We start from the raw sequence: 67863 nt of genomic DNA on the forward strand, positions 1-67863 counted from the left end.
TGAAACCTTGTAAACATTCAAATTTGCCTATCTTAGAAGTTAACAAACTTAATTATTTATTGCCTGACAAACCTGAAATCGATTTTAAAAATGCTCGCGGTTTACTTCAATCGTGTTGATTCCCGAGAGAAAAAATAAAGTAAAGAGAAATAAATTGAATGTGTCAAAAATTGCCGTACGAGACCGACTGATCACTCTAAGACGAGTTAATCAAGGAAGGAATATACAACATGCATGTAGTTGCATGATTGGGGTTAAAACAATTAATATAGAAGATAAGAGAGTCTACCATTCCAAAAGATAGCAAATATCTTTTTGAGCGAAAACCAGTCGGTAATAAGATACGAAAACCAAAATAAGGCCACCATCTTTTTAAAGTAGCAATTCCAAAATTTTTGCAAAACTTGAAAATTTGTACTACTCTCTACTCTCTCGTAAGCGTGAAATTTTTCATAATACGGCGTGAAAAGGCATGTAGAACACTTATTGATACCCATGATTTCGGAGCTACAACTTTTATTTTAGAGAATTCCAGTTTTGACAATCTTAAATGAACCGTATTTATTTTATTATATATATATATTGTTGTCTATTATATAAATGGATATTTCTTTTCAATAATTAGCAGAAACAGTAAATAGCAAAATTTAATTCATTCAGGCCTTGCTCTACTGGTTGCCGCAACTACGTGAAACCTTGTAAACACTCAAATTTTCCTACCTTAGAAGTTAACCAACTTAATTATTTATTGTCAGATAAACCTGAAAGCGATTTTAAAAATGCTCGCGGTTTACTTCAATCGTGTTGATTCCCGAGAGAAAAAATGAAGTAAAGAGAAATAAATTGAATGCGTCAAAAATTTCAGTACGAAACCGATTGTTCATTTGAAGACGAGTTAATCAAAGAAGGAATATACTACATGCACGGAGTTGCATGATTGGGGTTAAAACAATATAGAAGATAAGAGAGTATACCATTCCAAAAGATAGCAAATAGCTTCTTGAGAAAAAACCAGTCGGTCATCAGATACGAAACCAAAATAAGGCCGCCATCTTTTCAAAGTAGCAATTCCAAATTTTTTGCAAAGCTTAAAATTTTTTCCTACTCTCTACTCTCTCGTAAGCGTGAAATTTTTCATAATACGGCGCGAAAAAGGCATGTAAGATACGTATCGATACCCATGATTTCAGAGCTACTACGTTTATTTGGTAGAAAATTGCAGTTTTCAGTATCTTAAATGAACGGTGTTTAGTTTATTATATAGGGGATTTTTGTCTATTATATAAACGAATATTTCCTTTCAATAATTAGCAGAAAATGTAAATATCACAGTTAAATTCATTCAGGCCTCGCACTACTGGTTGCCTCGACTACGTGAAACCTTGTTAACACTCAAATTTTCCTATCTTAGAAGTTAACCAACTTAATTATTTGTCGTCAGACAAACCTGAAATCGATTTTAAAAATGATCGCGGTTTACATCAATCGTGTTGATTCCCGAGAGAATAAATGAAGTAAAGAGAAATAAATTGAATGCATCAAAAATTGCCGTAAGAAACCGACTGGTCATTTTAAGACGAGTCAATCAAGGAAGAAATATACAACATGCACGGAGTTGCATGATTGGGGTTAAAACAATAAATATAGAAGATAAGAGAGTCTACCATTCCAAAAGATAGTAAATATCTCTTGAGAGAAAACCAGTCGGTCATAAGATACGAAACCAAAATAAGGCTGCCATCTTTTTAAAGTAGCAATTCCAAATTTTTTGCAAAATTTAAATTTTTTTACTACTCTCTACTCTCTCGTAAGCGTGAAATTTTTTGTAATACGGCGCGAAAAAATGCATGTAGGACACTTATTGATACCCATGATTTGGAGTTACAACTTTTATTTTGTAGAAAATTCCAGTTTTAACAATCTTAAATGAACCGTGTTTATTTTATTTTTTATATATATTGTTGTCTATTTTATAACTTGATATTTCTTTTCATTAATTAGCAGAAACAGTAAATAGCACAATTTAATTCATTCAAGCCTCGCACAACTGGTTGCCGCGACTACATGAAACCTTGTAAACACTCAAATTTGCTTATCTTAGAAGTTAACAAACTTAATTATTTGTTGTCAGATAAACCTGAAATCGATTTTAAAAATGCTCGCGGTTTACTTCAATCGTGTTGATTCCCGAGAGAAAAAATGAAGTAAAGAGAAATAAATTGAATGCATCAAAAATTGCCGTACGAAACCGACTGATCATTCTAAGGCGAGTTAATCAAAGAAGGAATATACAACATGCATGAAGTTGCATGATTGAGGTTAAAACAATTAATATAGAAGATAAGAGAGTCTACCATTCCAAAAGATAGCAAATATCTTCTTGAGAAAAAACCAGTCGATAATAAGATACGAAACCAAAATAATGCCGCCATCTTTTTAAAGTAACAATTCCAAAATTTTTGCAAAACTTGAAATTTTTTACTACTCTATACTCTCTCGTAAGCGTGAAAGTTTTCATAATATAGCTCGAAAAAGGCATGTAGGACACTTATTGATACCCATGATTTCGGAGCTACAACTTTTATTTTGTAGAGAATTTCAGTTTCGACAATCTTAAATGAACCATGTTTATTTTATTATATATATATATATTGCTGTCTATTATATAAATGGATGTTTATTTTCAATAATTAGTAGAAACAGTAAATAGCACAATTTAATTCATTCAAGCCTCGCACTACTGGTTGCCGCGACTACATGAAACCTTGTAAACATTCAAATTTGCCTATCTTAGAAGTTAACAAACTTAATTATTTATTGCCTGACAAACCTGAAATCGATTTTAAAAATGCTCGCGGTTTACTTCAATCGTGTTGATTCCCGAGAGAAAAAATAAAGTAAAGAGAAATAAATTGAATGTGTCAAAAATTGCCGTACGAGACCGACTGATCACTCTAAGACGAGTTAATCAAGGAAGGAATATACAACATGCATGTAGTTGCATGATTGGGGTTAAAACAATTAATATAGAAGATAAGAGAGTCTACCATTCCAAAAGATAGCAAATATCTTTTTGAGCGAAAACCAGTCGGTAATAAGATACGAAAACCAAAATAAGGCCACCATCTTTTTAAAGTAGCAATTCCAAAATTTTTGCAAAACTTGAAAATTTGTACTACTCTCTACTCTCTCGTAAGCGTGAAATTTTTCATAATACGGCGTGAAAAGGCATGTAGAACACTTATTGATACCCATGATTTCGGAGCTACAACTTTTATTTTAGAGAATTCCAGTTTTGACAATCTTAAATGAACCGTATTTATTTTATTATATATATATATTGTTGTCTATTATATAAATGGATATTTCTTTTCAATAATTAGCAGAAACAGTAAATAGCAAAATTTAATTCATTCAGGCCTTGCTCTACTGGTTGCCGCAACTACGTGAAACCTTGTAAACACTCAAATTTTCCTACCTTAGAAGTTAACCAACTTAATTATTTATTGTCAGATAAACCTGAAAGCGATTTTAAAAATGCTCGCGGTTTACTTCAATCGTGTTGATTCCCGAGAGAAAAAATGAAGTAAAGAGAAATAAATTGAATGCGTCAAAAATTTCAGTACGAAACCGATTGTTCATTTGAAGACGAGTTAATCAAAGAAGGAATATACTACATGCACGGAGTTGCATGATTGGGGTTAAAACAATATAGAAGATAAGAGAGTATACCATTCCAAAAGATAGCAAATAGCTTCTTGAGAAAAAACCAGTCGGTCATCAGATACGAAACCAAAATAAGGCCGCCATCTTTTCAAAGTAGCAATTCCAAATTTTTTGCAAAGCTTAAAATTTTTTCCTACTCTCTACTCTCTCGTAAGCGTGAAATTTTTCATAATACGACGCGAAAAAGGCATGTAAGATACGTATCGATACCCATGATTTCAGAGCTACAACCTTTATTTTGTAGAGAATTGCAGTTTTCACAATCTTAAATGAACGGTGTTTATTTTATTATATAGGGGATTTTTGTCTATTATATAAACGAATATTTCCTTTCAATAATTAGCATAAACAGTAAATAGCACAGTTTAATTCATTCAGGCTTCGCACTACTGGTTGCCACGACTACGTGAAACCTTGTAAACACTCAAATTTTCTTATCTTAGAAGTTAACCAACTTAATTATTTGTCGTCAGACAAACCTGAAATCGATTTTAAAAATGCTCGTGGTTTACATCAATCGTGTTGATTCCTGAGAGAAAAAATGAACTAAAGAGAAATAAATTGAATGCGTCAAAAATTTCCGTATGAAACCGACTGGTCATTTTAGGACGAGTTAATCTAGGAAGGAATATACAACATGCATGGAGTTGCATGATTGGGGTTAAAACAATTAATATAGAAGATAAGAGAGTCTACCATTCCAAAAGATAGTAAATATCTTCTTGAGAGAAAACCAGTCAGTCATAATATTACGAAACCAAAATAAGGCCGCCATCTTTTTAAAGTAGCAATTCCAAATTTTTTGCAAAACATGAAAATTTTTACTAATCTCTACTCTCTCGTAAGCGTGAAATTTTTCATAATACGGCGCGGAAAAGGCATGTAGGACGTATTGATACCCATGATTTAGGAGCTACAACTTTTATTTTGTAGAGAATTCCAGTTTTGACAATCTTAAACGAACGGTGTTTATTTTATTATAAATATATTGTTGTATATTATATAAATGGATATTTCCTTTCAATAATTAGCCAAAACAGTAAATAGCACAATTTAATTCATTCAGGCCTCGCACTACCTGTTGCCGCGACTACGTGAAACCTTGTAAACACTCAAATTTGCCTATCTTAGAAGTTAACCAACTTAATTATTTGTCGTCAGAAAAACCTGAAATCGATTTTAAAAATGCTCGCGGTTTACTTCAATCGTGTTGATTCCCGAGAGAAAAAATGAAGTAAAGAGAAATAAATGCAATGCGTCAAAAATTGGCGTACGAAACCGACTGGTCATTATAAGACGAGTTAATCAAGGAAAGAATATACAACATGCACAGAGTTGCATGATTGGGGTTAAAACAATTAATATAGAAGATACGAGAGTCTACCATTCCAAAAGATAGCAAATAACTTCTTGAGAGAAAACCAGTCGGTCATAAGATATGAAACCAAAGTAAAGCCGCCATCTTTTTAAAGTAGCAATTCTAAATTTTTTGCAAAATTTGAAAACTTTTACTACTCTCTACTCTCTCGTAAGCGTGAAATTTTTCATAATATGGTACAAAAAAGGCATGTAGAACATGGATTGATACTCATGTTTTCGGAGCTACAACCTTTATTTTGTAGAGAATAACAGTTTTTACTATCTTTAATAAACGGTGTTTATTTTATTATATATATATATATATTTTTGTCTATTATATAAATAGATATTTTCTTTCAATAATTAGCAGAAATAGTAAATAGCATAATTTAATTCATTCAAGCCTCGCATTACTGGTTGTCGCAACTACGTGAAACCTTGTAAACACTCAAATTTGGCTATCTTAGAAGTTAACCAACTTAATTATTTGTCATCATACAAACCTGAAATCGATTTAAAAATGTTTGCAGTTTACTTCAATCGTGTTGATTCTCGAGAGAAAAGATGAAGTAAAGAGAAATAAATTGAATGCGTCAAAAATTGTCGTACGAAACTACGAGTAGAAAGAGAACATTTTTAATTATTATGAATTCAAGTTCAATTAAAAAAAAAAAAAGGAGACAAACGGCAAAGGGGGCAGGTTTATTTAAGCTGATGGAGGGCTGTGTCATGCTGATTCGTTTATTAGTATTGTTTATTTTTCATTGTAACCAACTTTTCTTTCAACATCTTAACATGTCATTGCTTTCATCCTCTTTCTTTCTTTTACTGTTTTTATACGCAGATATATATTACTAAGAGGATGGAACACATGTTTCTATTTTTAGAGAAAAGAAAACGCAATTTTAATTAGTCTTTAAAATATATAAATACATGATAAATGCATCAAATAGAGGTAATATTTTTGTCATCTGTTATAGAATACAAATAGATAATCATTTTAAAACTTTTAATCCTATTTTTATTTTCCCAACCGAAACCCAATATATGAAATTAGAATCATGAAACTCTCTTGTTGGGGAGTCTTACATGGATCTTACAATATACATGGGTAAATTGAAATAGAAAATCATGGAAAGATGTTTGCAAAACAACTTTAAGAACCCATACCAAAAGATAACAAATAAAGCGGCTAAAACAATACCAAAGATAAGGGAGTCTACCAATCTAAAAGATATCAAACAATTTCTATAGAGAATTAAAAACCAGTCGGTCATAAAGAACGAAACCAAAACAAAACCGCCATCTTTTTAAAATAGCAATTATAAAACTGAAAAATTCTTACTACATTCTACTATCTCGGAAGCATGAAATCTTCCATAATCCGGCGCGAAAAAGGCATGTAGGACACATATTGATGCCCATTATTTTGGAGACACAACCGTTATTTTTAGAGAATTCCAGTTTTGACTATTTTTAATGAACGGTGTTTATCTTATTATATATAATTTTTTTTTTCTATTATATAAATAAATATTTTTAAAATTTGTTATAATATAATTAAATGATTTTATCATTTGTGATGAGTAAATACTTTTTTCCTGTAACATTTAGATACATAACCATACTTAATTATGTGATTTTGTTGTAATATTGGTGGGATTCATGCTGCTTCTGTTGGTTGGAATAGTCCAATATATAAACCATATGTAATTATTGTGTGATTTTGTTTAAAGGGAATCTAAAATTCTAAACTATGAAACATATAGACATCATAAATATAAAACTGAGATTTAATTCTCCACGATCTTACAGCTTTCAACGAGAACTTTGAGTATTGCAGCGATTACATAAATTAAAAAGTACTACAAGTAATCTAGTATAATCATATCTTCCTCTTCTAGAAATTGTCTTTTCCCAGTTGATAGCATTTGTTTTATTATTAGTTTAGTATAACATACAAAATAAATGACCTTGAAACTCGGGAATAGATTCAAAAAATGAGAACAGAAGCTGATGTAGTCCCTTACATCATTGAAGATTGAAATGTGTCAATTTGAAGGATCCAAAGATATATATAAATATACACAAGTCAAAATGCAAATAACCTTATCTCTCATTTAGACTTTCGAATTTCTAATCTCAAAGAGGTCAACCTCGTTAAGCCAACCCAAAATGGCTCATAATATGGTTGGAGCAGACGAGATTGAGTCGTTGAGAGTTGAGCTAGCAGAGATTGGAAGAAGCATCAGATCATCGTTCCGGAGACACACTTCTAGTTTCAGAAGCAACTCTTCAATATACGAACCTGATAATGATGGTGATGTTAATGGTGATCATCATGATGCAGATTATGCTCTGCAATGGGCTGAGATTGAGAGATTACCAACTGCCAAACGTATGAGATCGACTCTCCTCGATGATGGCGATAAGTCCATCACCGAGAACGGAAAAAGAGTCGTTGATGTCTCAAAGCTTGGAGCAACCGAACGTCATGTCATGATTGAGAAACTTATCAAACACATTGAGAATGACAATCTCAAGTTGCTGAAGAAAATCAGAAGAAGAGTAGACAGGTAAACCTAAAACAAAATCTCTAGAAAATGCTTTACCCTTTTGTGATTTTTTGGTTTCTTGAGAGTTTGAGCTTGAAATTTTGTTGTGCAGAGTTGGGATGGATTTACCGACCATAGAAGTGAGGTACAAAAGTCTAAAAGTGGAGGCCGAGTGCGAGATTGTTGAAGGGAAAGCACTTCCAACATTATGGAACACTGCTAAGCGCGTAATCTCTGTGAGTACTCAAAAAGTTCTACAAAATCACAAAGTTGTTATTGTCGACTCCTTCATTAATAGATATAAGTTATCCAAAAGATTCTAAAGTGAATTATAATGTACTTATATTTCTCCAGGAACTGGTGAAGCTCACTGGTGCAAAAGCACACGAAGCCAAGATAAGCATTCTAAATGATGTTAATGGCATTATAAAACCCGGAAGGTTGGTAGTTGAAGGAGTTAACATTATCTTATCACTAGTCTTGATCAATGTTTAACTGTGTTTATTCTTCTTCTTGTTGCAGGTTAACACTGTTGCTTGGTCCTCCTGGATGTGGTAAAACAACTTTGTTAAAGGCCTTGTCTGGAAATTTAGAAAACAATCTAAAGGTTCTAATGATGAAAGCAATTATATCATATTCTTTTGGAGATTTCTTTTTGGTGCAGATATGTGAAATGCGTACCTTTTCTTTTGTTTCCACAGTTTTCAGGTGAAATCTCTTACAATGGATACAGACTAGACGAGTTTGTTCCTCAGAAAACCTCGGCGTACATAAGTCAATATGACCTGCACATTGCAGAGATGACGGTTAGGGAGACAGTTGACTTCTCAGCTCGTTGTCAAGGCGTTGGTAGCCGAACAGGTAAAATTTTATCAACCAACCAATGTACTCCCCAGTCCCCAGTTCATTGAAATGTTATGTATTATTGATTCTCTTGTTTTCCTGCGGAAACAGATATTATGATGGAAGTCAGTCAAAGAGAAAAGGAAAAAGGAATCATTCCTGACACAGAAGTGGATGCTTACATGAAAGTACATTCCTCGGACACTCTCAAATCCCTGAAGCTTATTCTGTTTAAATTCAGGTGGTTGATTAGAGACTTTTTGTTTCCTTTAGGCAATTTCTGTTGAAGGACTCAAAAGAAGTCTGCAGACAGATTATATCTTGAAGGTAATATAGTCTCTTTGATAGCCTGGCTGATAATCTGGCCTTGTTTGGTTCTTAGGTCTTCTGTTGCATTTGCAGATTCTTGGACTTGACATTTGTGCAGAAACATTGATTGGAGATGTGATGAGGAGAGGTATATCAGGGGGCCAAAAGAAGCGTCTTACCACAGGTTAGTTCATAGCTCGAATCCTTCAAAAATATAATTATTTGCTGATATGTTCTTTTCTAAAGCAAGTTCTTGAATCTCTGAATGTTTGCAGCTGAGATGATTGTTGGCCCGACAAAGGCTCTGTTTATGGATGAAATAACAAATGGCTTAGACAGCTCCACAGCTTTTCAGATTGTCAAGTCTCTTCAGCAATTTGCCCACATATCAAGCGCTACAGTGCTTGTTTCGCTTCTTCAACCGGCCCCAGAATCATTTGACCTCTTTGATGACGTTATGCTGATGGCCAAAGGAAGAATCGTGTATCATGGTCCACGCGGCGAAGTCCTGAAATTCTTTGAGGATTGTGGATTTGAATGCCCTGAGAGGAAAGGTGTTGCAGACTTTCTCCAGGAGGTAAAAAAATTCATCCCTAAAATGAAACTTTTGTGCTTTTGAAGTCATGAGTTGTTGATCCTCTTCTGTTCTGCCTTGAAGGTTATATCCAAAAAAGACCAAGCCCAATACTGGCGGCACGAGGATTTACCTTACAGTTTTGTCTCAGTAGAAATGTTGTCGAAGAAGTTTAGGGACTTGTGTATTGGAAAAAAGATTGAGGAAACTCTTTCTAAGCCGTATGATAAATCCAAAAGCCATAAGGACGCTTTATCCTTCAGTGTATATTCACTTCCAAACTGGGAGCTGTTCATAGCATGCATATCAAGAGAGTATCTTCTAATGAAGAGAAACTATTTCGTCTATATTTTTAAGACATCTCAGGTACATTATGAGTTTTCCAAGTCCACAGATGTCTCTCCTTGTCTTTTTTAGATGTTAATAGTATTCCTCAGCTTTCTAGCTTTATCTGCGCAGCTTGTTATGGCCGCATTCATCACTATGACTGTGTACATCCGAACACGGATGGGTATTGATATCATTCATGGGAATTCTTACATGAGTGCCCTCTTTTTCTCCCTCATTATACTTCTTGTTGACGGATTCCCAGAGTTGTCTATGACGGCTCAACGCCTAGCCGTGTTTTACAAGCAGAAGCAGTTGCGTTTCTATCCTGCATGGGCGTATGCAATCCCGGCAACAGTGTTAAAGGTCCCTCTCTCGTTCTTCGAATCTTTAGTTTGGACCGGTCTCACATACTATGTCATTGGATACACCCCTGAAGCCTCCAGGTGAGCTTTCTCCCCTGTTACTTGGCATTTAACACCTATACAAGGTTCACATTCAAGTCTGGGAGTGATCAGGTAACTGTAGAATGACAAGGTTCAATGTTATAGGTTCTTCAAGCAGTTCATCCTACTGTTTGCTGTTCACTTCACCTCGATATCCATGTTTCGGTGTCTAGCTGCAATCTTCCAGACAGTAGTTGCTTCAATCACAGCTGGTAGTTTTGGTATATTAATAACATTTGTCTTTGCCGGTTTTGTCATTCCACCAAGTAAGATTTTGCCCCCATCAATGTACTATATCTGGCCTCAAAAGTTGTACCTCAGCATGACTCTAAGGTTTTGTGTTTGCTGCAGCGTCTATGCCAGGATGGCTCAAGTGGGGATTCTGGGTAAATCCTTTGAGTTACGGTGAGATTGGGCTATCGGTAAACGAGTTCCTCTCCCCAAGGTGGAATCAGGTGATACTCTCTTAGCCTCTTACCTTCCTTTTCTCTCTTAATCAGCCAAGGCTTCTTCTTTATTTGTGGTATACTCTTCAACACTAATCAATATTTTTCTGGCTAAACACATGTAGATGCAACCCAATAATGTTACCTTAGGGCGAAGCATACTCCAAACCCGTGGACTGGACTACGAAGGTTACATGTACTGGGTATCATTATGTGCCTTGTTGGGTTTCACTGTGCTCTTTAACATCATTTTCACCCTGGCTCTGACTTTCTTGAAATGTAAGTTCATCTTCTACTAAGTAAATGTAAGTGCTTTCAAAACACAGCCCGTCACATACTAAAACGTTCTTTCCAAAAATGACAGCACCCACATCATCTAAAGCCATGATTTCACAAGAAAAACTCTTTGAGCTGCAAGGAAAAGAAGATTCAACAGGCGACTCTCCAGTCAAGAACAAGACTACAGGTTCCCCTGTAAAGACCAATGAAGATGAGAATACAGGTGAAAACTTTGTTCTCTATCTTCCCACTTCTCTCATATTCACCATTTTCTCCTCCCACTAATACTTTTCTCTTTGACCACAGCCAAGATGGTCTTACCTTTCAAACCCCTCACAGTAACATTCCAAGACTTGAACTATTTCGTTGACATGCCTGTGGTAAAACTATCATAACTCAAAACTGTAAACCATATCACCAGGTATTCTCCATGGCTCTCTAACTTATCGTTTGATGTTTTCAGGAGATGAGAGACCAAGGATATGATCAGAAGAAACTACAACTTCTATCAAACATCACCGGAGCTTTCCGTCCAGGAATCCTAACGGCTTTGATGGGAGTGAGTGGAGCTGGTAAAACCACACTCCTCGACGTTCTAGCCGGAAGGAAAACAAGTGGATACATCGAAGGAGACATCAGAATCAGTGGTTTCCCTAAAGTTCAAGAAACGTTCGCTAGAGTCTCAGGCTACTGTGAACAGACAGATATACACTCACCAAACATCACCGTAGAAGAATCTGTGGTTTACTCAGCTTGGCTTCGTCTTGCTCCTGAGATCGATTCCGCAACCAAAACCGTAAGCCTCCTTCTTCTTCTTCTTCCTCTTCTCCATCAAAATCGATTAAAAATCAAAAAAGTTAAAAGTAACGAAATCGTTTGAAATACAGCAATTCGTGAAGCAAGTGCTGGAGACGATCGAATTAGATGAGATCAAAGATGCATTGGTGGGAGTCGCCGGAGTGAGCGGATTATCGACGGAACAGAGGAAGAGATTGACGATTGCGGTGGAGTTGGTTGCGAATCCGTCGATTATATTCATGGATGAGCCAACGACGGGGCTAGACGCGAGAGCAGCCGCCATTGTTATGAGAGCTGTGAAGAACGTCGCTGATACTGGACGTACCATCGTCTGTACTATTCATCAGCCTAGTATTGACATTTTTGAAGCTTTCGACGAGGTAATTTCAAAAATCGGCTCGGAAAGTAATGTTTTTATATTTTGACCCCAATACTTTTAATCTTATCAAATCAAGTCAGATATTCACACTAAACTAAAGTTTAAACTTGAATTTTTCAGTTGGTGCTTCTTAAAAGAGGTGGTCGCATGATCTACACAGGACCATTAGGTTTACATTCTTATCATATCATCGAGTATTTTGAGGTAAGTTTTGCTTATGTAATGTTTTTTAATCCATGATTGTTTTTTTAACCAAAAAAGAGAGTACAAAACCTTATTTTGTTGTTGTTGGGGTTAAATAAAATAAACAGAGTGTTCCTGAAATACCTAAAATAAGAGACAACCACAATCCAGCAACATGGATGCTTGATGTTAGTTCACAATCTGTAGAAGTTGAACTTGGCGTTGATTTCGCAAACATCTACCATGAGTCTGCTCTTTACAAGTGAGTAACTCTTCAATACTATATATGCTTAAGCGTTGTGTTATTGTTCTGAAAAAAAATTGGTTTTAATGAAACATGTGTGATTGTTATAGGAGAAACTCAGAGCTTGTGAAACAGTTGAGCCAACCAGATTCAGAATCAAGTGATATACATTTTAAGAGAACTTTTGCACAAAGTTGGTGGGGACAATTCAGATCTATTCTATGGAAAATGAATTTGTCTTATTGGAGAAGCCCTTCTTACAACCTAATGCGTATGATTCACACATTAATCTCATCTTTGATCTTTGGTGCACTCTTCTGGAAACAAGGCCAAAAAATGTAAGTTCAAATGACACATATCTTTTATTGTAACACTTAATGTCTCATCTTGATTGTTAATATTTTGATATGTGTGTTTTTTTTTTGTAGAGATACTCAACAGAGTTTGTTCACTGTATTTGGAGCAATCTATGGTTTGGTACTCTTCTTAGGGATAAACAACTGTTCATCAGCTCTTCAGTATTTTGAAACAGAGAGAAATGTCATGTATCGCGAAAGATTCGCAGGGATGTACTCGGCGACTGCTTACGCATTGAGTCAAGTGGTGACTGAGATACCTTATATATTCATACAAGCTGCCGAGTTTGTGATCATAACATATCCAATGATCGGTTTCTATCCTTCTTCCTACAAAGTCTTTTGGTCACTCTACTCTATGTTTTGCTCACTTCTCACTTTCAACTACCTTGCCATGTTCCTCGTCTCCATCACACCAAACTTTATGGTTGCCGCGATTCTTCAGTCGCTTTTCTACGTTAATTTCAATCTATTCTCCGGGTTTTTGATCCCCCAAACGGTAAGAGATACATCGACCAGTCCTTATCTTGACAAGAATCTTTATTACAAAGAAGGAAATGTTATGTACGTACGTATAATGTGTTTCTTTCTTTTGATGTGTTTGAAAAAATTGCAGCAAGTTCCAGGGTGGTGGATTTGGTTATATTATCTAACACCGACGTCATGGACACTAAACGGGTTCATCTCGTCTCAGTACGGTGATATTCATGAAAAGATCAATGTCTTTGGAGAATCCACGACGGTTGCAGCATTCTTGAAAGACTATTTTGGATTTCATCATGACCGTTTGGCGGTTACGGCGGTTGTTCAAATCGCGTTTCCCATTGCGTTTGCTTCTATGTTTGCATTCTTTGTGGGCAAACTCAACTTCCAACGAAGATGATCATGCCAATTAGTAGTCTTCAACATCATTTTTAGAATAAACAAAATAATACTTCTTTTTCTTTTTGTGAAAATGTATAATTTTTTTTGTTTTTGTATGGATGTATATTGTATATGATTTTCAAGAAATTAAAACAAAGCATTGTTTAGGTGGTTGATGCAAAGTCAAAAATATGTTTTGAGTAATTTGTATTCTCTTCTAATTTCTTAGTATTCTTTTTTTCTCTGTATGACATATACATTAATTTGGTTTATTCAGTTGTTTTTAATAGTATATTTTATACATTTGTTAAAACTATTAATCCTTATCTTTGACAAAATCTGAAATCTATATAGGATTTACTTTAATTTTTAATAGAAGTCAGAAAACCAAAGCGGTCAATGCAAGAGGGTCGGTTTGTTCTTTTTCTTCCCGGTACGCTATTTCTCCAACGCCGTAGCCAAGACTCAACGAGATTCTGATTCAACAGTTGCGTGATTCAACGCATCCTTTAATCCTCCTCTTTGGATCAACCCACCCGTCGTTATAAAACATTGATCGGATTCGATCGAGCGATTTCGATATTAAGGAATCGCGAGATGTCAATCCGAATTCCACAACCAGCAGCTTCTTTGGATTTTCGCGGTTTCATCTTCTGTTTCTTCATCTTCTTCTTCTTCAGCTCGTTCCCTGGTATTAATCTCTGATTAAGCTTCCATTTCGAATTCCAAGTACTGAAATCGGGCAAGGGTTTCGTTGTAATTAAAATATTTGTTTGATGATGATCCTTTTAACACACAGGAACAATACTAACACAAGAAGTTACATTAGATTCGATTCAGATTTTCCAAACTCACGATTGGTTCTCGAGTAAGCCTACAGTCTATTTCCAATGCAAAGGAGAGAACAAGACGGTGTTGCCTGATGTCAAAAGCACCAATGTCTCTTATTCGTTTAAAGGCGAAGAGTCTTGGCAGGTTTGTCCAAATGTAGATCAATCGTAGAGATTGAGCTGGTTTCTTGTGGTTTTGATTAATGTTATTGAATTGAGATATTGCTGGGTTTTGTTTGATCTGAAACTAAGACTATAGTGCTGACTTTACCCTAGTAGTTAGTTCTTAGCTATTGACTGGTTCTTTTTTGGGATTGTGGTGTTGACATTGTTTTGGTTGCTGTATCTGCTTCAGAAATTGGATCATTACTGTCTTTTGAGCTCTGTGTTCTCTGTTTTGTTTTCGATATTTTCAGCCCTTAACCGAGCTTAAAGGAACAAAATGCAAGAGATGCGGAATTTATGAAGATGACACCCTTACGCATGATACATTTGACGAATGGGAGCTTTGTCCTTCTGATTTCACAGATGAGGGTAGCTATAAGCGTATCAAGGATAAAGAATTTAATGCTACTTTCCTCTGCCATGGATGCTCACAAGTCGGACCTGGTGAGTTTACCAAGCAACACCATCTTGAGCTTTAGGGTCATTCCTCCAACTATAAATAAGATCTCTCACATGTGTATCTGTTGGCTGTAGCTTCAGTTTGATACTGTTCTGACGTGGAATATCATATGCATGCTTTTTCTTTTTGCAGGTTCGAATAAGGAATCAGGCAATGAGAAGGAAGAAGATAAGGGCGGAATGCATCCTGCAATTGTGGTACTGATTGTAGTTCTCGTGTTAGGTGTAGCTACGGTGGTACTCTTGGTAGGTTATAAGTATTGGAGGAAGAAGAAACGGCAACAAGAGCAGGCCCGGTTTCTCAAGCTGTTCGAAGATGGTGACGAGATTGAAGACGAACTTGGCCTTGAAAATACCCTGTGAAGCTCACTTCAGTGTGGCGTAGTAACTCAAAGTCACCTCTGTGTACATACATACAGAACTTCTTGATCGACCTCACAAGCAGGATTTTGTTTTTGGGCAGAAATAGAGACGAGAAAAAGGATACAATGCTATATACTATCATCATTAGCTTCATCCAAAGACAAATTCAATGTTGTTCTTTCTTGTCATAATGTTTGGCAATCGTTGAATCCTTTTTCACAAAATATTTTGCAAATTAATCGTCACGGTAGACTAAAAAAAAAAAAGATTCAACGAGAACTTTATAAATTTTTGTTCAATACCAAACAAATTTCTGAAAAGTAACATAGCAGAGTTTGAGAGTTGACTAGAAACAAGCTAAAAGAGTCATCAAAGAAAGCAGATCCAAGCATTGCCACGCAACGAAAAGGAAAGTATCAAGCAGAAAGAAAGGGAAATTAAACAACATCCATCAGTACAACATGCTACATTTGGCTTTAACCTGTGAGCCATCAAGGTGACTCACTGCCTTTGGGGGAAGGACGGTTAAGCTCACCCTCATCATCAATAGGACTCCTGTCTTGACCATTAAGTCCAACAGGACTTTCATCACCACCAACAATGGGACTCACAGAGTTCCTGCCATTACCATTCTCTTTTGGGCTACCATCATAGTCTGATCCACGCTTCGGGCTTGCATCAATCACTCTTCTGTCAGGACTCATGCTTTGGTCCCTGCCTTTGGGAGATACAGATCGCTCCATTGCCTTAGGACTGCGTGATCTGTTCTCCACACTTCTCTCTCTTCTCACTGGGGATCGCGATCGACTGATTAAACGAGAAAAAAAGTGTAGAATTAGCATTGTCAACATCAGAACGTCTAGCTTACTAATAGCCAACACAGTAAGAATCATTTCTATAATGCTAGGGAAAATAGTTGTCTAAGTATGAGAACTTTTCAGTATTTGCATTTATAATGCAATTTTCCAGAAGTACAAGTTTACCACTAACCTGTAGCTGCGACCTCGACTGTAACTACGGCTACGACTTGGGCTCCTTCGGCGACGAGGGGAACGGGATTTTACTGGTGACCTGGAGTAGCTTCCACCCTGTCTGGAGTATTATAATCCAAAAGAGATATGAGAAGGAGCTTAATGGATAGAAGTAACTGTGCAAAGAACAAGGATTCAAAGATTTGGGTACCTGGCCTTCTTAGGACTAGGACTGTTTTTGCAGTTTCTCTCAATGTGTCCTCTTTCTCCACAGCGGTAGCATTTATTCTTCCAGTCTCCTGCTGTGCAGTCTCGGGCCCAATGACCATCAACACCACAATTAAAACAGCGACCAGAACCAGGAGGAGGGCCTCTGCTACCATTGTCCCGAGAACCACGAGGCGCCTAACATAAGTTCAAGAGGTTGACAAGATATCAGTAATTAATCATCCAAATCATCAAATCAACGGAGGAATCAGTAGTATAGAGACACAAAACAACTAACCCCTCTTGAAGCCTCCACAGTGATGCGACTTCCATCAAAATCACGTCCATCCAAGGAATATCTTGCGTCATCAGCATCACGAGGATCACTAAATTCCTGTTCTCAAAATGTTAGGGGCAATGATAGATGCATTGCATAGTATATAATTATTTGTCTGCATGTCTAACTTGAGAAATTAAACCCTTAGATAAAAAAAGAAATAGATATTAACAAAACTTACAACAAAGGCATAATCACGCTTCATATCCACATCTCGTACTCTGCGGAAATTGTTGCCAGAAAATCAAGGCCATCATTACTTAAGGTACTCCCAAACACCATTTTTTGAGATTTTCGAGGCCAAATCCATTAAAAACATGCAAAAAAATCAACAAACAAAATCGCCGATGCACCCTCTATACACCAGACGAGAATTTCCACCAATTACACCAAGTCCACCCATTCATCAAACACCATTCATCAAACATCTCCAGGTTTACGCAAACCCCAGAAAACCTTCAACAAGATCATTGAAGTTAAGAAAAAAAAGGAACACTAAACCTAGATCCAGAGTTTTCCCGCATTGGTAAATGCAAAGTAAGATAAACCCCTCTAATTCTAATACCCCTGCAATATCAATGCGGAACCATTCCAGATTCACACCAAAGAACAATTCAACACAAAAAAAAGGAAGTTCACAAACAATAGTCCTCCCAAAGACACAACAATCAAAATAGGCCAATCAAGACAAACAAACACGATTCTATTTACCTTCCGTATCTGCTAAAAAGACGTTCAAGATCCCTGGTACGAGTTCTAGATGATAAGCGGCCAACATAGAGACGAGTGTTCCCATAGCGGTCATCATAGCGAGGCATTGTCAAGCTGCAAAAAATTTCACCATAATTATATCAGATGCATATACATATTAACACAAATCACAACAAGAATCACACTAGCTTTCTTAAAAGCATATAAGCGAGCAGCAATAACACTAACTCAGACCTATTACAAGAAGCCCATGTGAAAAAATCAAGTTTTTATCATCAAAACAATGAATCCCGAAAGATTAACATATTCAGAAGCGAGCAGAAGAACAATTCGTGAGAAAAGAATATTGAATCCCTAATCAGAAGAAGCACGAAACTAATTGAAATCCCAATCTACAGATCGAATCACAAACAATCGAAGCCAAAAATATCCGATTACACAGATTTTTCATACCTGGAGACGGAGACGGAGACGAAGAAGAAGAGTGCGAATCGAAGTAACCCTAATAATTTCGAAACCAAGGAAGTGTACCGCAGGATATATAAGTCTTCTTCTTCAACCCGACAACCCCCCTTATCTTATAACTTGGAAACCGACGAGATTCAACGGTGACGATTTATTGTTAGCTGTCTCAATCAACGGTTTAGATTTAACAGCGAGATAAACGTCGATGTTACCGATATAGAAATTTGCTACGCGTCACTGAGAGAGATGTTTCGTAATATATTTTATTGGGCCTTCATATTTTCCCAAGCCCATTAAAGTTTTGTATTAATTAATCAAACAACATAATTAAGTACAGCATAATCATTGGTTAGTTACTCTAATTTCTTTGTTTAAAGTGTAAGTAAATCAGCGACGCTTGTTCTTGCTTCCGATCAAGAGTGTGAAGTAGAAGAGAACTCTGAAGACGAATCCCAAAGCTACAGTGATCCACAAACAACTCCATTTGCTTATCTCTGTGATCCCTTGCTGTTTCAGTATGTCGATTCCCGTCGTTACGCAAGTCTCCGCCGTCACGTTTTTCCCTAAAACGCCGCTCATGCTCTTGAGTAGGCTGATTTTCACGGCGGCCGGAACTTGTCCCAGCGGCGAATTGTCGAACATCTGGATCCCGCGGACGAAACATTTCGTCGGATCTTCGAATTCGTTCTGCAGAACACCTTCGTAAGGGTACTTCACTAGGGAGAGGTAGTGGAACCAGATCCAGTAAGGAGGGATACGATCTCTGGAGATGAAGAATCCGGAGAAGAGGAGGAAGTAAGCGAGGATCGCTACAACCACCGTGAATCCGATCATCACGTGGGAGACTACACCGGATAAGAACGTGACGAAGGAGCTTCCGGCCCAAAACGCTGTGAGGATTGTGAAGAAGAAGAAGAAGAATCCCTCGGAGCCTCCTGCGAGACCTACAGCCCAGAACGTTGTGGCGGCGAAGGCGGCTGATAAGATTATCAAAGCAGGGATTGAGATGATCGTGTGAGCGAGGACGTATGATGATCTTCTGTAAGCGTTGTAAGCTGTTTCTCTCATGAATATGTAACGTTCTTGTAGGAAGACTGGGATTGCTTCTGCACATGTATAGAATGTTGTAGACATTGCGAATGCGAAGAACCCTAAGCGTTCTTGTATACCTCTTGGTGAATTGTCTAGTTTCCAGAATATTGTGGCTAGGATGATTCCTGTTACTAGAACAGCTCCTAGGCGGATTCCGAATAGCTCTGGTTGTCTACTTGAGTTTAGTATTGATCGTTTGCCAATTACGAGCATTTCTGTCCAGAATGGGTTTGCAAAGGTTTGGAATGAGGATTTTAGGTTTGTTGCTCCGGAGACTAGTTTGCCTCTAGAGATACTTGAGGTGATTGCATCTCTGAGAGATACATTAGTGTTTCTTCTGCTTTGGCTTGAGGTTTGCTTTGCTCGCCATTGTTTGTGGAACTCTACTAAGGTTTTGGTTCCTTCTGGTGAATCTTCAAGCTCACGGATAAGATCGAGTGCGAATTCTGGCTTGTTCTCGTTTTCAGGAATTGGGTGACCGAACTCGGAGAAGAACCGAGGGAGATGTGTTGGGGAGCCGCTGTAAACTGTGTTTCCCCTAGATAGGAAGATTAATTTATCGAGCAAACCCAAGATTCTGTAACTCGGCTGATGGATGGACATAATAACTATGCTGCCGCTTTGTGCAATTCTCTGAAGCACTTTGACAACCATGTAGGCGCTTGTAGAGTCGAGACCAGAGGTTGGCTCATCGAGAAAGAGGATTATGGGATCATGGATTATATCGGTTCCAATTGAGACCCGTCTCCTTTCTCCTCCAGACACACCTCTGTGTCCCTCATCACCGATCACAGTTTTCGCAGCGTTCCTCAGGCCGAGCTGGTCAATCAGAGCTTGAACCCGTGCCTTCTTCTTCTTCTTAGAAAGCGAACTTGGAAGCCTGAACTCCGCAGAAAACATCAAAGTTTCTTCCACAGTGAGCATGGGGAAGAGAAGATCGTCTTGCATCACATAAGCAGATATAACCTTGTGCAGGCTGGATTCAAGAACTTCCCCGTTTAAAGCAATAGCACCGCGTAGGCTCTCTTTTGCGATCCGGTTGGCTAATGCATCGATAAGCGTCGATTTTCCTGACCCGCTTGCTCCAAGAACGGCCATCATCTCTCCTTCCCTGGCTTCACCAGAGATACCATTCAGCAGCACCTTAGTATTCATCTCCATATCATTACCATCAAATGGAGAATTCCCACAACAAGGAAAGGGCGACTTAAACTTCTTCTGGATCTTCACGCTGTAAGTCAAGTCTCTGAAGGAAAGAACAAACGGAGAAGAAGAAGGCACACAAGAAGACGGATTCGAGGCCCAGAAATTGGAGGCAACCGCATCGTCAAAAGCCCGACTGTGGTCATTCCCTTCATCTTCCACACTCATGAGAAGTTCTGCAAGCGTGACAGACACTCGCGCCGTGTCTCTCTGACATCTCTGAAGCTCCACTGACCTGTGGATATTGTAAAACAGAGGGAGGCCATCGCCATTGACCGGTCTAACCGGAGATAGTTTGCCGAGCAAACCAGACATATTGAGGATTATTGTCTGGTTAATGCTTTTTTTTTGGCCTAAGGTAATGTCTCTAAAGCTCTAAACCCACGGAACAATTTTGATCGACTTTATAGGAATCTTTGGATAGGAGAATGAGGGAGAAATTTGTCAATTAGTTTGGTGATCTTTAAGTATCTAACTTTGAGTTGTTTTGGGTTTTGTAGCTTCTACTTTATATACATACGTAGTGTATATAGCTTAAAAAAAATTGAAGGTAAAGAGTAGGTGAGGAGTTGGGCGAATCCATTCGCAGTTTTACATCTATGTATGAATTTTTCTTGTGACGTAAGGTATTCTGTAAAAAAAATCCTGTTTGAGATGGTTTTGTATTCAAAGTGGAAGATTTTTTTTACTCCTATGAATTGCGTATTTATACTTCTGTTTCATCTGCATTTTAGGGAGTTTATGGAATTGCAGTAAGAACAAAGGGGGTAAAAAGAGTATAGCATATGTGACATGTCAGGAATATAATTTCTTCTTGTAATTATCGATATTTGTCGTGAAATTTCTTAATCTTTTTTGTTTATTATAGTCACGAGTTTTCTATATTCACTCACAGGCTCTCTTTTAAGAGTTGTTTTTAACAAGTTGTAAGACTTGTTCTTCGGTGTGTGGACAATATAATTGACTGGCGGTTGGATTTTTTAGCTTTTTGGATCAGTGTCTTCGTAAGGTATACCTAAAGATATTCTCATAATTAGAGAAAGGCATGCCTCTATGAAGCTTAATGACGTATTTTCGAGTATCTGATTTATGTTTAATTATGAACACACTCCTAATAAAAAAAAAGTACAAGGGATTAAGGGAAGTGACTTAAAAAATAAAAAGTACAACTTATAAACAAACGAAAAGGTCATATGGATATAAAAGGATTGGTAAAGAAAGGAACTGAATGTGGAAATTATGGCATCAAAAACATGGAAAAGTTAGGCTGATAGGTTCATGTACACACGAAAATCCAAGAAAAATTGTCATTAGGAATATGTAATACAAAGCTTTAACGTGCCATNTCAGGCCGAGCTGGTCAATCAGAGCTTGAACCCGTGCCTTCTTCTTCTTCTTAGAAAGCGAACTTGGAAGCCTGAACTCCGCAGAAAACATCAAAGTTTCTTCCACAGTGAGCATGGGGAAGAGAAGATCGTCTTGCATCACATAAGCAGATATAACCTTGTGCAGGCTGGATTCAAGAACTTCCCCGTTTAAAGCAATAGCACCGCGTAGGCTCTCTTTTGCGATCCGGTTGGCTAATGCATCGATAAGCGTCGATTTTCCTGACCCGCTTGCTCCAAGAACGGCCATCATCTCTCCTTCCCTGGCTTCACCAGAGATACCATTCAGCAGCACCTTAGTATTCATCTCCATATCATTACCATCAAATGGAGAATTCCCACAACAAGGAAAGGGCGACTTAAACTTCTTCTGGATCTTCACGCTGTAAGTCAAGTCTCTGAAGGAAAGAACAAACGGAGAAGAAGAAGGCACACAAGAAGACGGATTCGAGGCCCAGAAATTGGAGGCAACCGCATCGTCAAAAGCCCGACTGTGGTCATTCCCTTCATCTTCCACACTCATGAGAAGTTCTGCAAGCGTGACAGACACTCGCGCCGTGTCTCTCTGACATCTCTGAAGCTCCACTGACCTGTGGATATTGTAAAACAGAGGGAGGCCATCGCCATTGACCGGTCTAACCGGAGATAGTTTGCCGAGCAAACCAGACATATTGAGGATTATTGTCTGGTTAATGCTTTTTTTTTGGCCTAAGGTAATGTCTCTAAAGCTCTAAACCCACGGAACAATTTTGATCGACTTTATAGGAATCTTTGGATAGGAGAATGAGGGAGAAATTTGTCAATTAGTTTGGTGATCTTTAAGTATCTAACTTTGAGTTGTTTTGGGTTTTGTAGCTTCTACTTTATATACATACGTAGTGTATATAGCTTAAAAAAAATTGAAGGTAAAGAGTAGGTGAGGAGTTGGGCGAATCCATTCGCAGTTTTACATCTATGTATGAATTTTTCTTGTGACGTAAGGTATTCTGTAAAAAAAATCCTGTTTGAGATGGTTTTGTATTCAAAGTGGAAGATTTTTTTTACTCCTATGAATTGCGTATTTATACTTCTGTTTCATCTGCATTTTAGGGAGTTTATGGAATTGCAGTAAGAACAAAGGGGGTAAAAAGAGTATAGCATATGTGACATGTCAGGAATATAATTTCTTCTTGTAATTATCGATATTTGTCGTGAAATTTCTTAATCTTTTTTGTTTATTATAGTCACGAGTTTTCTATATTCACTCACAGGCTCTCTTTTAAGAGTTGTTTTTAACAAGTTGTAAGACTTGTTCTTCGGTGTGTGGACAATATAATTGACTGGCGGTTGGATTTTTTAGCTTTTTGGATCAGTGTCTTCGTAAGGTATACCTAAAGATATTCTCATAATTAGAGAAAGGCATGCCTCTATGAAGCTTAATGACGTATTTTCGAGTATCTGATTTATGTTTAATTATGAACACACTCCTAATAAAAAAAAAGTACAAGGGATTAAGGGAAGTGACTTAAAAAATAAAAAGTACAACTTATAAACAAACGAAAAGGTCATATGGATATAAAAGGATTGGTAAAGAAAGGAACTGAATGTGGAAATTATGGCATCAAAAACATGGAAAAGTTAGGCTGATAGGTTCATGTACACACGAAAATCCAAGAAAAATTGTCATTAGGAATATGTAATACAAAGCTTTAACGTGCCATGTTAGATTTAGGCATACGAGAGTTTGGTGTGGCTGTTATATCTGTTCACTTGATTATTTTACTTTCCTTAGCCAATCTTACAAGAAATCTCAAGAGTTATTAAAAAGTAGATAATAGTAAACTCATGTGTGATTTACATGAGGCCTGTCTGTCTCTGTCAAATTGAAGGAATATAAGACATAAATTATGGAATTTTCACTTAAATAGAGTTTTACATAAAAAAATGAGTTGAGAATGCTTTGGTTTCAAAATAAATCTGTTTAGGTTAGTAAGACTTTCTCCGAAAAGTTTGTTTTGGAATTTTGTGGTTGATAGAAGATATTTTGCAAAAATTCTTAATATTAACATCAAATTTTTGCAATAGTTAATCACTTCCCTTGTACTTAATTTTTTTTTTTGTTTTTTTTTTTGAGTTTTGTCAGGGAGGACTAGAATTAAGGAATCGATTCCCTCCAATTTGAAAATTTGTTCAATTCTAAGATTTGTACATCATAGCTTGTTAAGGGTATCACTATGTGTTGATATGAGACTAGATGACACGGTTTTGTCGTTAACGATGCACTGCAGCTCAACGAGGCTAAATTTTCGACCTCATGTTGACAATATAATTGGAATTGGAAACGTTCTTTAATTTCTTGGTGTTTTGATCCGGAATAGGTTTGTTGACTTATTGTTTCGTATATGCTCTAAGGTAAAACTTGAACATGTTCTCCAAATGGACTTATGAAATCTGTTTTGAGGACATGGGTGTTATCACTTATCAGGTGATAAACAATATCAATCAAGGACGAAATTACCACACCCTATATTGGATGAAAAATGTTACTCACTGATTGATTAACAGTTTAACACACCTTTAGATGGATGTTAGGAGGATGCAATGAGTGTTATAAACTCGAATGTGAAAACTGTAACCTTTCTTGAGTATAGATATCCTTATGTTTTATGGTAATGTCGTACTAGTAGGCTTAGTATCCTAGTAGCAAGAAAGCTTATCTATCATCTCTATGTGAGACCGTGTGATATGTTTTTTCTGTAACTTGAAGCAAATTAACTCTAATGGGCCTTTACAAGGAGTTATATTTACGAATTTACTTTTAAGTTTGGGTCCTTTTGGTATAATGTTTCATCACTAAATCCCCTAATCACGTTAATGATCTCTTCACAAGAATATCTGAATAATGTTTTTTGAATTTAATTAGTTAGATAATCACGTTTGAATATTTGATGATGACAAAAAAAAAAGTTATGTATTGCTCTAACTAAAAAATTAAAAATATATAAGGGAAAACAAAAAAGAAAAATAAAAAAAGAGAGCGAAATATTTCGCCGTGTAACTACTTTCACATCATCATCATCATCACATTCATTCACAATCGATTTTTATACTTCTCAAACGGTTTGAATCTGTCCAGATCCAAAGCTTCTCCACCTGAGATCTCATTTTCACCGGCGAAGCTAGCTCTCTCTCTCTCTCTCTCTAATCGGAGAACATAACACCATGAAGCAGCTTCACAAGCAAATGAGCTCGAAGCGTGACGAAGAAACGATTCCCATGAGCCAATCAAGTCCTTACTCTCCCAAGGCCTTAAAGCATCCCAGATCTCTTCCCAGATCTCTTCACTACCTCTTCCGCGAACAACGACTCCTCTTCATCCTCGTCGGGATCTTAATCGGATCCACTTTCTTCATCCTCCAGCCTTCTCTTTCCCGTTTAGGCGCCGCTGAGTCCACCTCTCTTATCACCAGATCTGTTTCCTACGCCGTCACCGATTCCCCGCCTTCCAGGACAACATTTAATTCCGGCGGCGGTGGGGTTAGAACCGGTCGTGTTCCCGTCGGTATCGGACGTAAGAGACTGAGGATCGTCGTCACCGGTGGAGCTGGATTCGTCGGTAGCCATCTCGTTGATAAGCTTATCGGGAGAGGGGATGAAGTGATCGTCATTGATAACTTCTTCACTGGTAGGAAGGAGAATTTGGTTCATCTATTCTCCAATCCTAGGTTTGAGCTTATTCGACACGATGTGGTTGAGCCTATCCTCCTTGAGGTCGATCAGATTTACCATTTGGCTTGCCCTGCTTCGCCTGTTCATTACAAGTATAATCCAGTGAAGACTATCATATCCTTTTTTCATTACTTTTATGCTCTGCTGCTGCTGATCGTAATTTGCCAGTTCTGATTCCAAATCCACTGTTTCAATTTTAGGCAACATTAGCTTTTCTGATCAATCGTTATAAGAAATTAGATTATCTTACAACTATTGCGATGATTCGTGATGAAATGCTTCTACTGGGAATTTGTGTGGTGATCCTTAATTGACTGTTTTACAAGACAAATGTAATGGGCACTCTCAATATGTTGGGTCTTGCAAANAATCCTTCTTGAGGTGGATCAGATTTACCATCTAGCTTGCCCTGCGTCGCCTGTTCATTACAAGTATAATCCAGTGAAGACTATCATATCCTTTTCATTACTTTTATACTCTGCAACGTTAGCTTCCTGATCATAGTTAGCAATTAGATTTCTCTTAGAATTATTGTGATGATTCGTGATGAAATGCTTCTATTGAGAATTTGTGTTTCTCTGTGGTGATGTGAGGATATTGGCTGATCCTTAATTGGTAGTTTTACAAGACAAATGTAATGGGGACTCTGAATATGTTGGGTCTTGCAAAGAGAGTTGGAGCAAGGTTTTTGCTCACCAGCACAAGTGAAGTCTATGGAGATCCCCTTGAGCATCCACAGAAAGAGACTTATTGGGGAAACGTGAACCCAATCGGTGAGCTGGAAAATTCTGTTATTTGCTCCTCAGTTCATGAGATATATAAATGTGAGGTTGATCACTAATTGCTGATATCTTTTTAAAAGGTGAGAGGAGTTGCTATGATGAAGGAAAGCGTACTGCAGAAACCTTGGCCATGGATTATCACAGAGGGGCTGGTGTTGAGGTAAATTCTTATAATCACCCCATGGATTGTATATTGCAAGCTCTTAGTTTAGTTGATGAAGAACTTATATAATTTGCAACTCATAGTCATCCATGGCATTTTCTACCCATTAGTTTCCAAATCTTCCCTTGCTGTGTATCAAGATGTTTACATTTGATGATGTTGTTTCTCCTTTTTGTTTTGAATGTTGGAATGTTTAGATCTGATGAGTGAATAGTGATGACTATTTGTCCAAATCACGGATATATGAGTGGTTTCTAATTAATTTTGCAATTTTCAGGTTAGAATTGCTCGTATTTTCAACACGTATGGACCCAGAATGTGCCTTGATGATGGGCGTGTTGTTAGTAACTTTGTTGCCCAGGTTTAGCTCTTTCATCAGAACATAAATACTACAACTCTTTTCCTATATGAAGGCTTGTTATAACAGTCTGACAGAACTATGGTTTATAACTATGCAGACCATCCGCAAACTCCCAATGACTGTTTATGGCGATGGAAAACAAACTCGAAGCTTTCAATATGTTTCAGACTTAGTACGTAACGACCTCTGTTTCAATCCATTCTGCTGTGAAAAATATCGATGGCCTTAATATTTAACTAAAATCTCTCTTTGTAGGTGGAGGGACTTGTAGCTTTAATGGAAAACGATCATGTAGGACCCTTCAATCTTGGTAACCCAGGAGAATTCACAATGCTCGAGCTTGCAGAGGTCTGCATTACGTTTGCTATCTTCTGTTTTCTTCCCTGCATTGCTTTTGCTATCTTCTTTATCTTCCTTGCAAAAAGTAACTTAAGTTCGTTTTGGGATCTTACTATCATATATAACAAGAAACACTCATATGAAATGGGAAATTTGTGTGCAGGTGATTAAGGAGGTGATCGACCCAAGCGCGACCATAGAGTTCAAACCGAACACAGCGGATGATCCCCACAAGAGGAAACCAGACATAAGCAAAGCAAAGGAATTGTTAAACTGGGAACCAAAGATCCCACTGCGAGAGGGTCTGCCACGCATGGTCAGTGACTTCCGTAACCGAATCTTAAACGAAGACGAAGGCAAGGGTCTTTAAAGTGACACAGAGATTCTTCTTCTTCTGCAATGATTTGGTATATGTATAGTCTCTTTTACAAAGAGCTCTGATAAGTTTTTTTGTTTACTCTGTTTTTTTTGTTCTTTCTCCACGACACACACTATGACACCTACTTATTAGCTAATATTTTTTGTCTTAAAAAGGATTTTGCTGTTGGGCCAATCACCAGTGGGCGCAATTTTTAGTGGAAGATATTGATATACTATTTCTCTCGGTTCATAGTTCATACACAGATGATTAGCCTTTCTACTTTTCACATTAGTATACTTAACTCTCTCGGTTTATACAAAACTTAGCTTTTTGGGGACATTTTGAAATGACATCTGATGGACCCTTAGTTTTCACAAACGACATCTGATGGACCCTTCTTGTGCTAGATATGTCTCAGCTGTATGTTTGCGTTTGTATCTATCGTAGATTTGTTTCATATGTTTCCAAAATTTTGTAGCATCTTAAACGAAAAGAAAACCTTTATAACTATGTTTTGTCGTTTGCATTTTCAATTTACAAAAACATTCTATTAAAACTTTCAAAAATATAGATTTTGCATTTATTAGGTTTTTGAATGAATCGAGGCATTTATGCAAAATGGCAGCTGAAAAATTAGTTGTGGGCATTTCTGTTTCCGCTTCAGGTTTTGTTGGATGGAGCGATTCAGTCTGTTAGAACTTAGAACTTGAGATATAAAGTAATCATCCATCGCTTTTTCTACCTAGTTAAAATTAAAAAACGTGTAATTAAAGTCTTTCCTGTACTCAGTTCTATTTAATTTCCACTTTCTGAAACAGAAACTGATCGGTCGAATTCAATACGCAACATTTGAATATATCCAAGAGAATAAAAATGTAATGTAGTACATAAATATCCAATAGTGACATCTCAACTTCTCTAATACGTTTTATGTAGACAATACAAGAGCGTTTTCTACTCAACTCTCTGTTACTCTGTGACCTTACCACAACACTAACACACTCATGTGACACACTGACGCATATTATCAATTACACATCATCATGTATTTATATATATGTGTGTGTGTAACGTATATATGTTTGCATATATATTAATGAGCTTTTTGTTTTTTGCCATAATAACAGGAAAGCCAATTATGTTTTACTGTGCATCGCAAGCATCCACCGCTACGGACGAACGGACCATCACGGCTCGAGCCATCGACCGTCATAACCCGATAATTAAAGATGGCAGGAGATCTTTCACGGCTCCGTGTTCCTCCGGGGACGACTACGTTGCTCCGTACCGTCAGCTTTCGAAAATTACGAGGATACCCTCCTCCTCCGGGGACGGGAAGGGTGTTCAGGTGGATAAAGGAAGGAGGAGCAATTCAGGGTCGTTGTTGAACGTTAGCTTAGCGAGGAAGAGTTTTGGCTGTGTTGATGCGACACCAAAAACTCCTCCCGGTTCTACTAGGTATCTTCTAGGATCCGACCCGGTTTCTTTATCCGGGTCTACGGTTCAGGATGCGGTCGTAACGGATGAAGGTGAAGCTTCAGGGGCAGAAAGAGGCTCTTCTGGTACTGTAGAAGAGAAGAAGAAGTCTTCTGGTTCAGGTTCAGATCAGGTAAAGTAAAAGTAGTCGTTTTACCATACATGAAGTGGCATGAAATGTAAATATAGACGAGATTAGAGGGTGATTCATCTACTGTTATTTGGGACTGCAGGTGGTTGTTCTTAGAGTCTCTCTTCACTGTCACTGCAGAGGCTGTCAAGGCAAAGTGAAGAAACATCTATCCAGAATGCAAGGTGCATCTTCTGTTTTCACTGTTTTTCACCCTTTATTGTTACAGTATTCATATTTTACTTAGGGTAGTACAGTATTCATCTTTTACTTAGGGTAGTCTTCGTTATAAGTCTTATACTAAGAGATCAAATATTACCAAACAACATATAAGATAGTACTGTTGCAAAAACATTTTTGGTTCTAAGATATAACGGGTATTAATAGAAGATTAATGCTGGACACGAGTGGGTACGGGACCTTGTAAGTTGTAAGCCAAATGAGTACTAATGCATTGTCACTATCCGAACTCCACCCAACCATTTTGGGGTAGACATGTATCTTATCTGATTTTTTATTCTATTTTGTAAAGTTATTTCTTTATATTCAAAATATCATATGATAATTTATTATATTTTTGAAAGTTTCTATAAATATCTTTGAAAATTTAATATTATATACATTATCTTTCAACATATTATATATGTGATATAGATTTAATGTACTATAGAAAAAGGATATTTTGGGTTTGTTGTGGATAGTTTCTACTTTGTTTTGATTGAGCTCTACCTTGAAATAGCAAATTTGTTTACCACCAAAAATTGATTGAGAAATTGCGAAATTTTTATCCTTTTAGAACCAGTTTGTTATGTTATGTATCATTGTAAATGAATTTAATGAAGCTCATTATAATGGTTTTGGCAACAAATAGGTGTAACATCCTTCAGCATAGATTTTGCTTCAAAGAAGGTAACTGTGACCGGAGACATCACTCCCTTGGAAGTGTTGGGTTGCCTCTCAAAGGTCAAAAATGCCCAATTCTGGACTCCACCTCAATCGTCACTCCCAACGCCAAATCCGGAAATCTAACAGAACACATTTTTCGTGTGTATTTGTTGTACTCTCTTCCTCTCATTTGCTTGAATCAGCTCAATGGTAAAATGTTAAAAGACTTTCCTACTTTTATGATGAAACTGTCATTACAGGGACACATGCTTCTTTATGCTGAAAATTGTCATTACATCGTCTTGTTTTTTTTTTTTTACTTAAACTATGTAATAGAGATATTATTTAACATTCTAGAAGATTGCACCAACCACAAGCTCTGTTATGAGTTCATCTGTCAGCATTTCCTCAATCTCTCTACCTATGATTTCAATGTCATCTTCTAAGCTCAGCCACTGCAACTCCTTCTCCACCACATCATCTTTGCTTGGTTTCTCGTCTTTTCTTGTGACTAAATCGCGCAGAGTCTCTTGTATCCTGTTTGTATCCCATTTCCGGTACATCCTTGTGGGTTTAACCCAAGGGTGTGGATCCGAAAACTGCTTCAACATCTGCATAAGCTCTCTGCTGATCTGGTCAAAAAGGAACTTCCTTTCTAATCTGGTTGAGGTATTCACGCTGGAGTACTTCTTCTCGAGATCCTGAAACAAGGATGGATCGACAGGTGTTGTCATGACAGTGTTCTCGTCTAACTCACTGAACCTGGAGTTAGCTAGGAGATCAACTAAGTATAATGACTTCCAGTCTTCTTCTCCGAGCTCTTGAGTAATCATAGTCTCATCAGTTACTGTGGATGACTCCTCTTGATCCGTGTCTCCATCACTCGAAACGAGCATGCCACCTTCATTGTAAGTAGCTGACTCTAGTTTCAGGAGCTGAAGTTGCATCCTGAGTCCTGGAACATAGAGATAACAACAGTTAACGCGTCAAAACCATTTATAGTTACACCACAGATCTTTGATCTACCCAAAGCAAAAGTTAGACTAGCACCAACTGATGGTTACACAAAATATTCTAATGTACGCAAAAATCAGTGAACTAGCAAGTACTGATTGACTACCTTGGAGATCGGCACTAACACTCTCAAAGCATTCAGACCCTGAGGAAACATCATCGTCAAAAGAAGCTTCTAGAACTGAAACTGGACTTGGTTGTTCTCCTTCCTTTGAGCTTTCACGAGACTGTGGTTCAGGAACCGAAGATTGATTTACATCCTCAGTTGTCCTTGAGATATCCTAGAGCATTAGTAAACAATAAGATAACTGTCATCTGTGTATTCTAGTTTAAGGATTGAAATATAAACCGTAGTTCTATTGCACAGACCCATACTCTTGAAACATAATGCTCACTTACAGGGTCAGTTACCGAGGTGACAGTTGACAAATCTCGAGCAGCTTCAGACATTGCTGTCTTGTTATCATCAGAAGCTGAACTATCCTCAGTGTCTGAATTTGCATCTACTGAGAAACTGCTACATGCTTTAAAAGGAGAGAGCTTCTCTGTTGAAACCCCGTCGTTCATATAAAGGACTTTGGTTAAACTTGGGCTGATGTTGACCTCTGGCGAACTATTGTATGATGAGTGAGATTTGTTACTGCCAGGTCTAGATTTGCATGACAAGAAAGACTCCCCGTGATGAGAAGAATTCCCTTTCACTAATCCATCTCGATTGATCAACGCCTTAGGCAAAACTATAGTGTAACTACTAGTGCTTTCCTGGTTCATGATGGTTTTGGATTTTGCAAAACTTCTTGAGCAGGATCCTTTCCAACCATCCCTACTGCTGATTCCAACCGGTTCTGGTGATTCAGACCACTGAATGTTGTTCTCAAATCTTTTACTTATCCCATCTTCGAAACTGAGTCCACTAAAACTTGCTGGCCTTGCCTCCCTATCTGAGGTTGCAAGCATCTCAGCTAATGTCCCGCTTCTACTAATTTCTATCTCGTGCTCAAACTTGTGTGTCAGCTTCCATCTCTCTGACAACCTCCTCTTGGCTTCCCTACTCACAGATGATGTTGTTGACTTGGAAGGCAAAGATCGATGGTAGTTCCTACGATTAAATGCGGTTCTTTTTCCTGAAGTTACTGGCACTAGCTCTGATTCACTTGCGGAGTCACTCCCTGATGAGCTTTCATCGCCTGCATATCCTTTAAATCCTGAATTCTCAAAGTTCATGGCACTACCATTGCCACAGCTCGCCTTCCTTTGCCTAGACATTGTTTTGGCCATTTCTCCAGAATCTCTTGAATTCTGTCTTGAGAGCCGGACATCTTCATTACTTTTCTGCCTGCCATGATTGGTGGTGCATGGAAGCCTACGATCTGCTCTAAACTCATCAGAAGAAGAGCTTGGCGATGCAAAAGTTCTACCAACATAACGTGGCTCCCCGAGGTTAGGTTTCAGAACAACAATCTTTGTTGGCTGCAACTCACTTCTCTTTCCCAGCTCCTCATTTGGCAAATCAATCATGTCATAAGAAACATGTCTGGTATGAGAACGGCTGGCACAACCACCACTACCACCGCCATGTCGATGAGGCGAACGATGACTCTTCCTCAACAAGTCCCTATCATCTTTCTGGCTGTNGCTATCCTCAGAGTCTGAATTTGCATCTACTGAGAAACTGCTACATGCTTTAAAAGGAGAGAGCTTCTCTGTTGAAACCCCGTCGTTCATATAAAGGACTTTGGTTAAACTTGGGCTGATGTTGACCTCTGGCGAACTATTGTATGATGAGTGAGATTTGTTACTGCCAGGTCTAGATTTGCATGACAAGAAAGACTCCCCGTGATGAGAAGAATTCCCTTTCACTAATCCATCTCGATTGATCAAAGCCTTAGGCAAAACTATAGTGTAACTACTAGTGCTTTCCTGGTTCATGATGGTTTTGGATTTTGCAAAACTTCTTGAGCAGGATCCTTTCCAACCATCCCTACTGCTGATTCCAACCGGTTCTGGTGATTCAGACCACTGAATGTTGTTCTCAAATCTTTTACTTATCCCATCTTCGAAACTGAGTCCACTAAAACTTGCTGGCCTTGCCTCCCTATCTGAGGTTGCAAGCATCTCAGCTAATGTCCCGCTTCTACTAATTTCTATCTCGTGCTCAAACTTGTGTGTCAGCTTCCATCTCTCTGACAATCTCCTCTTGGCTTCCCTACTCACAGATGATGTTGTTGACTTGGAAGGCAAAGATCGATGGTAGTTGTTCCTACGGTTAAAGGCGGTTCTCTTTCCTGAAGTTACTGGCACTAGCTCTGAATCACTTGCGGAGTCACTCCCTGATGAGCTTTCATCGCCTGCATATCCTTTAAATCCTGAATTCTCAAAACTCATGGCACTACCATTGCCACAGCTGGCCTTCCTTTGCCTAGACATTGTTTTAGCCATTTCTCCAGAATCTCTTGAATTCTGTCTTGAGAGCCGGACATCTTCATTACTCTTCTGCCTGCCATGATTTGTGGTGCATGGAAGCCTACGATCTGCTCTAAACTCATCGGAAGAAGAGCTTGGCGATGCAAAAGTTCTACCAACATAACGTGGCTCCCCGAGGTTAGGTTTCAGAACAACAATCTTTGTTGGCTGCAGCTCACTTCTCTTTCCCAGCTCCTCATTTGGCAAGTCAATCATGTCATAAGAAGCATGCCTGGTATGAGAACGGCTGGCACAACCACCACTACCAACATGTCGATGAGGTGAACGATGACTCTTCCTCAACAAGTCCCTATCATCTTTCTGGCTGTTTGGCGACTTCAAGGATGATGCTTGACTGTACTGTGGCTTGTGAAGATCATGCAGATGTTTAGTGAATAATGAATCAGGGTGCTGAAGAAACTTGAGTAAGAGGTCCTTGTTAGAATCTAGAGCCTCAAGAGCGTCATTAAACTCTTTAGAATGACGAAGCTTATCATCAGTTGATAGCCGCTTAGCCTCCATGAACTTCTGCCGTATGAATGCCATCTCTGCCTGAGTTAGATTAGCATTGACACTCCCCTGATGCTCTCTAAAGTTTCTATTGCTCTCTGCCCTCTTTGCATCCAAAACTTCGAAAACATCTTTAAACTTTTGCTCAGCCTTTGAGCTCCTTCTAAGAGATTTATTATAACCATCATCATAAGAAGTGCCTCCCCCACCACCACCCCTGCCTTGCTGATGATTCTCCACACACTTGTGTTGTCTATGAGAAGAACTCTGAGCAGGCAAAACATCGAGACCCATCAATCTCGCAATGATGCTTGGTGATCTCTTTTTAGATTCTTTTTGCTTAGACATTTCTTGTGCCAACAAACTTTTCATGGGTACACCACTAGTAGCAAAATCTTGCTGCAACAAACAACAAATATGAGCAAACAAGTCACTTTTAAACAACAACTAGAAACCAAACATTTCGTCTCAGAAGATATCTATTATATAAAAAAGAGAAAAAAAAACATACCTTGTTTTCACTCAAAGCTTCACAAAGACAAGAGTTGTTGTTGAATTCAGAAGAAGAAGAAGACCTTGGAGATTTGAGTTTGTGACTCTGTTTCTTTCCTGAAAGAATGAATGACCTTTTTTTAGGATTCTGAATTGATAAAGCAATCAACTTTACAACGGAAGAAACTTTAATTGAGAAACTTGGGAGACAAAAAGTGTAATTTGTAGCACAAAAAGTGGGAGGGAAGAAGAGAGAAACATAATAATAAAGCAAGGAGGTTAAGCAAAGCACTCATAACATGTGAAATTAAAATCATTAACCCTGTTGAAAAAAACGAAAATTTTTTAACAAACAAAACCAAACCAAATCATGACACTACCAAACAAACACTGCTGCCCTGAGATTTTTTGTTATTTATTTCTTTACTTTATCATAATAAAAAAGAAAAGGGTAGCAATCTCTCATCTTCATCTCTCTACCCACAGCTTTAAACTGTAGTTTTCCACAAGATACAAAGTAACAACATATCTTTTGTTTTTTTTTATCTATCTCAAGACACATTTCTTTAAATCTCGACCTCGCCACTACGAAGAATCTCGAACAACCCGAAGAAGGAACACAAATATTATCGGGATAAATCTCAGAAGCTTAATTCACTAAATAAATTTATAAAATTGACCAACCAAACAAAAAAAAAAAATTTGGTTTAATCTCTGAATTTACAAGACAATCTAGAACATCAAGTCTGCGTTTTTTTTTCTTTGACTGTCATTTTCATGTAAACCAAACAAAAAGGGGAAAGAGTAACAACCTTGAAGAGGAGAAGAAGAAGCTAATCGATCTCGAGAACTGAGGTCGCCGAGTCGAAATCTGTTCATATTTTTGTTTCACTCACTCGAAATCGGAAGCAAATGTCTCCGGGGAAAACATTTCACGGAGCTAGCTTTAGGTTGGAAGAGATGAGTCTAGATCGGTATAAAATTTTACTGGGTGGGATTCAGAGCCGGGAAAGAAAAAAAATGCAGAGGATTCTCTGAGATTACACTTACAGGGAGAGATCTAATCTAAGACAAGAGAAAAGGGAACCCTAGAGGAAGAAGAAACGAAACGATTAACAGGAAGAAATTGGGAGAGAGAAGAGCGAACCAGAGGAGGAGGAAGACGACGACGGAGAAAAGAGCAAACAAGGAAGGAGAAGGAGAGGTTTCAGTGTTTGTGTTTATTTGAAAGTTCAAAATTTAGAAAGAAGAGAAAATTAAAAAAAAAATGTAAAAAAAATTAAAAAAAATACTCTCTCCGTTTCAAAATATAGGATGTTTTAAGCAAAGCACGCATATTAAGAAGATTTTACTTTTAATAAGTTCAACCAATCAGAAATAATACTGCATAATATAAACTACTAAACTAATCTAAAAATTGCATTGAAATTTGAAAACATCATATATTATCAAACAACAAACTTCTCTAAAACATCCTATATTTTAAAACGGAGGGAATAAAAAAGAGAGGGGAGGAGGGGTGAAAATAAAAGTGAGAATGGGGGAATGGGGGGGGGCGTGTTTGGTACTATTTTAACATACTGAGTTGTGTGCATCCGTGAATTGCTGCCACTTGTCCCTCCTCCTCGCATTTTTTTCCTTTCTTTCTTTTGTCGTACCTTCTCTTTTTATTTTTATTTATATATATGAAAAATCAACATATAATTGTAGTATGTATATCTTATAAAAGATATATTCATATTACGGCAGATATTCATTTTGTATTTAGTATTCGTGTACCACTGTTATTAAGTATGGTATTTCATATATTTACTTAAATTCTTGTTTGTTAAGTTTGTGAATCATAGTTGCATTTTTCTTCTTACTTTATTACACTTTTTTGATTCGGGAATTTCACAGTTTTACTTTCTTTCTGTTTTTCTTTGACACGATATATTTGAATTTGCTTATTTATATATATATATATATATATTTTACTTTTTTTGATGAGATTTGTTGTTTAAAGGAAATAATCAAATTTATGTACTAATGTAAAACCTCATTGATAATTTGATTTAATACTTGATTGAATCAAGGATATATCTTCAATATTACAAGTGTTACATTCCCTTCAACCGAGAAGTCTCTTGTCTATAAGTCTTCCTCCATAAGATTAGGTTTAGTGGCCACACTTTTGAAATCTATTCAACTGTATATATTTTCTACTTTTACCCATATATAGCCAGAAACATAGAATTCCCATTATACTTACATGCTCATGAGAAAAGAAAAATGTATTAACAGTGACATATATAGTATACCCCCTTTTAAAGTCCCTTCCTTAATAAAGGATTAGTGGTTCGTGAGCTCACCAAATATGACCCCCTATTTCCTATAGAAAACGACACAAATTCTTACAGCCTTCGCTTTCAAGATAATTAATCTGACACCATTTGCTCAATAACTCTGGTTGTTAATTGACTACTAGGAAACCTTTCTCCATTACGAACCGTTTAATTAACTCACTTCGCATTAAATCCTACGGTTTCATTACGAATATAACTACACTATAGTATTGGTGTTTTAAATGCATGATGTTTTTACTAATTTATTATATACTATACCTGCATTTACTAATGCCTCTATCATTCATTAACCATATATTGTAATTCTTTCTGTTGATCTCTAGAAAATAACATAAAGATAAAGATCATATTGTCTTATCTAAATTATCTTATGTGATGTACTTATAAAAAATATACTCTCTCTGTCCCTCAAAGATTGATGTTTGAGGGACTTCACACAAATTAAGAAACAATGATTATTTACAATATTGTTTTTTACTAAAAGTATTAAATATTTATAAACCAATGACTATTGAGTTTTCTTAATGATCACTTCTTGAAATTAACAAAAGTTAAATATTAGTTAATTTAAAATGGTAAAACATCAAACTTTGTGGGACAAAAGAAAATCACATAACATCAATCTTTGTGGGACAGATGGAGTAATATATAAATCGCCGCAACAAAAAAAAAATCGAACGGAAAAAAACAAAAAATTAAAAGCAAAATGAATCTTTTAACTTTGAAATTTTCATGTCTCCCTTGATTTATGGGTTTTTTTTAGACGTTGTGATGCGTCCATAGATTATATAGATCACCTATATGCCTACACACATATCATTTCTATTATGATTGTTATTTTTACAATCAGTGAAACTGACGATATGATGTTCGAAATGAATTCATGTTCTTTTCTTTCTTCTATAACTACTTCTACAAAAAAAAAAAATCATGTAGAGATGGAATGTTTCGAAAACTATATCTAGAAAAAAAAAAGATTGTCTTCTCAAATTTGGAAGACATGGTATTATCTCTATCAATTGAACAATATAAAATGGTATTCTAATGTGTGCCTTGAGGATTCGATATAGTTGTCGAGAACAAATACTAGTAGTAATTTAGTTCGATAAACAGCTTTACATCTGATTATTTAATAATGATACAATGTTTAAGGAAAACGTTGTTTGACAAAAACCAATGTTTAGAGTTAAGTACAGCTGCATGGACAAGCTAAGATTCGTGTTCGTAACTAGTAGCAACTCTTAAGTCAATAAAGTATCAATAAATACCCATATTTATATCTAAAAATAATAAATAAACATGTAAGTTGAAATATTTAATTGGGGAAAAGTTTTCAGGCGTAGAAAAAAAGATACAAAAACAGTAGCAAAAGACAAAAAAAAAAACACAAGAAAAAAAAAGTAAAGCAGATTCCTTGACCTATGTAGTTCCCATGCTCACATATATACTATTATAACGGTTATATGCACTTATGCATTAAATTCATTATGGCTAATAAGTTTAATTACTGTATATATTAATTGTAGAAGAAACAAATCTATAACCTTTTGAAGAAAAATCAAAACACAAGAACAAAGAAAAAGAATAGACAGAATTTGAGTATTGATCATGATATTCTTAAAAATTTCTTCGTATTTTATAGATCAAAAAAAAAATCTATAATAATTTTTATATTAAAAAAAAACCAGGTAAAGATTTGTACCACCATAAAATTAGTTTAATATATGTACATTAAAAATATTATTTTACTATTTGTTTTGTCTTTCCATGTTCACAATCTCAGATTTTGTCTTTGGCTTATTGATATGTCAAACGTCCTTCTCCATGAAATAACAGGACGACTATAATCTAAAATATTTTCAAACATTCACAATCTTGTTAGATTTTGTTGTGTGTGTATCGCCAGTGTATCTACATGACTACATGTTATGCAAACATTATTTTCCACACATGTTAACATCAACGCATGGGACTAAATTTGCAATTTAAGCGATATTGTTCAAACACTTAACATACATAAGTGATAAGTGTGATTAGTATGTGTATATGTATAAAAAAAAATCAAACTTAACACAAACATATTACCAATCATGATGTGAATGATGTCTTTAGAACCCTATTAGTATTAATCGAAATTAATATTAACAATCAAAATGACTAAAAGTAATCGAAAACGTGTTGTCCAATTGTTTGTATGAATGGATAGAAGATTCGCCATGTAGATCAGTAGATCAAAACATGGATCGGATGAAATCAAGTTCTGCTAAATTCGATGTTGTTCTTTGTTGTCTTCTACACGACTACACCCAAAATATCCGGCTTTCTACAGATTAAGGGGTTAGTCTAATTCGATTTATGATCTATATATATATATATATATATATATATATATCCCAGTTACTCAATTTTTTTATTATTAAAAGAACTGTGTTGGTGGTAAATTGTCTTTAATCTAATGGTCGCTTAGATATGAAGGGTTCTTTCATATATTAGATTAGGTAATGGTTAGAAATCTAGAGAATGTGTAGTTTATAATGGATAAAGTAGTTTACGGACGGCTCAATATGCATATAAGTTAAGTCATTCACTGTAGTCTCACTTATAAATAAAAAAGAACCCAAATCATACATCATTTCATTCTAATTGTAAAATCTAAACCAAACTAATATTTAACTTTTCTTAATATGTTTTGCTTTTTAATTTAATTTTAATTTACTTTTTAAAATAAAATAATATATAGAAAATTTTGATTGGTTGAAAAAGAGGAAGTGAACGATCATGAATGAACCTAAGTATTTGTCAAATAAGAAAGTATATATATATCTCGTGAATAGATTATTATCGACAGTAAAAAGTCGTATTTTGTAAGATGTTTTATAATAACATATCGAGTAGCTGACAAAAAAAAGTTAGTGCAATTTATCCATCTTGTTAAGATAATACTGTTGTTTAGGAACTGAGATGCATCCCATAATTATATCTACTAAAAAAAATGTGTCGGTTTAGTGAAGATTAAGCTAAATTAATATAGTTTTGACAGTGGAACTGAACCAAACCTTTGTGAAAAAGTTAATTAGAAGAAAAAAGTGGAGAAGAAGAAGACGACAATGTGATTAATTACTTGTTCAACTTGAACACTAGTTTAACAATTAGTCCACCTCATCACTACCCTTCACTAATTAGTCCATTTTCTAACAATTCAATTTTATTCTCTCTTACTCGTGTTTTTCCTTAAAATATGCACTCTTAGCCTATCTTTTACATATTACAATGGCTTTTTAAGTTCCATTTTTTAAAATATCTCTATTCGTTTATACTTTTGTACAACTGTCTCTTTTACAATTTTGTGATCATAAAGTTTTTACCTAATTGAGAAATACTTCACGAAATAGCTTGTAGTATCCTTTATAGCCTGTTGTAGCTTTCACCAAGAGAATTAAATGCCATAATTCTTACCAACTCTGCTGTTTAATTATGTATGTTTATCATGTAAGCCTGCAGGATCTATATTACTTTCAAATATAGAACATGGTCCACGGCTATATATAAGTTAATTGGCCTTTAATGTAAGTAAGCTAACTAACGACTTAGTCATTTGAAGTTTGAATAATAATAAGGAATCAACGAGGAGAGGAATCGATCGGAGTGTACCACCCACCCACAACAACGAACAGTAGGTCAAGTACACATTTATAACCTATGATCAAATATTACGCATTTTGTTTGCCTTCTAGGTGACAACGACTCCTATTGACCCTATAACATACAATTTCCTTTTTCTGTTTTTTTTGGCTGTCAATTATTTAAGTGTTTATTCAAATGATATAACTATTTAATATATAACCTATGATTACGTGCCAACAATGTCTTACTTTACTCATAAGCATCGATAATTAGTCATTTTAGAACAAACACCACAAACTCTGAGTATGAAGAAAATACATAACCTCTCATATTTTTTTGATAAATACAGTACAAAGTTTGGATGTTTGCTTTAAAGTAAAAAGTCACCAATGATTTTTATAACTTTACATATTTTAGGTATCCCTTTATATCAACAAGAAATCTGAGCATTAATGAGGAAGATGTTTTAAACAAGAATCTGAGCATGAATAGTATTTGTCTTCTTCTTTTTCTTTTTAGGGTAAATTTAGACAGCTTATCCTATTTGTATTTACATTTTTTTTATTACAACATTATTATTATTATTATTATTTATTTTTTGTATTTGTCATGAACTTATATATTCGAATTAAAGCTATAAAATCTCTGATATACTAATTAAGAAAAAATATTAAAAATGATATGGAAATATGAGACTACATGAAGTCACTTATGATGCAAAATAACCAAAAATTTGTTTGGTTTAGTTTCGGTTTGACCAATCTTATATCAATTCTAGCTAAACAAATTTCAAAATAAATCAAAATTGCTCCAAAACCGAAACCTAATTTTTCTTATATTGATTTCATACATCTTCTCGGAAATTGAGTAGCCCCAAGGTAGTACAATAATGCTAAAGATTGAGTGTTAGGTGCGTTAATTGATATAAAGCTGTAGATATGAGAGGCCAAAGTGACAGAGATAGATTCTACTTGTATCAGACCGACACGTAAGCAAAACTTGTTTCAAGAAAACACCGAACCAAAGAATGTGTTAGAGATTACATCGAGAGACAGTGAGATAAGGATTATTGCAATCAGCTTCCAAATCTACTGCGGTTGGGACCATGAAAGACAATCATTTCATCATACCCTAAAGAATCTACTGTCTGTTTGGTTTTTCATTAACCGGACATTATTACAATCTTTTGGTTTAGAGAGAACCGAATTTAAGCAGTCATTTCCGGCCCTATCGGATTTGATGGAAATGTGGGGACCTTACCAAAAGTCAGAATCAAGCAAGAAAATGGGGTAATTGAGCATAGCATTTATAAACTTCACCTACAGAAGCTGAAGAAGAAGATGGTCCAATTAAAAACGGCATCACAACTTCATGGAAGAATGAAGAGATCTCTATCAAACTTATGACTCCTCACAACTTGGCTATTGGATGTCCATTTCCGGTATTATCCATTACTTGTAGATGCCAGCAACATAAAAGCATTTGTTTGTACGTCGGGCATTGACTTGATTACTTGGATAAGCAGAGACATGCTAGTGGATTAGTCTTCACTCCTTAACTACCTGCATAACCTGATGCATTTATGACAACTTGTACTGTTGTACATGTGTGCGCGGTGTGATATGCAAGTTTATACGATATTACACTCCATGTCAAACCTCAGATTGGAATATCAACCAAACTCATCATGAAATGCTTTGATAAGAAAATCAAAGAACCAGCAAAGAGTTCATCAACACACCGTTGATAGCTTACTCTACAATCTTTTAGTTCACCAAACAGATGATATGATCTATTGGTCTCTCACAAGAGATGGCGGGAATATCAAAAAAGATTTGTGCCCATAACAACATTCAGAGCAACAAGCAACCAAGTATTAAGTTGCCTGAATGATATAGCGAAACTATTAGGCTTCACTGTTCTTTTGGAACCAAGGAACAAGATGTACATAATAAGCATCTAGACCATGTGCACAGGGACTATGATTCAAAATCCATTATAATATCAAACCAAGTATTCAACTTATGAACTTTATATAAACCAACTAAAGAGACACAACTTCAGATGATCAAGAAAAGCATGCGACAGAACATAATCAAAATCACCGTAAAAACATTGCAAATATTCCCATCAACTAGTTGATTCAGCCATCTCCTCAGCCATCTCACGCTGCGCCTTCTCTGAAAAAAGCTTCGTTGCTATCATATTATCCATAAAATACTCTCTGTAAGGATGATTCTTGGGAACAAGTTTCCTAAACTTGTCAAACTGTTCTTCAGCCTTGTCTTTCTTCTTCAGCAATGTGAATACCATTCCCTGACACAGATACGGCCTGAAATCTCTTGGTTCCTCCTTCTCAAGCTCTTGATAAAGCTCCAATGCTTCGCTATGCTTTCCTTCAATGACCCGAATCTGCGCCACGAGTAGCTTAAAATCCCTAAAATCGTTATCATTACCCTCTTTTTTGCACTTCAACATTGCTTCCTCAATTCTATTCTCAACATCTTTCAAATCAAGACCTGCATCGGAATAAGCCATAAGCAAGCCGTGATAAGCTTCAACACGAAGCGGATCCTTAGCCAGAATCTCTTCAAAACCAGTTTTAGCTAAGTCAAGATCTCCACTGTAAGTAAAGATGTTAGCTTTCAAAACTGGCCATTCCTTTTCATCAGGTTCCAATTTTATCAAACGATCAATCACTTTTACGGCTTCCGTAAGCTTTCGAGATCTGATCTTTACCTCCATTAAAGAACGAAGAGCGTCTACATCAGACGGGTGACTTATCAAATGCTCATCAAGCGCTCTCTCTTCTTCTTCCAAGGTAACGTTCTCTTTGCTCTCAACTGTCGGCGGAGGCGCGACTGGAGCTGCAATCGCCGGCGATTTGAGATGGAGATTCGCCATAAGCAGCGCCGCGGCGGTTGTTAGAGTGATGCATGTTGATTTGAAGAGACGGAAAGGTGTCGACTTTGAGAGAGGGGTTACAGAGTCTTGAAATTTGGAGGAGGACGAAGCTTTGATTGAAGCGCATTTGGAAGATGGGATTGGTCGGATTGAGGCTCTGAAAGAGTTCTTCGGGAACGATGAAGAAGAGGTTTTGTGAATGAAGGAGAGGTGAAATGGTTGGTGATGGAGCTGTAGCTTCCCTAGAGACTCCATGATTGCGGAAAGAGATAGGTAAACCCTAAAACCCTCTGAACGGTAAAAGAGATTAGGTGAAGAAGATGAAGATCAGGCCTTTCGAGTCAGGTCGAATATTCTCTCCACGCTTCTGCTTCATACGGTGTCGTTTTGGTCTTTGATGGGCCTCGCATTGCACTTTGACCTATCAAAAGTGAATAATGTTTCAGATTGATACCACATTTGAACACACTTTGTGGTGTAAACTGTAAAGTAACTGTAATAACTCTTACAACCGCCATGGAGTAACAGTTGTGGCCGGCAAAAGATTCCAAGAAACCCAAAACAACAACAGACAAGGAAAAACAAGGCACAAGCCTGTCTCCCTTTTCTTTCATTTTCTATACATGAAAATATATGATAAAAAGGCTACAAAAACCCAGGAAAGTGAAGGATACACAGAAGCTGCAGATTTATCCAAACATCAATCTGCTGTTTCTTCTTCTTTCTCAGTTCTTGTGATTATATAAAAATGGGTGGGGGCTTGGGTTAAAAGGTATACTTTGTTCCCGGATTCTTGTGAAGAAGGGGTGGTTCAATGCTTCTCTTGCCTTGAACCTCTCTGATGGATCATATCGAAGCAGCCCTTGTATTAGATCTATCAAATCACCAGCTGAGTGATCCACATGCTGCATTATCAGATTCTGCAAAATGCCAAAAACAGTGGTGTCCCGATTTCAATATTACACATTAGCTAATATCAAGTGTCGAAGTTACTTAATTGATTTCACTGGGAGATTATTTACCGGTAACCGGGGAAGTCTCCATACTGCTTTTAAGCTGTCTCTTGATGTCGCACCTTCAGGCCAATCTAACTTTGCACCTCGCCTGAAGTATTTCTCAGAGCGCCGGCTGCAAGAACCGTTTTGAGTTTGATATAAGAAATTACAGTTCAATTTATTTGCCGCTGCTGCAAATACGAAGATCTTGTTGTTCTTACTCAGCTCTGAGCACCATATGAGTCGGTAATGGTCCTAAGACCCTTTCCATCATGGCCAAATGCTCCAAGTTTTCATGCGTTTGGAAAAGTGCCTCTCCCTGCAAGTTTTAATCCAGGAGAAATGTTTATGAAGAGTTGGTGAGATGAATACTGGTGTACCGAATAACACAAAAACAGAAAGTTACTCACCGAACAAAGTTCAACAAGTATGCAACCAATACTCCACAGATCACATGGATAGTTCCATCCAACCCCTGAGATAACATTCCAAAATATTAAATACCGACAGCTAAAAAAAATCATGTGTCAAAGTCATACAAGTCTACCTAGGATAACTTCTGGCGCGCGGTAATGCCTTGTGGATACAATGTAGTTATGGTCTTGATGATCAAACGTTGTACTTCCGAAATCAATGAGCTTGATGGCACTTGACTTGGGCAGGTTTTTGAAGTACGACCCATCTTTCGTGGGTCGTGATAGAAACTAAATTTTCATGACCACAAAGGAAAAATGTCAACTTACTTGAGTTGTACAAGTTCTTCATGAATGGATATCATAATTTATAAAAGCCCTGAACCTGAATGAGTCCAGATTAGGGATGATTGATTACTCACCTTATAATCAGGTATTTTGATATACTCAGACGATACAAGAAGAATGTTCTCCGGCTTCAAATCCGTGTGAATCAGCCGTAGGTCATGCATGTCTGTCAGAATAGAATGAACAACGTGTGAGTACACTAATAAACAAAAGTCTCCAGAAATAACTGTTTGAGCAATATGCAGTAATCTAATGAGAAACATTAAGTAATAACTATTAACACCTAAGTCTTATGTCAAAAAGTTCCAGAAAGCAAAATTTGTGGCACTAATGGGACAACTATATAGAAGAGTGGGTCAAGAATAGTCCACACACATGCTACAGACTCCAAAAGTTGTCTGCCAAGCTCCCGAACAAGGTCAATGGGAAATGAACGGTAGCTGTTTTTGCGGAGAAAGTCATATAAGCTTGGTCCAAGCTTCTCAAATACCTGTTGAAACCATTTAAACCCATCCGCAAGTTCTTATAACTCACATTATATTCGGGCATGAAGGAATTTGTATTTTCCCCTCAAACTTATCAAGTAAAAGTAACAGTACTTACATACAAATATGATTACGATAGTCAAACCAATTCCGAATTTGCACACAACTGCAAGGAATCGAAAAGCTTATACCAAATGCAATAAATTTAACACTAAAAAAAATTTGTAAGAGGAAGAGAAATATTCTTACCGAGAACCACCAACATCATGCCTTGTAAGCCTTTGCAACACGTCAATTTCTATCATGGCAGCTTCACGATACTTGTTTATGGAACGTATAACTTTGATTGCTACGACTTCTTTGTTTTTATTATCAAAACATTCCAGTACTTGTCCAAATGTCCCTGCCAAAATACAATCCAAACGAATTATGAAACTACATACTTTGATATTAGGAAACCCTTTTTGACTTAAAGCATGCATATTGAACAGAAAGACAAGCAGAATATACTAATCACAAGGAGTATACAAACACTTTAAGCAAGAGGATACCAACCTTCACCCATTTTGCTGAGAATTTGATCTGCACGCACAATAGAAGAGGCATGTCAGAGTAACGAACTTAGACTCCATAAGAAACTCTCTGAAACAGACAAGACTCAAGTAACATAAGACTCACATCGTGGAGTCAAAGTATCTCCAACAACAAAGACATAATGACCGTCTTTATCATCTGGTCTCCAGGGAGGAGAGCCCTGACGAGGAAGGCCATTATAGAACATGTTGGGATTGGGATAAACAAAATTGGGAACGACTCCACTCGCAAACTCTGGAGCATAGTACAACGGTGGTTGAAATACCTGAAAAAAAAAACAAAAAACACGCCAGCTGAAACTTAGCTCAAGCACACACACAAAAGTCTTAATTTTTAAGTAGTCAACATAACTTCGCAGCATCATCCAAGATCAGAAAACACAGACAATGAGTAAAATCCAATTTTTTTCAAAGGACCCTGAGCTATGGATAACAAAATAACAAAACTAAACAATATCTGGATAATTCAATTACCGAGGGGGGAGGAGGAGGAGGAGGAAGAAGAGGAGCAACATCCCAAGCCAATCGGGGACGTTTCCTGGGACGCTTATCAGCGATCCTATGAGGGAATTCAACATTCCTCTGAGTTTCCAAGATCATCGCGATCGAGCTTGCTTTATCTCGATGCACACTGCTTTGCATAAATCCTTCTAAAAAAAAAAAGTTGCAAATCCAGAGCTGAAATTCAAAAAATAACCTCAGATATGAACAAACAAAGATAGAATTGTGATTGTGATTGAATTCGAATCGAATTTTAAAACCCTAATAATCTTCGATTTGGGGAAGATCTATCGCACAAAAAAAAAAAGATAACTAAAAAAGGTGGGAAAAGTAACAGAAAATATATATAAAATAAAAAAAGCATAAGTAATGTAGCTTATAAAAAACTAACCGCAAATCTCTCTCTCACAGATTTGAATTTAAACACTGCCGTAAGTTCTGATCATCGGAATTCAGATCGGGAGATACAAAAAACGCTCACTCAATTTGGAATTGCAGAAAAAAAATCTCAGGAGGAGAAATAATATTTTAACAGCGAAAGAGACTGATTAGAACAGAGAGATAGAGAGAGAAAGCGAACCTGAAGAAGAAAGAGAACGGCGAAGGAGAGATAGAGAGAGAGGCTCTTACTGGGCTTTTTAAGTAAGGCCTTCAAATAAATAAATATATCCGTTGACTGAAAGAACCACGTGTTGTTGTTGTTCAGGGGTAAAAACGACGCGGAGTTCAGTTGTTGAATGTAGAAAAAGCACGAGGTTTTTACCCCAATAATGGGCTTTATTTATTCAGGCCTTTTTCATTAAATACCCATCTACTAAAGAACGACATGAGTTTAATATTGTTTAGGAGAAAGAACGACGTGGAGTTCCGATTTCAAGCATTAGAACAACGCGATGTTTTTGTTCAGCGTATTTTTTATATTGAGCAGAGTCGTTGAACGAGGAAAAAAAATCTGAAAGTAGCAATGGAGATAGCCGCCGTAACTAGCACTGTCTCCGTCGCGCCGCAATCGCGTCAACTGGTGAATGCGTTATCCGGGAAGCTAGGATCCGTCTCTTCTCTTTCGTTTGGTTTCTTCGAGAAAGAGTATTGCTTTAAGAGCTCTAGGCTTCGTTTGTCTGCTTCAGCCTCCATGGACGCCGTCACTGCCGAGAAAATCTCTCCGGCGGCGAGTTTTCTCGACAAGAGAGAAAACGGAGTTCTTCATTTCGTGAAGTACCATGGCCTCGGGAATGACTTTATTTTGGTACTTTTTTGTTCTCCGTTGAACTCTCAATACCCGAAATGTATCGGAGTTTTTAAAATTTTGTCTTTTTTGGGAATTGGGTTTTCTAGGTCGATAACAGAGACTCATCGGAACCTAAGATTACTCAAGAGCAGGCGGCGAAGCTATGCGATCGAAACTTCGGTGTTGGTGCTGATGGAGTGATCTTTGCAATGCCAGGAGTCAATGGTACTGATTATACAATGAGGATATTCAATTCAGATGGTAGTGAACCTGAGGTGGGCTTTTCTATGATTAAGTCTGTTGATTTTGGAGTTGATATGTTTGTGTGACTTGTTGTAAGTCATTGGCTTTTGATTTTCTTCTTGTAGATGTGTGGCAATGGAGTTCGATGCTTTGCTAGGTTCATTGCTGAGCTTGAAAATCTTCAAGGAAAACATAGGTATATATATCTGTTTAAGAAACATCTGTTGAGTGTTCTGAATTTTAGTCAGACTTGAATAATCTCTGAACTCTTCTTTATCTGTTTGGATAGTTTTACAATACATACCGGTGCTGGCCTCATTGTTCCAGAAATTCAAGATGATGGACAGGTAAGTCATTCGGATTGATGTCTCGTTTAAGGTTTAGTTTGAATTTTTTTATCATTTTTTTTCTTGTTGTTTACTGCATTGTGATTGATATGGGTACAGGTTAAGGTTGATATGGGGACACCAATTCTTAAAGCACAAGATGTGCCAACAAAATTGCCAGGGAACAAAGGTGAAGCTGTTGTTCAGGCAGAGCTAGTTGTTGATGGAGTAAGCTGGAATGTGACGTGTGTTAGTATGGGCAATCCTCACTGTATCACGTTTGGTAAAAAGGGTGGACCGGTGCGTGTTTGCTTGCTGGACTTCTAGTTATATTATTTGTCTACACATGGAACTTCTCATCATTTGTGGTTTTCCTTTGTGTGTCAACCAGAGTCTGAAAGTTGATGATTTGAACTTACCAGAGATTGGTCCAAAGTTCGAGCATCATGAAATGTTCCCAGCTCGAACTAACACTGGTTTGTGGAAATTCATGTGCAGATTAATTTACATTTCCATGATAGATACAGCAAGACTTCTCTGTATTTGGATTTTTACTCCTCAAGTTGTCTTACTGTTCTTTGTGTTTATCTGCAGAATTTGTTGAGGTCTTATCACGTTCTCATTTGAAAATGCGTGTGTGGGAGCGCGGAGCAGGTCGGCTAGTTCCCCCAAATCTTCGAATAATTTTCTTAGTTGATTATCAACAGTCTCTGTATCCCAATATGCTTAATGCTTAAGCATACTTAAAACTGCAGGAGCAACTCTGGCCTGTGGAACTGGAGCTTGTGCTCTGGTTGTTGCAGCAGTCCTTGAAGGTCGAGCCAACAGGGTAAGTTTGGAATTTCAGAACTAAAAAACTAGATAACAGTTTGCAAAATGCTACATTTTCAGATTATACAATGGTATGCAGCTCCTAGTCCTTTATATATACACGTAAATCATGATAGTTGAGGGAAAAAGATGTGTGTAGATAAACAGAAAAGTGGACTAGCGTTTTTAAGCTTTTCTTAAGAAACCTGACTGTTGCAATGAATGGTTAGATGATTTGATTTGTAGGCGATTGATGAGATTATGATCTTACTAAGAAGTTTTCATTTCTTGTATATTCATCTGAGGTTAAATAGGTTTCATGTCTTGTGGGAGAATCATGTATTCCTTTTCTTGGGGTTCTTCACTCTCACTTACTACTATTGGTTTATTCCTCGATAGAGATGTGACAGACACAAATGTTAAAAGCTCCTCTTATATTTTGTGTATTGGTTTATGGTGGAACAGAAATGCACGGTGGATCTACCAGGCGGACCATTGGAAATAGAGTGGAAACAAGAAGACAACCATATCTACATGACGGGTCCTGCAGAAGCTGTTTTCTACGGATCAGCGCTGCTCTAATCGACCTTCACAGTCGATGACTTGTCCTCTCACTGTTGTTCTTTTGGGGTCTGTTTTCTAATACAAACGTGCTAAGCTCTTACCTGTCCTGCCTAGATTGTGTTTCATGGATTTGTTTTATGCACTTCTATTGTTTTGAGAGTAAAATTCCAAACCTTTTGAATTGTTGCATTTATGTTCATAATTTCATTCTTTTTTTTTTCTTTTTCTCGGAATGTAACTCTCTACACTGATGGTTAAACTTGAATCTCCAGCAGACCAGACACTGTCCAAGGCCGTGGTTGTACATAAAGACATGGATTTAGTATATAACATCTAAAGAGAATACGAAAACAAATAAATGGGGAAATTTGATCTCTGGTTACAATCAGGACAACAGAAGTGGTTTCATAAAATCTCCTAAATATAATGATATACAACTCTCATTAGTTTGAAGTTAGCCCCTATCTCACACAAAGTTCTGTCAACGAGGTTTTACTGCATGGAAAAATCCACTGTCCAAGTCACTACCAGGAAGTAAAGACAATGGCGAGGGTACAGAAGAAGATGACGACGATGTTTTGGTGCAGATTAATTTCGTTGTTTCTGAAAACATATCGGGTTCTTGCACAGATTGGCAAATACCTTCAAGTTCCTTCACCACTTTTGACATTGGTGGTCTCGTCTCTGGTCTATCCTCACAACACCATAACGCCAATTCCGCCAACTTCTTCACTTTTTCGGGCGAACATTGTCCCATCCGACGATCCGCCACTGACAGAACCGTTCCACATTCATATGCCATTCTCACCTATTTCACATAAACCTCAGATATTTAGCTAGCTCCATTATCAGGTTTGCGTGAGAGCTCAGTTAAGAAAAGTACCTCGCGGATAATATGTGTACCCTCAAAGAATGGGTGCATTCCAGTCAAAAGCTCAAGCAACACTACTCCGAAGCTGTACACATCGCTCTTCACCGTCAATTGCTGAGTCATGAAGTACTCTGGATCCAGATATCCCTGTGCATAATATAATTCTCAAANGATTTGATTTGTAGGCGATTGATGAGATTATGATCTTACTAAGAAGTTTTCATTTCTTGTATATTCATCTGAGGTTAAATAGGTTTCATGTCTTGTGGGAGAATCATGTATTCCTTTTCTTGGGGTTCTTCACTCTCACTTACTACTATTGGTTTATTCCTCGATAGAGATGTGACAGACACAAATGTTAAAAGCTCCTCTTATATTTTGTGTATTGGTTTATGGTGGAACAGAAATGCACGGTGGATCTACCAGGCGGACCATTGGAAATAGAGTGGAAACAAGAAGACAACCATATCTACATGACGGGTCCTGCAGAAGCTGTTTTCTACGGATCAGCGCTGCTCTAATCGACCTTCACAGTCGATGACTTGTCCTCTCACTGTTGTTCTTTTGGGGTCTGTTTTCTAATACAAACGTGCTAAGCTCTTACCTGTCCTGCCTAGATTGTGTTTCATGGATTTGTTTTATGCACTTCTATTGTTTTGAGAGTAAAATTCCAAACCTTTTGAATTGTTGCATTTATGTTCATAATTTCATTCTTTTTTTTTTCTTTTTCTCGGAATGTAACTCTCTACACTGATGGTTAAACTTGAATCTCCAGCAGACCAGACACTGTCCAAGGCCGTGGTTGTACATAAAGACATGGATTTAGTATATAACATCTAAAGAGAATACGAAAACAAATAAATGGGGAAATTTGATCTCTGGTTACAATCAGGACAACAGAAGTGGTTTCATAAAATCTCCTAAATATAATGATATACAACTCTCATTAGTTTGAAGTTAGCCCCTATCTCACACAAAGTTCTGTCAACGAGGTTTTACTGCATGGAAAAATCCACTGTCCAAGTCACTACCAGGAAGTAAAGACAATGGCGAGGGTACAGAAGAAGATGACGACGATGTTTTGGTGCAGATTAATTTCGTTGTTTCTGAAAACATATCGGGTTCTTGCACAGATTGGCAAATACCTTCAAGTTCCTTCACCACTTTTGACATTGGTGGTCTCGTCTCTGGTCTATCCTCACAACACCATAACGCCAATTCCGCCAACTTCTTCACTTTATCGGGCGAACATTGTCCCATCCGACGATCCGCCACTGACAGAACCGTTCCACATTCATATGCCATCCTCACCTATATCACATAAACTTCAGATATTTTAGCTAGCTCCATTATCAGGTTTGAGTGAGAGCTCAGTCAAGAAAAGTACCTCGCGGATAATATGTGTACCCTCAAAGAATGGGTGCATTCCAGTCAAAAGCTCAAGCAACACTACTCCGAAGCTGTACACATCGCTCTTCACCGTCAATTGCTGAGTCATGAAGTACTCTGGATCCAGATATCCCTGTGCATAATAAAATTCTCAAACTGTCATATATCTGAGAGTAAAACATGTTCTGTTTTGTCAAAAGCCACAGGTTATATATGTGACCAACATATCGATTAGTATGCTATTTTGGAACTCACCGGTGTTCCTCTCACTACTGTCGATACATGGGCGGGCTCAGCATCTCCCTCCCCAAAAGCAGGAGCCAACCGTGACAGTCCAAAATCAGCAACTTTAGCACGAAGCTGACAGTCCAAGAGTATATTGCTGGTTTTGATATCGCGGTGAATAACAGGCGGATTTGCTTCAGTGTGAAGGTAAAGAATCCCTTTAGCTGAACCCAAAGCCACATGTGACCTCATGCTGAAGCTCAATGGCTCTATAGCAGTAGCTGCATGATAATGTTAAACCACTGAAATATTAGCTGCAACATGTTTTTAGTATATAAGAAGAACTTGGAGGAATATATTATTACCTGAAAGCCAATCACGCACATTGCCATTAGGCATATACTCATAAACCAGCATCTGTGCATGAACCAACACAGAACACCTATGTAGATTAGTCATAAATATAAAGCTAACTAACAACTGCATATGAAAAAGGACGTACCTGTTCCCCAATGTCACTACTGTAGCCAAGCAGTGACACAAGATTCCGGTGATGTAACCTTGAAAGTAAATCGATCTCATTCAGAAACTCTTTCTCGCTTTGCAGAGAAGTTTCTTCTCCTCGTTTGATGGCAACTTCGGTTTTATTTGGCAAAATGCCTTTGTAAACCTTTCCATAGCTACCTCTACCAATCATTGTGGAGCTATCAAAGCCATTAGTTGCATCCGACAGTTCTACAAAGCTGAACTTCTTCACCCCTTGGATTTCCCGAGATATCGCCCTGACTGGAAGACATAAAAAAGAGTCTTCAGTTTGGTAATAGGACCAAACAAGGTCAGTTCTTGACATAAAGAGCCATTGTTGAGTTGCTTACAAACACGTTTTTTGGTGAATGTACGCGTTCTCTCACCACGTTTCCTAACATATAGAAGTGTTGCACTCACTGATAAGACAGTGGCAGCGACGATAGAGCCTGCTACTATCATCATCCATACAACCACGCTAAATCCACCCGTTTGAGCTAACGAGTAATCTGCATCCAGAAATTTAAGTATATATATCATTAAACTATCCATTTTGTTAAAAGATTAGGTCCAAAAACTGTACCATATGGTCCTTGAAGAGGGAAGTCCAGCAGCTCATAGGGTCCAAAAAAGTCAGTTTTATTAAAACTCCATGACATAAACCTGTCTCTGATACGCATGACTTCATCCTTGTTGAATGTCATTTTGCCTTTTGGAACTATCTTTAAGTACATCCTTAAACGCAGCCTGTTTTCATTAACAAGTCTATGGATTGCTAGTTGATGAGTTTCCAACTGGAGCGACGTTGTTATATACTCAATGAATTGGTGTTTAATATATGGAGTGAAGAAAAAGAAGCTAGGGCTCTTTAGCCTATAATCAATCGAGAGAGGTGCTGTACACAAACAGATTCCTGAGGAAACTTGAACATTCTCAAAGGGACATGACACATTACTACTGCAGGTTGTATTTGAGTTTGGAGATGTTTGCTTTTTCTCTCCGCAGATGTATTGGAAGAATTGTTTAACGATGGGAATGCTTGTACTCTTGCATATTGGGTTGCCACGAAGACTTTGACACAAAGGATAAAGAAAGAGCTTTAGTTTATAACCAACACATATAAAACAAGGACAGAACTAAATTAAATTAGACTATAATGCCAAGACAAGAGAATGCAGTTTGGTCCATAATATTTAACTTGCTCCCAAATAATATGAACAAAGACACTCACTATAGGGTAACATTGTCCGGTGTTCTCAGGTTTCCTGTGGCATCAGAGAAGTCATTGTTCCTGAGATCACTGTGCATCCATCCAAAAGAAGTTTCAGCCTCCGAAAATGAAATATAATCTAGGAAACTATTAAGTATTACATAAAAAGAAAAACAAAGACTTAAGTTCATACACTTGCAGCCTGTTGTTCTCGAAAGACTTGTCCTGCCAAAGTTCTGTTGTGATAGAACCAGATAAACTGTTGTTCTCAAGTGAACTGTGATAGATGAAACAGAATATCTTACTAAGTACTTAGAGATGATTGGAAAATGCAAAAAATAAGATGACTTGGAAAATTTTATCTCAATGATTAATGTAAACATACAGTAATTGAAGGGAGCCCAACTCCGAGAAACTTGGTGGTATAGAACCAATAAGGTTGTTATAAGAAAGTTCACTGCAGCAAACCTCAGCTATTGTAAGTTAAATAAACTGTTAAAAGGAGAATAATTTGGAGAAAAATGCATACATTGTTGTCATTTTGTCGGAAAGCTTGGATTCTGGTATAGTGCCTGTGAGGTTGTTCCAACTTAGATCTCTGCAAATAAAGTGAAGATTAAATAAAAGTGCACTCGTATAAACTAGGTTCAAGAACTCAAGGACCAGTAAAAAGAATCACACAGTGAGATAAGTTTACACAAATACCAGACATAGACACTTACAGATAGCTAAGATTTCGTACCCCGCTTAAGTCAGGAATTGATCCTTGCAGTCCACAGTTCCTTAAGCTTCTGCCAAGTTGAAAAGATGAAGGTACAAAGAATAATTAATCTCACTGTTGAAACTAATAAAGAAACACAAACCCATTTGAATCTTATTGCAAAAACGCTCATAAAGTCTTACAGTTTTACTAATCTAGAAAAATTTTCATAAGCCAATGGAATCTCAGAACCTTCGAAGTTGTTGTTATCCAGCTGACTGCATAAGTAGATTACTAGCTTATCAACTTTTCAAAATATCAAAAAGGTAAGCAGAAAGAAACAGTTAATGGAATGGGAACAATATATGGGAGAATGCACATACAGTATGGTCAATGATGGTAATTCAGCTAACTCTAGCGGCAATGTCCCAGTCAAGTTATTGTTGTCCAGTATACTGCAAAATTTCTCCATCAATATATAAACACTTTCAAAACAGTATCCAATGTGAAATCAAGAAAGCAAACAAATTACTCACAGGTGAGCAAGGTTGGTCAGTTTGGATAGCTCAACCGGAATTTCTCCGGTTATCGTGTTATTGTTGAAGTGACTGAGACCCAAAATCTACTGGTGAGTAAAAAGGATGACTGCTGATTTTGCTATGAAGAAGATCATACTTAACGAGAAACTTACAGATGTTTAACACTTTTCAAGTTTCCAAATGAAGTTGGAACTGAACCTGTTATGTTGTTCTCATCTACTTGAAGCCTGTTTAGGTTTTGAAGATTACCAAGTTCAGGAGGTAAACTACCCGTGAACTTGTTCCCATTCAACAGTCTGTCCAAATAATATAGCAAATATTTAATTGAAGTGGCATGCTATGATTCCTTCAGTCCAAAGCCTTCTTTAAAAGATGAAAAAAAAAAAAACAGAACAAGAAAATAAAGATGCATAATGTGATCCAACTTACAGGAGTCTCAAGGAAGAGAGTTTTCCTATCTCCAAAGGAACATGCCCAGTCAGGTTGTTCCACATCACATTACTTCAATGTTGGCAACCCAATAGAAAATAAAATTTTCAGTATGCATAGATACCAAATGAAACAATTCTTTAAACTCGGTATCTTACAGAATTTCGAGAAACGATAACTGGCCAACTTCAGGAGCCAACTCTCCAGATAAATTCAGCCTCATCAACCGGCTACAACACAATATGTAAATAACATGAGTTGCAGTATAATTCTTGTAAGAATGACACCAGGACTCTGCATTAGTGATGCCTAAAACTATCACCTTGGCAGAAAAGACCAAAAATAAGAAGAAGACAAAAATGTGACAGATGGGTTATACAAGAGAGACATACAGCTCCTGGACGTGAAAGTGTCCATCATCATGTGAGCTTTCGAAGCATATTATGCCAGTCCAGTTTGACTTGCACGGGTCACCTTTTGCCCAATTACTTAAATTTCTCATAGGATCAATTAGACTCCTTTTGATCTCCCTCAAAGCAGTTACTGCAAAATGGATATAGAATATTAGCAAAATTCTGAAAAGCAGTCTCCACTTTGTAGAATGAGATATATGAGATGTGAAAAAATGATCACCTTCTGAAGGATCTGTTTTTGAATCAGCTGCCTGAAGCAGAAGGCAACAACAAAATGTAACCAGGAATATTGAACCGCATGTTCTTGAACTCATCACGATACCTAGAAAAGGAAGACAAATCATACTTTCTCTTGTTGTGTAACACACAGAAAAATACATAGGGGTCAAAGCTTCGATGAACTCACATTTCATAAGAAAAGTTCTGGGTCAAGGCCAACAAAGTTATGATCAAGTCACCAGAAGAATGAATAATCAAGAAACAATGTTTGGCTGAAGATTAAAGAATTCATAAAAGAATCCCCGGAAACTTCTTTGAAACCAAGGAAAAGTACAAGTCTTAGTGGTCATTAGACATAGTTGTGTCCATAAAGACACTGCTGGAAACAGAAACCTCATAATGACAGTGATCTAATGAGTTAACTAAACAAACCAGAAAGAGACTACATAAGAAAAGGTCAACAAGGGTTCTATTGTATATCTTTATTCAATGAAATGGAGTTTGAAACTTTCTCATTAAGATTGGACTTTCCTTGTTAAACCTATATCTCCTACAGTTACCCTCTATAGATCATTGAAGCGGCTACGGAAGACATTGAACATCAATTATAAAAAGTTGTCAATTTTATAATCCTTTAAATTCAGTTGCAGACTGGTTGTCCACTTAGGCTGACCTTGTCATAAAAGTTATGACCCTTTCCCAATCTAGGCTAGGGTATTGTTAACCTACATTGATCCGGTTTACAATATTCCAAGAGCAAGCCAACACAATAGTAAATAAGTTAGCAAAACTTCGATTGAACATAGAATAAAATTGACCGAATATTAGTGGGTTGAGTCACGCCCGTGCAGTAGTGCAACGCATGGGCGGCACGTGAAAGACCAGGTAGCAACCTACCTTAATATCGTGTGAGCCGATGGCCCACATATCAGATATTAAAATGATAAGAACGGATACTACACTTGATCTTAGCCAAAAAGTCGAGAAAGGTATGATTTGAAAGTCGTGCTCGGTTTCATATTTATACTACCAAGGTTATGACCAACGCTCTCTTACTTGTCGATGTGGGATTTTAGAAAAAATTCACTTTGGTCTTTTCTTACGCATTTTTTTTACTCGAGTTGTTCATACTTCATTTGTTTATTCGATCACCCTATTCAATCCTGTACTCGAATGCTTGCATTGACTGCTTAGGTCGTGTGGTTTCTTTGTTTATATTCTTTTCTTTTATAATTTTAGGACTGTTAGATAAAACCCCAATATTGCTTGGCTTGACTTGCATTGTCATGATTGCATCCTTCCTGTTAGCATAAAAAACCATTTGGATTGATAACCCTTTGTACTACAACTGCATAGGGAATTGATATCCTAGGTGAAAATCCGCTTATCAATTTGGCGCCGTTGTCATTTGGTTAAATTTTAATTTGCTACATTTAGGATTTCAGCACTTGCTAGATCAAGTTCTTTTATTTATATTGGTTCAGAATCTGACTTGTTTGCTTTCGTTTTTATTTATTTTGAATCTCAAGTACAACCCGAGCACCCACCCGACCCGTCACTCGATCACCTGGATCGGGTTGACTCTCGTGTACACACTCGGTGACCTACTTGTGCATGCAAACACGATCCAAGGGTAACCAAAACCTGAGTCCATTCGTCGACAACATCGACAGACCAAGGTTACTTCGTCAACAACAAGTTCAACAACCACAACCACCCACAATTGAGGAGACAATGAACGATCAAAACGGTCCACCAGCTCCTCAAGCAAGGACCTACATAGGAGCAGGGGATGCTCCATCTACTCACACTCGAAGGAATGGCATTGTGCCACCTGCTGTCCAGAACAACAATTTTGAGATCAAGAGTAGTCTCATCCAGATGATACAAAGCAATAAGTTTCATGGATTGCCAATGGAGGACCCATTGGATCATCTGGATGAATTTGATAGGCTCTGTAGCCTCACCAAGATAAATGGAGTCAGTGAGGATGAATTCAAACTCCGACTTTTCCCATTCTCTTTGGGAGACAAAGCGCACCTCTGGGAAAAATCACTCCCCAAGGAGTCCATCACCACCTGGGAAGCGTGCAAGAAGGCGTTTCTAGCCAAATTCTTCTCCAACTCCAGAACCGCAAGGCTGCGAAATGATATTTCCAGCTTTGTTCAGAAGAACAATGAGACGTTCAATAAAGCTTGGGAATGTTTCAAGGGATACACTACCAGATGTCCTCATCATGGCTTCAGCAATGCTTCATTGCTAAGTACACTTTACAGAGGAGTGGTCCCCAAAATACGGATGTTGCTGGACACCGCAAGCAATGGTAACTTCCTCAACAAGGATGTTGATGAAGGTTGGGACCTAGTGGAGAACTTGGCTCAATCTGATGGGCATTATAATGAGGAGTATGATCGTACTATGCGATATACATGAGAGGAAGATGCCAAGTACAAGAGGGACATGAAAGCCCTCAATGACAAGCTCGATAAACTACTCAACCAGAAGCAGCATGTTCATGCAATATCAGAGGAAGAGCAGTTTTTGCAACAAGATGGGGAGAATGTTCAAATAGAGGATGTGAACTACATCAACAACCAATGAGGTTACAACAAAGGGTATAACAACTACAAGCCGAATCCGAATCTGTCTTACCGAAACCCGAATGTTGCCAATCCTCAAGACCAAACCTACCCATCTGCAGTTCAAGGGAACCAGGTCCAACAGAAGCCTTTTGTCCAATACAATCAAGGCTATGCCCCTAAGCAGCAGTATTCTGGAAATTACTACCAACCCATTGCACCACCTGGATTCCAACAACATCAAGGCCGGTAGCACCAATCGCAAGAAGCTGACCTACGCGGCCTAATTCAGCAGATGATTTAAAACCAGGCATCCGCTGCTATGGACACTGCAAAACGATTTGCGGAGATGAGCAACAAGATCAATTCTGGATACAACGACTTGACTACCAAGTACGATTCGCTCAATACTAAGCTGAGGTACCAAGATGGCCACCAAAACAACCAACCAGCTCCAAAGATCAACCAACTTCTAGGTAAAGCAGTTCAGAACCCTAAGGATATGCCACTGCCCAAGCCATCTTCCTTGTTGATGACTATGAGGATTACCTCACTAGGGATAGTGATGATCAAGATTGGGAGGATATGGATCACTATGGGATAAATGAGGCCAAGTACTACATATCCAAGTATGAACCTGAACCTTTACCCGAGGAGCCTGATCAAGTTGATGATCGAACACTGGTTCGAGAATCACAAATCAAAGAACCACCCGAGGCAGAACCCGATGACCTACCCGATGATGGTGATCAGATGATACATCGAGTAGATGTTCAGATGAAAGATCAACCTCAACTACCTGTAGCAGCAGAAGGGGAACTAGAGAAAATATTCAATGCTGCACTTGACATCCAACTAGAGGCGCTTGCAGAGCGTATGGCCAAGCGTAAAGCTCCACCTCCTAAGCTTTTGCCACCACACGAACTTCAAGAGGAAACAACCAAGGAGGCAGCTCGGCTGGAGAATGAGGTTAAGGAAGCTGTCAAGGAGATTGGGTATGAGAATCTCAGGAGTGGAGTGTGCTTAGATCCTGAGCTGCGAATCGAAGAGAAATTGGAAGATCTTGGCTCTTTTACTTTTCCATGCTCTATAGGACTTCGGATTATTGCTTGTGCGACCTAGGAGCTTCAGTCAGCATCATGCCACTGTCAGTTGCCAACAAGTTGGGTGTCAGCAGTTTTAAACCAAGTAGTCTGTATTTGGTTCTAGCTGATTAAACAATCAGACATCCGATTGGGATCCTGGAAAATTTGCCTCTCAGGATTGAAAGGGGGGAAGTCCCCACTGATTTTATGATCCTTGATATGGATAAGGAACCAGACGATCTGCTGATCCTAGGGAGACCATTTTTGGCAACAATAGGTGCAGTGATTAAGGTGAAGACAGGCAAGATCAGAATTGAGCATGGTGAGCACTTCAAGATGGAGTTTGATGCCAAGAAGGGAATTAAGAGGCCAACTATTAATGGTCAAGTTTTTTTCCACTAAGACAAAGCAGAGGAAAGTCAAACATCTTGAAGAAGTCAACACCACATTTGCTGTAGAACCTGGACAAGACTTGGAGAATGAATTGAATCCGCCTGCTATAGTGGAAAGGATTCCAGAACCTCTCCCTCTTAGATCCCATGCTTAAGGAGCATGAAGAGTCAAAACTTTAAACAAGCTCACTTGGGAGGAAGTCCTAAAGGTATCTTCTATTTTATTTTAATTCTTATTTATTTGTTTTAAGCCTTATTTTCAGTTTTCACATATTTACATTTATAAAAAAAAGAGGAAAAGTGAAAAAAGGAAAATAATTGAGGGACCAGAGGGTCAACCCGACACCGTACTCGACGCGCCTGATCGTGTCTCTACTCGGGTGGCGAGTGGAGTCCGAATTCTGCAAACCAAGCCCACTCTCGGTGAAGCCCAAGCTGCTAACCCTACTCTATTTAAAGGTTTCGAACCCTTCTCCCTCAGCAGCACTGATAAGTCTCTCTACCCTAGAGCTTTTTGTTTTCCTACTTTCTATTCTCTCTCAAACTCGAGTGATCTTTGATTTTTTGGGAACTAACCCTATTAATCTCGAAGTTTAGCTTTTCTTTTTTCTCAAGGATTCGACAATGGAGCCGAACATGAAGACCTACCAAAGGAAGGGAAGAAGATCAACCTCCACCGCTGCTAGAACCGGAGGTGATGCTGTCGAACCTCGAGAATCCCAAGGAAGAAGAGACGTTCCGCATTCCTAACCGCTGGCTGGAAGTTTCACTTCTCCCACCCAATGCTCAACCCGATTCATCACCCGATCTGGTGCTCGAGCAACCGATCGTATAGACCACCGAGTTCGCTCACCGAGTCCAATGGCGAGTGCTGTTCGCCGATCTCCTCGACGTAGGGACCTGTCTATGTCTGAGAGAACTGTTACCGACCCCATGGAGGTCGATTATGATGCTGGTGGAGGAGAGCCGAAGGAAATTCAAACATCGCGGTTAAGGAGCAGAGCCGCGGTTGCAAGAGGGAAGAGACCAGCTTCTGAGAAAGCTGAGAAGGTGGCTGAGAGAGCAGCTGAGGAAGAGGATCGAGACACCAAGGAGGAGAACCGTGAGCGAGAGGAAGAGCAGAGAGGACGAACACGACAAGCCTCACGGAGGCTGAAGCAGAAAGAGGTGGAGACTCCGGCAAAGCTCTTCAAAGTTTCCGTAAGATGAGTTTCGTTGGTACCCGCTACCCTCACCGAGAAACGATGAAGCAGTTGGGAATCGCAAGAGATGTCGAGTTCCTGTTCGACATGTGCCACCTGGGCCAGATGATGTGAACCAACCTTGAAGCCTATGAGGAGGAAACGGTCCACTTTCTCTCAACACTGAGGTTTCACTACTTTGAAGACCACCCGACCTTACTACCCAATGGGGGGGATCGGGTTCATCACCTTTTCCGTGCGAAACAAGGAGTACCGGCTTACTTTCAAGGAGATGGGGAAGCTGTATTGATTCAAAGCTGGGTTTGGAGAAGGCATGGAAGTGAGCAAGGAGGAAATGAGGTCCCTATGGCTAACAATAGGAGACAAGCTCCCCTACAAGTCCACAAGCTCCAAATCCGCTCAAATAAGGAGCCCTGTTTTGAGGTATTTTCACAGGTCCCTCGCATGCACTCTTTTTGCTAGAAAGGATACTGGGAATGTGAACGATCATGAGCTCCAACTGCTAGACATTGCATTGTGTGGAGTTCTAGACAATGCTAGGGATGGTACACCGCTAGTTGGAGATGTTGCGGATACTAGTATGGTCTTTGTGCTGCTCGATCAGTTCCTCTACCTCAAGTCATGGGCTATGAAGAGAAGAGAAGGAGGTGGAGAGATCTCCATTGGAGGACTGGTCACACCAATTTTGGTGGCTTGCGATGTACCTTTGAAGGGAGTGGTACACGATCCGAGATGGCTGGACATCGACTACCTCTTGCTGGCGAGGTACTTGGCTTATGAGAAGCCAAACGACATGCTGCTCTTCAAGTTTGTCCATCCAATCACCAGAGCCGCCCAAATGATCCTGCCCAATATAATGTGCACCAAGGTCTGGCTGGGGGACAACATCGACTTTGCACCACCTTTGGAGGAGCTGTACAATCCGGAGGAGGAATCCGAAGCTGAAAAGAGAGAGACAACCGGGCAAGGACAGGGAGATAGCTCGGAAGATTTTGACTTTGAGGAGTATGTTTGCTCTCAAAAGCAACCTGTTGGAGTGAGGGAAGCCCACAAAAGGATCGGATGGTTGAAGAGGGTGAACAAGTTTCTGGTAAGAAAGGTGAAGGATCTCACCGGCTCACTGAGGATGATGGGAGGACAGATCAAGGAGCTGCAAGACAAGGCAAGCTGTGGTTCAGCTCCTACTACGACATTCACACCAACATGGATGGGGAGAAGCGGACCGCTAGGAGGAATTTGAGGACTGACACCTCCATAACCTCACAGAGCATCATCCTACGAGCCCCAAGCCAAGGAGAATGTCACAAGACCTGAAGTATAGCAGAGAAGCCATTCAGACGCCTATCCGATGCCCAACCCAATGGGATACACGATGCCCTATCCGATGCATCCATCGAGCACACAATCGGGTGATTACTCAGGACTCTTCCCTCCGCCTTACCAGATGCCTTACACGATGCCATATTTGATGCACCCTGCGAGTGGCTATACGGGTGATCACTCTGGACCTCTTCCACCATACCCATCGTATTACCCGATGCCCTACCCGATGAGCTACGCGATGCCCCCCATGATCAACCCCTCGGATGCTGGTCTGAGCAAGTCGTCCGTGCATATCACCGAACTCTTTGATGAGCAAGCCCTGGCAGCTGCTGAAGCCGGTGACGACCCTGGCTACACGTTGGCGAGTATGGAGGCTGCTACAACCTCCTTCTTCACCAACACACGAGGTACCAATTTCATCCAAACCATTGTTTATACCATTGCATTTAGTTTTGTTTCATTTTGTGTGATTCTCAGATTTCTTTTTCAGACTTTTATTTACACAGAGACTGTGTAATTTAAGTTTGGGGGAGGGTCTGAGAATGTATATAACTTTGTGTTTTATTTTCTTATTTCAAAGTTTTGCATGCTAATTTTATTCATTTGAGTCTGCATCTATGTGCATTGAAAAACCCAAAAAAATTTGAAATGTTTTTTTTAAAATATATAAAAAAAAGAGTGTTCATGTAGTTGCATTTACATATTAGGATTGAGTCTAGTTTATTTCATATAGGATTGTTACATATGCATTTTAGGGGACAATGATTGAAACCACCTTGTTTAAAATCTAACCTTAGGATTGAAGCTATAGCCCTTAATCACAGTTCATTGTTGCTAGATCAATCTTTGGAAAAAATGAAAAATCGTTGTTTAGAAGCTTGTGTCTTTTGAATGCTTTGTCCACTTGCTTGAACATTGGAACATCTCTATATTATTGGACTTAATTTGAACTTAAATTGTCTTGCTTATGGAATTTGAATACTTGCTCATGGTAACTCTAAACTCGGGTTAGCACTCCATTTTTACCAATCTTTTTTGTTTAACCCGATTTGTTTTTCCTACCCTTGAACCCAAATCTTTCTTTCAAACCTTGTTGTGAATTGTTGAGTGAGGCTTTTTCATTGTACTATAGGTTGTGAAACCTTGAGAGTATTGAGAACGACAAAGAACTGCCTCTTGATTTAGCTAAGTTAGAATTTGAACTAGCTGATAGATTCGGTTTTGAAAGATAGGTGGTTAACATGTTTATTTGGGTTGGGTTAAGGAATAAAAGGAGAAAAAGAAAAGAAGTCCCTAAGGTTAGAATAAAGTAGCTCTAAGTCTCTAAGTAAAAAAAAAGAGAAAAAGATCTTGCTATAGTCTCCTAGAAAGAAAGAAAAAAAAATGTATACATATTTAAACTTTAGGGATTACAAAAAAAAAAGTTAAAATCAAGGTTGTGGGTAGTTTAATTCTAGGGGGTTTAAATAAAAAAAAAAAGGGAGAAAGTGAATGAGAAAATGGTAGATCATCAAGAGTTAAGTTTTTTGCCAAAATTGTTCTCAATCTTAGATAGTTTTCACAACTGTCTAGCATTCCTTCCTTTGAGAGAAAACCACCCAAATAATTTTTAGCATCCCTTTTTGTCCATATTTTGCATTGTTTATACCCTTAACTTAGCATTTTTAGATCATTAACTGTAAGAATTAACTTTTAAGCCATTTAGGGTGTTGGATTCTTGCATTTGCATACTTTGGATGAAAACAGGTGCTTTAGAGCCTAAAATAGAGAGAAACAAGGAAAAATCCGAGCATGTACCCGAAGGAGCCATTGAGCTGGAAGAGCAGTCCGAATCCCAACATGATCGAGGAGGATCCAAGAGCAGGAAGAACAACCCAAAGATCTACCCGAGGAGTAACCCGACCTTAATCTCATGCACCCCATCGAGTAGACCCTCGGGCAGGACTGGGAAGCTAGGTCAAAGGGGTTTCCATATATAAACCCCTCCTCGCAAACGAGCACGCCGCAGAACCTCAAACCAGAGAGCGAGAGCTTCTGAGAGAGAACTGAGCGACTCAAAACACTTTTTACTTTTTGTTAGGATTTGTTTCATAACTTTTTATCATTTCTTTAGATTTCTATCTTGTACTCTTACTTCTCTACTTTATCGTTCATTACAATGTAATTTTCATTCATATATGCTTTTATGTTTCTTGCTATGATTTCTGAGTAGTGTAGTAAAGTTTCTAGGGATGGGATAGATGATTTTGTGTTCTTGATCGGTTAGGATGTCTTAGTTTGATTGTATATATTTAATAGATTCCCTTCTAGATTGGTGTTCATAATGCTGTCAACAAACCGAGAGGGTGAGATTAGATCTAGGGTGTTTTACCACCTAGAGGTGTAGATGCAATGCTTGAATCAACCAATGCTAGAGGTTTACTCACTTAGCCTAAGAGATTAGATGAGTAAGGGGTTTACTGACAATAATGAATCGGTTCTTATTGCCTGCTTGGTCATGTTTCTCCAACAAGAGTTGGGTAGGGGAGTGATCAAGGTTGATTGTTTCTATCACGAGAGTGTTTTAACAAGAAATTAGAGATTCATTGTCTAGGGAATATTTGCTTGAGGCATGTAAGACATCCATACTGGTCAGGAACACTTAGGATTAGATTACCCCATCCTTAGAAGCTTTCGTATTTTAATTGCTTGCATTTCTATTCATCACTCGATCCCTTACCCGAACACGTACACGATTACCTGCTTCGAGTAACCCCTCGAGTTGTTCATACTTGCATCGAGTGCTTAGGTCGTGTGGTTTCTTTGTTTATATTCTTTTCTTTTATAATTTTAGGACTGTTAGATAAAACCCCAATATTGCTTGGCTTGACTTTCATTGTCCTGATTGCATCCTTCCTATTAGCATAAACAACCATTTGGATTGATAACCCTTTGTACTACAACTGCATAGGGAATTGATACCCTGGGTGAAAATCCGCTTATCAAAACACATAGAAATAGATTGGAAAAATATAAATCGTTGTTGATAAATCCATAGGAGATCAAAGACCGTAACACCTACGTTTGCGGAAAGGTTTAAAAGAATTGATTTGGCCACATATGTCACCAGAATGCACTTATTTTTTTGGTCAAGAGTCCTGAGAGAACTTCATGATGGGTGACCTTCCTAGAAGTGATTGTCAGAACTGTGAGAGTGAGGACCAACCACATGCAAAAATCATTTGTTGATTTGTAGGATCGGTAAACAAGTTTTTAAAGCCCTCAGACGTAACAAACCGGCCATCGAATATGGATGGGTCCATGGGCCGGGAATAGATGTAAGGCCCATTTAGAAAGGTGGGCTCATGGACCGAGAGTGGAAATGGGCTCACTAAGCAAGGTGGCGGTTGAGGTGTTACAGAGACAGAGGTTACATCATGGTGTGTCAAAGACACTTCTACGAATACATTGAGAAATTTAACATTAGTTACTATCAAAAGATTTTGTGACGTAAAAAAGAGGTTTTTACTTTCATTGGTTGTCGGAGCAAACCATTTTGAGATAACAAAAAGACGTGAACATGTTCTCTCCAAACAGGAGGAGAGCAAATCCGAGGTTTTCTCTATGGTGGAGAAGGTTGAACATAATGTTATCTCCCCAAAGAAGGAAGGTGGAGGAAGTTGGACGAAAGGTTCTCTCCATAAAGGATGAAAGTGGAGCCGAGTTTTTCTCCATGGTGGTCATACATTATTGTGATGATACATCATTGATTAGTATATTATGTAATATATTTTTTATTCAAAATGTTGTTTGAGCCAACAATTTTAGTAATTAAAAAACTATGCAGAAGTGAAAGTAAAATAGTTGGCTTAATATGTTCATATAGACATTTTCTAGGTGGTGATAAAGAATATATTTGTGACATAGAGTATATTTAGGTGTAAAAAACACACTTTTAAAAGTTATATACATAAAAATTTGTAAATAGATATAAATCAATGTATTATAGCAAAATAAAATTTAGAAATAACATACAACAAATTTTAATATATTTTTGTTAAATTTAATTTAATTTATAAAACTTTAAACCCGCATATCGGGCGGGTCCTCATCTAGTCTAATAGAAAGAATCATTTTATATTTCAAGGTTAAAAAACAATAAAACACACATGAATTATATTGTTAAACACAGAATAATAAAAAGTAATTACGTAATGAACATGATCAAGTTAGAGTTTAAAAGAAAGATTAAAACCCTAATTAAAGGACGGTGCTTAAAGGACTGTTTCTTGGAACATACTCATTATGTCACTCTGTTTCTCTGTTTCCCACAAAGAGTCAACAAATCCAACATCATAGTCATTCACCAAGTAACCTGATTGATCAGATGATGAGTCACGGTAGAGATGTTCAATAGCGAAGGTATGAGTTTGTTCATAGTAACAAGTAGCTTGTGATGAAGGCTCACCACATATCTTCTCGAGGGAGGAGAAAGTAGAGTTCTGTTCTGGAAAGAATTCGGCTTTGATGTTTTGTAATAATTCTCTCTGCTGATGTGGCAAGGGCGAAAAATAGGCGATTTGGGTTTTGTTGCTTTTTGGCCAAGAATGCTGCTGTCGGCGGCTTCTCAAGGCTGTGATGTGGTGGTTCTGGTGGGGAAAGAGAGTACTGATGTAGGGGAGAAGGGGGTTACGGAGAAGGGAGGATCCGGGGAGGCTGTGGGGGAGGTTTCGTCGGGGGAAAGTCAATCTCAGGAGGGTTTAAAAGAGGTTTCATCATTGGTCCCTGCATCGATGGCGAAGCGTTCATTCTTGCAAGTGGTTCAGAAAAGGGTTTTTACTCAA

At 37.9% G+C, this 67863-nt stretch overlaps 10 protein-coding genes, 1 long non-coding RNA gene and 1 pseudogene across 15 annotated transcripts; 5 read left to right on the top strand and 7 right to left on the bottom strand.

Moving 5' to 3' along the window:
* On the top strand, positions 7071 to 13909 carry LOC104711916 (ABC transporter G family member 37-like). The gene is made up of 23 exons (XM_010428696.2): positions 7071 to 7661; positions 7753 to 7876; positions 7995 to 8080; positions 8163 to 8247; positions 8342 to 8501; positions 8595 to 8671; positions 8757 to 8810; positions 8886 to 8976; positions 9068 to 9369; positions 9451 to 9732; positions 9826 to 10139; positions 10245 to 10405; positions 10491 to 10594; positions 10711 to 10864; positions 10950 to 11087; positions 11171 to 11244; positions 11328 to 11660; positions 11752 to 12042; positions 12162 to 12245; positions 12353 to 12486; positions 12579 to 12806; positions 12897 to 13323; positions 13441 to 13909. The coding sequence occupies exons 1-23, from the start codon at positions 7261 to 7263 to the stop codon at positions 13705 to 13707; spliced, it is 4371 nt and encodes a 1456-aa protein (XP_010426998.1). The 5' UTR covers positions 7071 to 7260; the 3' UTR covers positions 13708 to 13909.
* On the bottom strand, positions 7808 to 8763 carry LOC104711915. The gene is made up of 5 exons (XR_755401.2): positions 8666 to 8763; positions 8522 to 8582; positions 8322 to 8425; positions 7981 to 8185; positions 7808 to 7894 (listed from the first exon to the last, which is right to left on the bottom strand). It is a non-coding gene; the product is annotated as an uncharacterized LOC104711915 (long non-coding RNA).
* On the top strand, positions 14089 to 15861 carry LOC104711918. The gene is made up of 4 exons (XM_010428699.2): positions 14089 to 14379; positions 14488 to 14663; positions 14935 to 15127; positions 15276 to 15861. Exons 1-4 carry the CDS (start codon positions 14286 to 14288, stop codon positions 15503 to 15505), a joined length of 693 nt encoding a protein of 230 aa, XP_010427001.1. The 5' UTR covers positions 14089 to 14285; the 3' UTR covers positions 15506 to 15861.
* LOC104711917 (serine/arginine-rich splicing factor RS2Z32) lies at positions 15772 to 18295 on the bottom strand. 2 transcript variants are annotated; one of them, XM_010428697.2, is made up of 7 exons: positions 18185 to 18295; positions 17732 to 17845; positions 17202 to 17241; positions 16982 to 17077; positions 16688 to 16881; positions 16496 to 16597; positions 15772 to 16312 (listed from the first exon to the last, which is right to left on the bottom strand). In XM_010428697.2, the coding sequence occupies exons 2-7, from the start codon at positions 17836 to 17838 to the stop codon at positions 15997 to 15999; spliced, it is 855 nt and encodes a 284-aa protein (XP_010426999.1). In that variant the 5' UTR covers positions 17839 to 17845; positions 18185 to 18295; the 3' UTR covers positions 15772 to 15996. The 2 variants fall into 2 exon arrangements, with proteins under 2 accessions (XP_010426999.1, XP_010427000.1); XM_010428698.2 differs by having other exon boundaries at positions 17202 to 17476.
* On the bottom strand, positions 18446 to 21455 carry LOC104711919 (ABC transporter G family member 20). The gene has a single exon (XM_010428701.2). The coding sequence runs from the start codon at positions 20804 to 20806 to the stop codon at positions 18584 to 18586; it is 2223 nt and encodes a 740-aa protein (XP_010427003.1). The 5' UTR covers positions 20807 to 21455; the 3' UTR covers positions 18446 to 18583.
* On the top strand, positions 24869 to 27833 carry LOC104711920 (UDP-glucuronic acid decarboxylase 1-like). Of its 2 annotated transcripts, XM_019229313.1 has the most exons (8): positions 24869 to 25613; positions 25953 to 26037; positions 26210 to 26357; positions 26447 to 26526; positions 26807 to 26890; positions 26988 to 27062; positions 27146 to 27238; positions 27393 to 27833. In XM_019229313.1, the coding sequence occupies exons 1-8, from the start codon at positions 25078 to 25080 to the stop codon at positions 27597 to 27599; spliced, it is 1308 nt and encodes a 435-aa protein (XP_019084858.1). In that variant the 5' UTR covers positions 24869 to 25077; the 3' UTR covers positions 27600 to 27833. The 2 variants fall into 2 exon arrangements, with proteins under 2 accessions (XP_019084858.1, XP_010427004.1); XM_010428702.2 differs by lacking the exon at positions 25953 to 26037 and having other exon boundaries at positions 24869 to 25698.
* LOC104711922 (protein SODIUM POTASSIUM ROOT DEFECTIVE 2-like) lies at positions 28539 to 30374 on the top strand. The gene is made up of 3 exons (XM_010428704.2): positions 28539 to 29199; positions 29300 to 29381; positions 30068 to 30374. The coding sequence occupies exons 1-3, from the start codon at positions 28648 to 28650 to the stop codon at positions 30223 to 30225; spliced, it is 792 nt and encodes a 263-aa protein (XP_010427006.1). The 5' UTR covers positions 28539 to 28647; the 3' UTR covers positions 30226 to 30374.
* On the bottom strand, positions 30295 to 35771 carry LOC104711921. 2 transcript variants are annotated; one of them, XM_010428703.2, is made up of 6 exons: positions 35373 to 35771; positions 34580 to 34677; positions 33876 to 34467; positions 31495 to 32717; positions 31202 to 31376; positions 30295 to 31036 (listed from the first exon to the last, which is right to left on the bottom strand). In XM_010428703.2, the coding sequence occupies exons 1-6, from the start codon at positions 35437 to 35439 to the stop codon at positions 30435 to 30437; spliced, it is 2757 nt and encodes a 918-aa protein (XP_010427005.1). In that variant the 5' UTR covers positions 35440 to 35771; the 3' UTR covers positions 30295 to 30434. The 2 variants fall into 2 exon arrangements, with proteins under 2 accessions (XP_010427005.1, XP_019084857.1); XM_019229312.1 differs by having other exon boundaries at positions 31495 to 31572; positions 32731 to 34467.
* LOC104711924 (protein SLOW GREEN 1, chloroplastic-like) lies at positions 42510 to 44027 on the bottom strand. Its single transcript, XM_010428706.2, has 2 exons — positions 43943 to 44027; positions 42510 to 43854 (listed from the first exon to the last, which is right to left on the bottom strand). The coding sequence occupies exon 2, from the start codon at positions 43686 to 43688 to the stop codon at positions 42660 to 42662; it is 1029 nt and encodes a 342-aa protein (XP_010427008.1). The 5' UTR covers positions 43689 to 43854; positions 43943 to 44027; the 3' UTR covers positions 42510 to 42659.
* LOC104711923 lies at positions 43885 to 47382 on the bottom strand (annotated as a pseudogene).
* On the top strand, positions 47706 to 50162 carry LOC104711926 (diaminopimelate epimerase, chloroplastic). The gene is made up of 9 exons (XM_010428707.2): positions 47706 to 48014; positions 48104 to 48271; positions 48365 to 48435; positions 48529 to 48586; positions 48686 to 48865; positions 48957 to 49041; positions 49160 to 49219; positions 49321 to 49394; positions 49841 to 50162. Exons 1-9 carry the CDS (start codon positions 47733 to 47735, stop codon positions 49955 to 49957), a joined length of 1095 nt encoding a protein of 364 aa, XP_010427009.1. The 5' UTR covers positions 47706 to 47732; the 3' UTR covers positions 49958 to 50162.
* Positions 50997 to 57440, bottom strand: LOC104711927 (putative leucine-rich repeat receptor-like serine/threonine-protein kinase At3g53590). 2 transcript variants are annotated; one of them, XM_010428708.2, is made up of 21 exons: positions 56647 to 57440; positions 56461 to 56562; positions 56220 to 56370; positions 55986 to 56057; positions 55828 to 55899; positions 55551 to 55694; positions 55396 to 55467; positions 55243 to 55314; positions 55063 to 55137; positions 54882 to 54950; positions 54689 to 54757; positions 54545 to 54616; positions 54353 to 54436; positions 54181 to 54249; positions 53533 to 54020; positions 53300 to 53458; positions 52927 to 53210; positions 52790 to 52841; positions 52455 to 52705; positions 52198 to 52332; positions 50997 to 52121 (listed from the first exon to the last, which is right to left on the bottom strand). In XM_010428708.2, exons 1-21 carry the CDS (start codon positions 56651 to 56653, stop codon positions 51795 to 51797), a joined length of 2826 nt encoding a protein of 941 aa, XP_010427010.1. In that variant the 5' UTR covers positions 56654 to 57440; the 3' UTR covers positions 50997 to 51794. The 2 variants fall into 2 exon arrangements, with proteins under 2 accessions (XP_010427010.1, XP_019084859.1); XM_019229314.1 differs by lacking the exon at positions 56647 to 57440 and having other exon boundaries at positions 56461 to 56584.

Source organism: Camelina sativa, chromosome 9 (assembly GCF_000633955.1).
Source record: "Camelina sativa cultivar DH55 chromosome 9, Cs, whole genome shotgun sequence".
NCBI classification, from domain to species: Eukaryota; Viridiplantae; Streptophyta; class Magnoliopsida; order Brassicales; family Brassicaceae; genus Camelina; species Camelina sativa.

What these genes read in the sequence shown, in the direction of transcription:
- LOC104711920 (XM_010428702.2), top strand. Translation starts at nt 25,078, where the DNA reads ATGAAGCAGCTTCACAAGCAAATGAGCTCGAAGCGTGACGAAGAAACG. An exon ending in ATAATCCAGTGAAGACTATC is followed by an intron (nt 25,699 to 26,209) that starts ATATCCTTTTTT and finishes TGGTAGTTTTAC; the next exon opens with AAGACAAATGTAATGGGGAC. An exon ending in TTAGTAACTTTGTTGCCCAG is followed by an intron (nt 26,891 to 26,987) that starts GTTTAGCTCTTT and finishes ATAACTATGCAG; the next exon opens with ACCATCCGCAAACTCCCAAT.
- LOC104711919 (XM_010428701.2), bottom strand. Translation starts at nt 20,806, where the DNA reads ATGTCTGGTTTGCTCGGCAAACTATCTCCGGTTAGACCGGTCAATGGC.
- LOC104711924 (XM_010428706.2), bottom strand. Translation starts at nt 43,688, where the DNA reads ATGGAGTCTCTAGGGAAGCTACAGCTCCATCACCAACCATTTCACCTC.
- LOC104711921 (XM_010428703.2), bottom strand. Translation starts at nt 35,439, where the DNA reads ATGAACAGATTTCGACTCGGCGACCTCAGTTCTCGAGATCGATTAGCT. An exon ending in AAGCTTTGAGTGAAAACAAG is followed by an intron (nt 34,468 to 34,579) that starts GTATGTTTTTTT and finishes TGTTTGTTGCAG; the next exon opens with CAAGATTTTGCTACTAGTGG. An exon ending in TGTTAGTGCCGATCTCCAAG is followed by an intron (nt 31,037 to 31,201) that starts GTAGTCAATCAG and finishes TCTATGTTCCAG; the next exon opens with GACTCAGGATGCAACTTCAG.
- LOC104711926 (XM_010428707.2), top strand. Translation starts at nt 47,733, where the DNA reads ATGGAGATAGCCGCCGTAACTAGCACTGTCTCCGTCGCGCCGCAATCG. An exon ending in AAATTCAAGATGATGGACAG is followed by an intron (nt 48,587 to 48,685) that starts GTAAGTCATTCG and finishes ATATGGGTACAG; the next exon opens with GTTAAGGTTGATATGGGGAC. An exon ending in TGTGTGGGAGCGCGGAGCAG is followed by an intron (nt 49,220 to 49,320) that starts GTCGGCTAGTTC and finishes TTAAAACTGCAG; the next exon opens with GAGCAACTCTGGCCTGTGGA.
- LOC104711916 (XM_010428696.2), top strand. Translation starts at nt 7,261, where the DNA reads ATGGCTCATAATATGGTTGGAGCAGACGAGATTGAGTCGTTGAGAGTT. An exon ending in ATTTAGAAAACAATCTAAAG is followed by an intron (nt 8,248 to 8,341) that starts GTTCTAATGATG and finishes TTGTTTCCACAG; the next exon opens with TTTTCAGGTGAAATCTCTTA. An exon ending in ATATCATCGAGTATTTTGAG is followed by an intron (nt 12,246 to 12,352) that starts GTAAGTTTTGCT and finishes TAAAATAAACAG; the next exon opens with AGTGTTCCTGAAATACCTAA.
- LOC104711922 (XM_010428704.2), top strand. Translation starts at nt 28,648, where the DNA reads ATGTGTGTGTGTAACGTATATATGTTTGCATATATATTAATGAGCTTT. An exon ending in CTGGTTCAGGTTCAGATCAG is followed by an intron (nt 29,200 to 29,299) that starts GTAAAGTAAAAG and finishes TTGGGACTGCAG; the next exon opens with GTGGTTGTTCTTAGAGTCTC. An exon ending in ACATCTATCCAGAATGCAAG is followed by an intron (nt 29,382 to 30,067) that starts GTGCATCTTCTG and finishes GGCAACAAATAG; the next exon opens with GTGTAACATCCTTCAGCATA.
- LOC104711927 (XM_019229314.1), bottom strand. Translation starts at nt 56,584, where the DNA reads ATGATTTGTCTTCCTTTTCTAGGTATCGTGATGAGTTCAAGAACATGC. An exon ending in TTATCGTTTCTCGAAATTCT is followed by an intron (nt 55,900 to 55,985) that starts GTAAGATACCGA and finishes CCAACATTGAAG; the next exon opens with TAATGTGATGTGGAACAACC. An exon ending in CCGGACAATGTTACCCTATA is followed by an intron (nt 54,021 to 54,180) that starts GTGAGTGTCTTT and finishes TTTGTGTCAAAG; the next exon opens with TCTTCGTGGCAACCCAATAT.
- LOC104711917 (XM_010428697.2), bottom strand. Translation starts at nt 17,838, where the DNA reads ATGCCTCGCTATGATGACCGCTATGGGAACACTCGTCTCTATGTTGGC. An exon ending in CTGTGGAGGCTTCAAGAGGG is followed by an intron (nt 16,882 to 16,981) that starts GTTAGTTGTTTT and finishes AACTTATGTTAG; the next exon opens with GCGCCTCGTGGTTCTCGGGA. An exon ending in CCTAGTCCTAAGAAGGCCAG is followed by an intron (nt 16,598 to 16,687) that starts GTACCCAAATCT and finishes ATAATACTCCAG; the next exon opens with ACAGGGTGGAAGCTACTCCA.
- LOC104711918 (XM_010428699.2), top strand. Translation starts at nt 14,286, where the DNA reads ATGTCAATCCGAATTCCACAACCAGCAGCTTCTTTGGATTTTCGCGGT. An exon ending in AAGGCGAAGAGTCTTGGCAG is followed by an intron (nt 14,664 to 14,934) that starts GTTTGTCCAAAT and finishes CGATATTTTCAG; the next exon opens with CCCTTAACCGAGCTTAAAGG. An exon ending in ATGCTCACAAGTCGGACCTG is followed by an intron (nt 15,128 to 15,275) that starts GTGAGTTTACCA and finishes TTCTTTTTGCAG; the next exon opens with GTTCGAATAAGGAATCAGGC.